Source organism: Talpa occidentalis, unplaced genomic scaffold, assembly GCF_014898055.3.
Source record: "Talpa occidentalis isolate TD23 unplaced genomic scaffold, MPIMG_talOcc4v2.1 talOcc4.13, whole genome shotgun sequence".
Classification (NCBI taxonomy): domain Eukaryota; kingdom Metazoa; phylum Chordata; class Mammalia; order Eulipotyphla; family Talpidae; genus Talpa; species Talpa occidentalis.
In genome coordinates, this window is record NW_023601322.1 from 11,597,148 (window position 1) to 11,669,236 (window position 72,089).

The 72,089-nt window shown below is 42.7% G+C and overlaps 1 protein-coding gene across 2 annotated transcripts; it reads right to left on the reverse strand.

Annotated features, from left to right (window-relative positions):
* Window positions 1–1,931: 1,931 nt before the first annotated feature.
* MALT1 (MALT1 paracaspase) lies at window positions 1,932–49,346 on the reverse strand. 2 transcript variants are annotated; one of them, XM_037508466.2, is made up of 17 exons: window positions 46,881–47,095; window positions 41,510–41,676; window positions 34,583–34,704; window positions 33,113–33,272; window positions 31,362–31,540; window positions 30,839–30,935; window positions 29,954–29,986; window positions 27,371–27,397; window positions 25,442–25,474; window positions 18,166–18,369; window positions 12,336–12,513; window positions 11,554–11,628; window positions 11,102–11,229; window positions 10,691–10,840; window positions 7,786–7,943; window positions 6,003–6,128; window positions 1,932–4,920 (listed from the first exon to the last, which is right to left on the reverse strand). In XM_037508466.2, exons 2-17 carry the CDS (start codon window positions 41,598–41,600, stop codon window positions 4,501–4,503), a joined length of 2,181 nt encoding a protein of 726 aa, XP_037364363.1. In that variant the 5' UTR covers window positions 41,601–41,676; window positions 46,881–47,095; the 3' UTR covers window positions 1,932–4,500. The 2 variants fall into 2 exon arrangements, with proteins under 2 accessions (XP_037364363.1, XP_037364362.1); XM_037508465.2 differs by lacking the exons at window positions 29,954–29,986; window positions 46,881–47,095 and adding an exon at window positions 49,048–49,346.
* Between the last annotated feature and the right edge of the window lie 22,743 nt (window positions 49,347–72,089).

A 72,089-nucleotide genomic window follows, 5' to 3' on the forward strand; every position in this document is an offset into this window, starting at 1 on the left:
TGCCTAAGGTGTAGGGATGGGTACTGTCTGAGGTCTCGGGCATCTCCTGGGGGTCTGGGGAAGCGTCCTGCTGGAGTGGCGGGAGAATACTGTATCAGGCACGCAGGTGGCCCCTTCTAAGTGTTGATCATCTCGATTCACTGAAGCTGGTGGCAAGTCTCCCCTTTGACTTGCTACCAATCTGATGGCCTGCGCTTTTTTTTCCTCAAAAATTTTATTTATTTATGTATACAAGAACCTGGGTACAGGCCAGTGGTCAGGGGGTGGGGTGAGAGGATTCACCAGAGACAGAGTGGGGAGCAGAACAGGCAGACTGACGGAACACACTGCTGAGGGGAGCAGCGGGTGAGACAGGAGAGGTCTGCTGCGTCATGTGAGTTGCTCCCTGGCTGTCCGGGGATCGAATTCGTGCTGCAGAGGCTGCGGATAGCTTCCCAGTGCTGTGCTCAACCCGGTGCACCACCAAGGAGGCCAGCTTGCGTTTTCACACGGGTGTAGTCTGGTCACCTCAACCTGGTTGATGTGTGGACTTCAGACACCAGAGGGGAAGCTGAAAGAGCAGGAGTTCGTGATGAAAGAGAGGGAGGTTTAAGTTCAGCAAGGCCCAGAGTAGCTCCAGGGACACCAGTGGTTAAGTTACAAGAAAGTCTCCTTTGAAAAGCAGTAGGGTGGGTCATCAACATGGAGCTGAATTTACCAGGAAAACTGAGGGGCTTGGGCTGAGCAGGAGGCTTCAGGGAAAGTGCTAAAATCCTCACTCTTTCTCCCAAGACCAGAGGAAAGACATTTTCAAATTCTGCTATTTGCAGTGATGTGGGGGGATCTTGAAGGGATCATGTGAAGAGAAATTAGCCTGAAAGATAAAGGCACTTTGTTCCATTTTTTAATTAATTTTAAATTTTCATACATTGTTGTTCATTTTTGTACAGCATTTGATTTTTCCCCTCAGGTGCAGTCCCCGAAAATCTCCCACCACATCATCTGTGAACCATCACCATGGTCCCTTTTCCACCACCTCCCCTGCTTTAAGCCTCAGATCTATAGTTGCCTACAAGTTTTGTCTTTTTTTTTTTTTTTTGAGCCTTTACTCATTTCCCCTGTATTCCTCCTATAAATGATATCACCCAGTATTTTTTTTTTCCTTCTGACTTAGATCACTGAACATAATCCTTTCTAGCTCCATCCATGTTGCTGACAATGACATGTTATCTTTTTTATTTTGATTTCTGAGTAGTGTCCCATTGTGTGTATATATCATATCTTCTTGATCTAGTCATCTGTTTTTGGGCATTTTGGTTGTTTCCATATCTTGGCTATTGCACATAGTGCTGCAATAAACACAGGAATGCAGGTATCCTTTCAAATTAATATTTTTGTGTCCTTCGGGTAGATTCCTAGCAGTGGAATTGCTGGGTCCCATGGTAGATCCATTTTTAATAATTTGAGGGTCTTCCACATAGCTTTCCATGGTTGTTGGACCAGTGTGCATTCCCACCAGATAAAGACACACATTGGATGGCTTTGCATATATGGGGAATATAAAGAAACGAAATCGATGAAATGACAAAGTAAAATAAAAACAAATTAGTGAACACTGACAACTGACCTGAGGTTACCAGAGGTGAAAATGGTGGGAGGAGGGAGCAAGGGTGAAGGGACCTCAAGTATGCTGGTGGGGATTATGGTTTTTGTTTTTTCTTACCGTTTGATCTTGGGTGAAATATTTTTTTTTCCTTCTAAATCACGGTCTTTTAAGTGTTGAGATTCCTTTGTTCTCCAATTTCATTTGTGCTAGCAAATAGTTCTGGTGGTGGAAGGGGCACACTTCCTTCCTCTTGCCAGGAGGGGGCGCAAGAGACTGCAACAGAAGTGTCAAACCCAAAGCCTTCTGAACAGAAAGCAGACTGAGCCCACCCCCCGCCCCACACCCCCCCATTTGTTCTGCCCTTTTTCAAGTCAATGTCCTTCCCAAGGCAGCTTGGGGTGGAGCCTGCCTGAGGATTGGTGCACCTGGCTGTCCTCATCAATTACCATTAGTGTGGTAGATTAACACAACACAACTGTATTGTCTCCCTGTTCTGGAAGTCAGACATCCAAAATCAAGTATCTTTCCATACATTAGGTTTTCTTTCATTTTTTAACAAAGTTTTATAGTTTTACTTTATCTCTTGATACTACTGTAAATGGAATTTGAACTCAATTTCAGAATGTTCGTTGCTATAGGCACTTTCCATCTTGCCACCTGTTGAACAACTTGAATTCATTATGTAGGTTTTAAAGGGATTTCTTAGGATTTTCTATGTGCGGTCATGTCAGCTATGAATACACAGAATCTTCTTTTCCAATATGCTTGCCTTTTCTTTCTTTCTCTTGCCTGCTGCCCTGGCTAACACCTCAAGTACAATTGAATAGTAAGTGGTGAAAGTAACATCCTGGCTTTATTCCTGATGGCAGGGGTAAGCATTCTGCAATCTGCTGCCATTAAGTGTGAGGTTACCTGTGGGCTTTTTGTGACTATCCATTATCATATTAATTCCCTTCTATTTCTAGTTTGGTATTTTATCTTAAATGGATGAACAGAACAAAATATTTTTTCGTACATTTACACAATCATCGTAATTTTGTCCTTTTTAAATGGTTCAATTGTTCATTACACGTAGTTACATATGAATTTGCCAATTTACTTGTAAAATTTATCCCCAAATTAATAGCTGTAGCATTTTTATGCTCATCTATGGACATTTGCAGATTGAAGACAATTCCGAGTCCCCCGACGTGCAGGTTAAGGTCACACAAGGCAGCGCTTGCTTTCATCTTTCTGCTCACCCAGAGATGACCAGAGGAGGACAAGGCAGTGGGACGAGCAAGGCAAGCAGCTTGGCCTCGGCCCAGCTGGATAGGCTTGAATACCACTTCTAGTGCCTACTTGTGGGGTGGCCTCAGGCAAATCATTTAGTAGCTCCGAGCCTCATTTTCTCTTTAAAATAAACAGAACCTAGCAGGGTAAGCTGCTTTCGGGACTGAAGGTCATGATATGTTTGAGTTATGCACACAGGCTGGCCTTGATTCGTCGAGCTTTGCTTTCTTGTGCTTTTACAAACTGAAGGCTGTGGCGGCCCTGCTTTGAGCACATCTATCGGCACCATTTTTTGACCAGCATGTGCTCGCTTTGCGATTCTGAGACCTACCGTTACCGCTCATTTATGAGGGTAGAGTGTAAATGTGACTTTTACATGCACAGGAAAACAAGCGTGCACACGTGTGTACATACACACACAGGTACTCCCAGAAGCAATGGCCTGGTGTCTGGCGCTCAGCACTCAATACTGTGAAAAGCAGGAATCCTTGCTTTTGGTTGCTAGCTTCCGCTTGCTAGTCTCCTGTTAATGATTTTTGTGTCTGTAGCCATAATAGGTATTGGTCTCCGGTTTTCCTGCGATCTTTGTTTGGTTTTATATCAGGTTAATACTGGCTTATAAAGTGAGCTGGGAAATGTTCTCACCTCTTCTGTTTTTGGAGAGACTTTCTGAAAGATTGGTGTGAACTATTAATGTTTGGTAGAATAAGCTATGAACCATGTGGAACTAGGATTTTCTTTGTGGGATGTTTTAAAATGAATCCAATCTTATTCGTGGTGCTTGCCAGGTACCCTTTGAACTTACTTTTAGGTGAAACAAAAGGTGGTGATAAGGTGTCTCCTCAGGCCAGTAAGACTCAGTAAGAAAATACACATCATCAAAGGAGACACGTTCAGTGTTTGAAAGAAAAGGTTAAAAGCTAACGGCCAGTGGCAGATGCTGCTGCTGTCCAGCTTTAACAGACCAACGTCCGTCACCCCAATGTGCTTTTGTGACCTCAAGAACAATAAGGTTCTATATAAGCCTGTTCTATATAAGCTCTATATACAAATTTCTTAACTGACATTTGCAGCCATGTCCTATAATCACAAACTAAAGCCTGTATACTTTTAGGTTACATGCTGGCGTGCGTATTTACATATCAAGTCTATCTACAAAAATAATACCTGCAGGGAAGGCAGCGAGGAGAGGAAAAGGCGCTGGTGTTGAAACCCGAAGGTCCCAGTTCTGGTGCCAGCACTAACTTAAATAAGATGCCTCAGCCTGTTTCTCCCACAAGCTGGATGATGACCAAGGTCCCTTCTCTGCTTTACAAACACAGCGACTTCTCCAAGAATGCCTTTCCCATTGTTCTTGCCCCGGCTGGTCAAAATGGAAACACAGCCACATTTGGTTATGCCCACAAAGACAGGCACCCACCCAGCCTTCCTTCTTGTAGAAGAAAGTGGTTCACAAAATCCTAAGAGGAAACCTGAGGTTAAGTAATGCACCTCCAGCATCTCAGAGTCCTGAGCTTGCTCTCAAACAGCGGCTGCTAATTTTCTCTCTACATATACATATTTGCTTTTTACAATCCCCACTCTCCAGGAGCACTGCTGCACACGGGGCACCTACCCAGCTACAACTCTCCAAGCCAAGAAGGTCACTTCTCAGAAATTCTAAGCCCGTCCGAGAAAGCGAAAGGCATCTCGTCGGTGGTTTCCTCGGGCACGTTGCTCCCCCCGGCCTCACTCGAGTAGCGAGCGTGCTGGGCGGAGAAGGCCTGGGCCGTGCGGCTGCAGCGACAGCTGTCCGGCAGCGCGCTGCCCAGGGCGCCCAGATGCGAGTGGTAAACGCCCCTGAAGGAGTCGGGGGACGAGCGGTAGTGCCCGGCGGGGTTGCTGCTGGGGTAGGGGTCGCTGCCGGCCATGCACGTCTGGAAGCAGGTTTTCCTCCCCAGGCTGCGGTGAATGTCCAGCTTAGCGATGAGGGGTTTCCCGACGTTCACCTCCTGCTTCTCCTCCACGGTGTCTTCCAGCCCGGAGTACTGATACGACAGACACACCGTGAAGACCAGATGCTCCTGAGGGGGAGAGCACAGGCTTGGTGTTAGCGACCTGCAAAGACGCGGTCTACAGCGTCTCCTGCAGCGTCGCTCATGCCACAAACCCGCGCTCAGCCAGGCTCCTCTCCCCTGTCCTCCCTCCAGAGCTGGAATTCCAGCTCTGAGCATGCAGAACGGTCCTGTGCTGTATTCCTGGAGAGCTGTGACAGGTAGTGTTCTCCAGGTGTGAGGCTTGGGGCACTAGCTTTACCCCTAGGTCAAAACTGATTTTTTTTTTCTCATACCAATTTTTATTTATTTATTTATTTATTTTTGTGGGACCCTCCCCGGTGGCCGGGGATCGAACTGGCACTGCACAGGCTGCGGACAGCCTCACAACCCAGAGCTCAACCACTGGGCCACCAGGGGAGGCCCCAAAACTGATTGTTTTTTAAAATACTGTGGAGTGATAATGCCCCCTCACAGGTGGAGAAATACCACGGAAGCAGGTAACGGGTTGAATTTCAAAGATGAAGGAGACTGTAAGTGGATTAGTGTCAACAGGGTGACAAGAGCTTTAGACCTGCTGTCTCTGTGTGACTGTCAGTGGCGCCCACTTCATTCCCCAAGTTTTGGCTAATATGTCTGTGGTCATGCAGCTCTAAATGGAAAAACTCAAGCTTGGCAAAGATAGATACTTCTAGTAGAAAGTTCGACCATAAAGAGATAGTTTCTGACTTGTAAATCAACAAGAAACCAAAAAAAAAAAAGATAAATAAATTCCAAATCTAATTTGGAATTAGAAAGTCATGGAGCGAGGAAATGATCATTTGAAAATGCCAAGATATTTTAAAGTAGAATATGCTCTGTCTCTAGACTTTTCAGCTACATGGAGCACAATCACATACTCTCACACAAGAACCCTCAGGCCATTGTCAGGACAGACTGCTCAAGGACAAGCTCACTGATAAGACTCTCTATAGACTGTTTATCTCTAATGAACTGTTTATCTCTTAATGAAGCAGTACATCTACAAATTAATAAAAGGCTTGCATGCCAAAACGAATTTTCTACTTTCATCAAGTTTTCCATTAGTAGTTATAAAAAGGAAAAATAACCACCTTTAATTTTTGCAGTGAACTGAGCCTAGTGTAGAGGCAATGCTTGGGAAGCTCCTTTGATACCAAATAGCTGCCAGTTTCTTCAGGTGTCCCTTTATTTGCATCTTTTGGATCAATATCTAGGTCCTGGGGAAATCAATACATGTCATTAATGAAATCAATGAAAGTCACATCTATGACACTAAGCCACGTTAACCGTGGTTTAACAATGCTCTCTCATGAAGGTTGACCTGAGTAGGTTATCCCGTATGGAGGTCTGGAGAGACCACGAAAACAATGATAGCTAGTGACAACAGGAATTCTAAATTTAACTAACACAGTTAAAAAGTTAGCTCTGAAATGGATAGCTACTTTCAAACTATTCCTAAAAACACTTTTAATTTAAAAATTTATTTATGCATACAGGAACTGGGATGTAGACCAGAGGTGTGGGGAGGTGAGAGGTTTCACCAGAGACAGAGTAGGGAGCAGAACAGGTGGATCTACTGAAATACACTGCTGAGGGGCCTCCCCGGTGGCGCAGTGGTTGAGCGCTGGGTTGCAAGGCTGCCCGCAGCCTCTGCAGCGCCGGTTCAATCCCCGGCCACAGGGTGAGGGTCCCACATGGCGCGCAGACCTCTCCTGCCGCCCGCTGCTCCCCTCAGCAGTGTGCTTCGGTCCTTCTGCCTGCTCTGCTCCCTGCTCTGGCTCAGTGAGTTCTCTCACCCTCCCGCGCTTCTGACTGTACCCAGTGCTTGTATAAATAAATAAATAAATCTTTAAAAAAAAAAAAAAAAAAAAAGAAATACACTGCTGAGGGAAGCTAGTGGGCGAGACAGGAGAGGTCTGCTGTGCCATGTGGGTCAGCTCCCTGGCTGGGGGCAGTAGCTGGCCATAGTTTAATAGCACTGTAACGTAACTCCTGTGCCACCAGGGAGGCACCCTATTTCAAGAAACACTTTTTATCCTATTTAAATTTCCTTTCAAGTTCTGTCCCCCTTTCTTCATCATTTCTGGGAAGGAGGGGGGATTTATGTGATTTGTATTATTTATGAAGAATAAATGGATGTTCCAAAATCAACCCTTCCCTTTTTTCTGCTTTTAGAGCTAACCCCTGGCCAAGAGCAAGAGATCTATTCTGCTCCCCCAGAGAGAAGCCCAGAGCCTCCCTTCAGCCCAATACCCAGGGAGGCCTATGCTCATCCTGGGGACACACCTGTCTAATTTTGGTGGACAAATCTGTCTAATTCTGGGGCATAGGGCAAGCAAGCCCTCCCACTAAGCCTGTCCTCCATGAGTTTCTCTCAGTAGCAAAAGTGATGTTTTGGATTTGTCTTATTCCTTGTCTGCTTCTCAGTTTATGATACCATTCTAGAGTACAGTGTTTACTGGATTCTGTAGACCATTATTAAGTAAATATCATAAATAAATGTTTGGAAAGAACAGAACTAGTTTTCTAGTATATTCCTATGACTTGACAAATAAAACGACTACTGTTTTGATAACATGTTGGAAACAATTGCTTTCAAAAGGGAATTCTTCTTGACGTGTATTTACATACGTACATACATATGTAAATTCCCTCACATTTGCTAATCCAGTTAGTGTAAGAATAGAATTTATGTATAAACACTCATTGGTATTTCAGACTGCTAGATGAAAATACCAATGAGTGTTTATATATAAATTCTATTTGTACATGTATTTCCTTTATATTTACCATCAAGTTTAAGCTTTCATAATTTTAGTCTTTAGCAAGTGAGAACACATTGTTATAGTTTAAATAAAAGAAAAAGAGACTTACAAGTGGAAAATCGGTGACATAGGCATCACACATCACTATATCGGGGGGCTTCTGGACTATACTTGTGTAGATTATCATGACGTTGGAAAACTCAGCTGCAAATCCTAATTGAATCTGAACACCACACTGAAATTTAAGACACATGCTTTCTGGAAGTTCTGGAAAAGAACAATAAGAACAACCTATAAATAATTAAAGAGTGCTTGCTGGGAAGTTTTCTGATAAGCAACAAACAAATATTCTTTATGGGGCAGAATAGAATCAGAGCATTTTTTTTTTTTTTTGTCTGTTTCAAAGTGCTTTGTAATTAGCAGAGTCTATAAAGACATACACAGTTGAAAAAGAGGGGAAGAAGAACCCAAGATTCTGCTGGTCAAGCAAATAAAAATATCTCATTTACTGTCCTAGAGTTTTATACTGCCTTGTAGGTTTTTTTGTCTTGCAGTTTTATAGTGGGAATCAATAAAATTTTTATAGTGATAAAGTAGTTTCCATATAATTGTAGATATTTTTTCACTAATGCCTCAATCTTCATGAAATTAGTTTTTAATGAAGCATTTATGTCACTGAAAAGTTACCTTTAACAATTCTGCTACTCTTGAATTTAATATTTCTGGTTTCATTTTGTTCTGTCATATTTACACACTTATTTATTTTTTTTATGCTTTGAGTTTGCCAGATATAGTAGTTTGAGAATTCCTTGCATATGTGAGTTTTCCATTTATATAGAATATAAATATATTAATTTTACCATAACATTTCTAAAATAAGGCAATGCTATTCTTTAAAATGCTTATCTAGAGCCTCCTTTAAAATGCTTGCAGCAGGCGGTTGAGTGCCGCACTGTGAAGCTGTCCTGCAGCCTCTGCAGTGCGGGTTTGATCCCGGCTGGCCGGCGAGAATCCCACATGGTGAGCAGACCTCTCCTGTCTCGCCCGCTGCTCCCCTCATCAGTGTATTTCTTCAGTCTGTCTGTTCTGTTCCCCACTCTGTCTCTGGTGAATCCTCTCACCCTCCCGCACATCTGGCCTGTACCCTGGTTCTTGTATAAAAATAAATAAATCTTTTAAAAAAATAAAATAAAATGCTTGTCTATTTGATGGGATTAAAAAAGGAAAGAGGGGGCCTCCCTGGTGGCGCAGCGGTTGAGTGCTGGGTTGCAAAGCTGTCCGCGGCCTCTGCAGCGCCAGTTCTATCCCCGGCTGCTCCCCGGCCACCAGAGGAGGGTCCCACATGGCGCACAGACCTCTCCTGCCGCCCGCTGCTCCCCTCAGCAGTGTACTTCGGTCCTTCTGCCTGCTCTGCTCCCCGCTCTGGCTCTGGTGGGTTCTCTCACCCTCCCGCGCTTCTGACTGTACCCAGTGCATGTATAAATAAGCAAACAAACAAATAAATAAATACATGCCTCTTTAAAAAAAATAAAAATAAAAAAGGAAAGAAATACACCATCTTAGTTTTGACTTTCTTTTTTCTAATTACTATTTGAAAATTTAATAACTAAGGAACAAATATAGAAATAGAACCAATTTCTATATTTGTTCCTTAGTTATTAATATATTCTAAATATGCTGAGAGTATATTGTAGATTGTTGAATTTGTATCATTTGCTTATTAATTAAGGGATCTTCTGTTTTTATTTTATCATTTTGCATGAGCACTTCATTATAAAAAATTACTTTGTTGCCAAGAGTTTAGTTTTGGTTTTACTTTATTTTATTTTTTTTTAAAGATTTATTTATTTATAAATACAAGAGCTGGGGTATAGGCTAGAGGTATGGGAGGATGAGAGGATTCACCAGAGACAGTGGGCAACAGAACAGGCAGATTGACTGAAATACACTGCTGAGGGGAGCAGCGGGTGAGTCAACAGAGGTCTGCTGCGCCATGTGAGTAGCTTCCTGGCAGGCTGGGGGATCGAACTCAAAGCTGTAGAGGCTGCAAACAGCTTCATAGGTTGCATCTTAATCCCTTGTGCCACCATGGAGGCCCTTGGTTTCACTTTAGAAAAGGTTTTGCTTACTGATGATCTTTGCCTCTGTGGTTTTGTAGTTGTTTAGAGCTTTTTAAATTGAAAGTAATTTCAATTAATTGTCCAAACATCTGGAATGTCAAGATAATATATTTATGGTATTTTACATTTAATGCACCTTAATATGTTAACTTACCAACAATACACCTTAAAGGGCAGACTATTTTGGAAAGAAAGGTATCACATAGAAATTCAACAAATAATTTTCAATATCCAAATTAGGATTCATAACAGATATTGGGGACCCTTGAGAATCCAAAATCTTTATTTTAGTCAATATTTAAACTTACTTTCCCACTAATCACACGGAATTACTAAAGGTAATTAATTACAAGTATGATTTCCACCTCATCTTTTGTCTCTTGATCACTAACCCAGCAACTCAACGTCAGGGAGAGAGAAGGTGCAGACTGTATAAGCACACAGATCTACGGACCTCCATGCGCGTCTCTCTGCTGCGTGAGCTCACTCAGTATCTACAACCTATGGAGTAAATACAATTTCTCGTTCCCATTTTCTAGATCACATGTTTATCAAGTGGTAGAGACAGGATCGGAATCCAGTCCCATCTAATTTTTGAAATAAACACAATTCAAGAGCTCACAATACAGGAGAATAAAAGGGATTGTACATTATTAAACAGAAAATTATTTTAAAAATTATACTTTGATTTTATCAATGGTGAAAATACTGGGTTGAATAACTCGATTATTTCCAACATCAAATAAATCAGTGTAATATCTATAACTGAAACACTTGCTTTGGGTTTGCCCACTATGGTAAACAATTTCACTACACAATTGGGAGGAAAGCTTTATTGGGGGGAGGGGAGAACGTCATGATTTAAGTATATGACAAAAATAGACTTTACTGTACCGTGTGCCTTGGCCCACTGTAGATTCCGTACCAGAGATTCTGCGGAATATGCTGTTCCCTGTATTGGATCAGTAAGTGCTCTCTTCTCAGATAAACTACTTCGAATTTCTAGAGCTTGTTTCCCTTTGGTAAGGTGACATTTACCCATATCTAAAAGATAAGGAGTATTACTTTTAAGACCTCAGTTCTTTCATTACATTTGAAATATTAAGGTCACAAACTCTCTTATAAACCAGGTAATATTCTCATTATCACATATTCACTCAACACATATTTACTTAGCACCTGTTATGAGTCAGGCATGGTTCAAGGTGCTAGGAATACAGCATAAGCAAACATAAAAATACTGGAACAGCTCACTTCTAAAGGCCCCTGTCTGGCTTTTATATCATTATTATTTTTTTTTTTTACCTTCTGCAACTTCATCCAGTAATACAGTAATTTTCTTGTCTTCTAATAATCTATCTTTTAAAAATTTCATGAAGATTCCATTTGCCAATCCAGAATGCTGGATTTCAAAAGCTTCTGCCCCTTGACATCTAAAAAACAGCAAAAAGAAAAATATTTTAAAAAGCAAACACTTGCTACATGAGACTCCCACATATGCTGATGAGCCTCAGTCCCCACCTCTCCCCGCTGACACCCTAATTAAAGAGTTAATCTCGAAGCAGGAACTAAATACTTCGGGACTTGATGATGGGAAGATATGAAGGATAAACTACTTAAGGTTTTATATCAAGAATATCAAGGAGGCAAATATAGAGGCTAGATGTCTATGGGTATTTCCAGGTCTCTAATCTACAATCAAAAGGAAGTCATCAAAGAATGAAGGACTCGTCCACTTAGACATGAGATCTTCTTACGTGGCATATCCAAACACAATATTGGCAGTGACTTTTAGTGCATCCAAGATTGGAATGGTATCATCATAGTCATTTCTATTTAAAAGGCAGGAAGGGAAAACAACAAATACAAACATGAAAAGTTAACTGGCATTCATTAAAAAAAGCATCATAAAGGTATACTAAAATATGATAAAAGGTTATAACACATAATTTAAAATTATAGACTCAAAATTCCTTTATCTGTTTAGCTATATATTTAGCAACACTGTTGAGACAGCAGAGTCACGTCTTTAAAGCTGGAGCTGGGTTTGAACTCAGGCATTGGACTCTGATCAGTAAAGGCTGAGCAAGTGAAAACTGCAAGTCTGAGGGGAGTGATCACTGGTTCTATTTCTTAGTAACACAAGGTAAACAAACGGGATCCAAAGTTTTAAACAAGTGGTTCAGCTGAACTTTCTGCAACTGCAAGGCCAGGGCTGACTGGAGTGGCCAGAGGCCCTGACTCGGGGTGCTGACTTGGGGTGCCGTTGTTTCTGCTAATTCCAGAACTAGAGACACTTAAAGGCACTTGCAAGAGTAAATGCCCACACCGTTAGGCCTTCACTATTGTTCTATAGCAAACAGAAAAAAAAGATAAATTGAAATATATATGGAGAAATATATTTTCTCTTAGTTTTTTCTTAATCAGTTTCAATCTATAATCTCAAATGAATCTCACAGTTCAGTTTGCCTCAGATTTAATTTCTTATGGCTGCTAACTAACTCCAACAAGCTTTGTTGATGAATATTAGACGTTTTACCTTTTCCTACACATATCCAACAAGAACACATTAAGGCCAGTTTCTTTTTCTTGCATCGATTTCAGTATATTTTGCACACAGAGACAATTCTCAGACCTATATGGATTTGGAGCATCAACAGGGACCATGAAACTGTTCCCAAAGTTTTCATAACCATGTCCTGCATAATATAATAATCCTGAAAAGAAAGATAAAAAGGTAAATACTAATTCTAAATTGTACTCTAAACATGTATGTAGCACTCTTAAAAAAAAAAAAAAGGAAGTATTTTCTTTAAGTCAATGTAAGCTTCCGTAAGAGAAACCCAATTATAAATACAATATTAACAAAATTTTTGTTGAAAATTATTTTGGCTTCATATGAGTACGGTATTTTAAATAAACATCAAGAAACTGTCCTGAAGTGTATTTTAATGCAAAGAAGTAATACAATTGTAATGGATGGTATGTATAATATCTATGTATATTGTTTCTTTGACACAAAGTGGTAACAAAGACAGTAATCATTTACATTTGCATAGTATTTCCATGGTTTTCAAAGTACCTTTATATACTCGAACAGATTGTAATCCATACAACAATCTTTAAATAATTTCTTATTTTTTTTTTAAAGATTTATTTATTTACTTATACAAGCACTGGGTATAGTCAGAAGCGCGGGAGGGTGAGAGAATTCACCAGAGCCAGAGCGGGGAGCAGAACAGGCAGAAGGACTGAAGTACACTGCTCAGGGGAGCAGAGGGCGAGACAGGAGAGGTCTGCCGGGCCATGTGGGGTGCCGGCGGCCGGGGACTGAACCAGCGCTGCAGAGGATGCGGGCAGCTTTGCAGCCCAGCGCTCAACCACTGCGCCACTGGGGAGACCCCAATAATTTCTTTTTTTTAAAGATTGATTTTATTTATTTATGCATACAAGAGCTGGGGTGTCGGCCAGAGGTGCTGGGGGTGAGAGGATTTACCAGAGACAGAGTGGGGAACAGAACAGGCAGATTGACTGAGATATACTGTTGAGGGGATCAGTGGGAGAGACAGGAAAGGTCTGCTGTGCCATGTGGGTCAGTTCCCTGGCCAGGAATCGAACTCATGCTGCAGTGGCTGGCAATAGCTTGATAGTGCTGAGACTTGAACCCCTTGAGCCACCAGGGAGGCCCTCTTTAAATAATGTCTACCTATTTTGTAAATAAGAAAATTAAAATCTAAAAGATGAAATGATTTGCTGAAAATTATGTAGCTGGTAGGTGTCAGGCTCCATATATAGCTTTCCCCCCATTAAACTAAGGGATTTATAATTTTTCTATTAATACAAATCATGTCTTTTATTTCTGTGTCTTACTCGACACCTAGCATATGCCTTTGTTTGGGTTGTGGCTATTACAGAAATGCAGTAAACACCGAATGCACGAAATTATCAATGCAAACACCAACCATGAATGAGTCGGTCTGGAGCTTGTTTTATAAAGAATCTGGCTTTTAGTAGACATGCTTCCATTTCTACAGCTGATCGCACTTTTAGAGAGCCCTGACCAGTGTGCCCAGGCACTGCCCATCCCACCATGTATCACGTCTGGCTCTGTTGACATGACTCGGGAGAAACAACTTTGAGGGAAGGTTTAGCTGCCATCATCCAGGGGCCAGTTAAGTGAGGTCTGTAATTTCAATGTCATATGCCCACTTCTGTAACCACTGAAATTAAGGTACTTAGAACACAATGGCTTTTTCTCACCCTAGAATTTCTTTCTGAAAAGCAGAAGCATTTTGTATCAAAGTTTGCACCTAAATTACTTGGTGGGAGATTTGTAAGCATTTTTATGTAAAATAAACTAGACCAAATCATTGTATTTAAAAAATTCTATCTCTAGTACTGCTTGTTCACTTAATTAAATATCCCCCCATGGACACAGCCCCTCTGGGTGCAGGTGCTGGTTGAAGAAAGTGCTTTGCTTAGATGAACTCCTATACGCCTCGAGACACATCCCGCACAGCGAGGCCGGTAATGAGTAATGATATCACCCATCCCCCTTTTACAGATGTAAAAACTGAGACACCCAAATTCACACGACTAATCAGGGCGAGAGCTGGAACCTGAAGAAGCTGGCCTGGCTAACCACAGTGCTGCGTGCTGTCGCACCTTCGACCTATGCTGGCTTTCCAGTTACCTTTATTCTTAGAAAACACACAGAATGTCAGTGTACTGGCTCTTCTGGCTTCACTTCACTATTACTTTCAAAACCTCCTTGTTGTTTTCAAATAAAATTCTAGGCTGAAACAACAGATGCAAACTGGGATCTCTAGTGGAGGCCTGAGGTAGAAGTCGAAATCCCCCATCTAAGAATGAGAAAAACATTGAATTCAGGAAAGGACCCCAATAACCACAATTATTTTGGGCACTTTCGGTGTACCAAGCAGAGGGATAATGAATTCATCTTGTTTATTCTGGAACAACCTTATTAAATAAGTTAGCCTATCCCTCGTATAAGTACTTTCTGGCTTTGGAAAGTCAAATAACTTGGTCATGATCACTCAGCTGTAAACAGGAAAGCCGAGGCGCTGAGCCCCAGCTGGCTTTCTCTAAGCTTAGCTGAATGACACTAGCCTGAAGGGCTCCTGGGAGTGAGTGAGCCTTCGCCATATTCTGACCAAACACCTTCAACATTTCACCACAAGAGCACAGCTAAGCTGCAGCAAGTGGTGTGTGCAGCAAGGCACTGGGTGGGGCAGATGTCAGACCCTGTAGTTACTCTCTCTCCAATATAAGGTAACTGGACATTGTCATCCTTATTTATTTTCAAACAAATATAGTGTAAGTCAGTCATTTCTGTTCCTGGATTGTGTTTATGATTATGTAGGTTTAAAAGTGAATTATTTTCTGATCTTTCGCATTTTTTCCTTTCTTTTGCAAGCCTATGGGCAATATCATATAAAAGGGCGTACACTCGAGGGTGTTTTCCCTCTCTGAAGTGATTCCTGCTGAATCCTATGACCCTGCCTCCCTACTGCCTCCAGGTACTGTTAGTCCCCTGGGGACATCACCTGGAAGTGAAGGCATAGTCCAGGAGGCAGGCCCTCTGACCTCAGGCCTCTAGCACACTTACATGTAGATGTGTCTCATGTTTGGGAAATTGACAATACTTCAAAATATAATGTAGCCACCCTGTTAAGAAATGAATCAGTAGGATTTTAAAAACTTTCTAGCCTTCTTAAGTCTTCGTATTCTAAACTCCAAGATGATGTTTTTATACTGGGGCAAAGCTTCTACATAAGCTGGACAACTGTTTAGTATTTCTGATTCTGACAATGTCAACAAGAAATGAGAATAAATAGGGCCTCCCCGGTGGCGCAGCGGTTGAGCACTGGGTTGCGAAGCTGCCCGCGGCCTCTGCGGCGCCGGTTCGATCCCCGGCTGCTCCCCGGCCACCGGAGGAGGGTCCCACATGGCGCGCAGACCTCTCCTGCCGCCCGCTGCTCCCCTCAGCAGTGTACTTCGGTCCTTCTGCCTGCTCTGCTCCCCGCTCTGGCTCTGGTGAATTCTCTCACCGTCCCTCGCTTCTGACTGTACCCAGTGCATGTATAAACAAAACAAACAAATAAAATAAATAAATAAATAAATAAAACATGCCTCTATTAAAAAAAAAAAGAGAATAAATAATTCAGAACATAACTCTTCATATCATCCCCTCACTCTGAAAATACTTCACCAATCCAAAACCCTAAACTGATAAACATGTTTATTTTTTTTTTTATTTTTTTTTTTTTTAAAGATTTATTTATTTATTTATACAAGCACTGGGTACAGTCAGAAGCACCGGAGGGTGAGAGAATTCACCAGAGCCAGAGCGGAGAGCAGAGCAGGCAGACTGACGAAGTACACTGCTGAGGGGAGCAGCGGGTGGCAGGAGAGGTCTGCGCGCCATGTGGGACCCTCCTCCGGTGGCCGGGAAGCAGCCGGGGATCGAACCGGCGCCGCAGAGGCCGCGGGCAGCTTCGCAACCCAGCGCTCAACTGCTGCGCCACCGGGGAAGCCCTGATAAACATGTTTAGCTTTTACCTCATTATCATTTTAAAGACTTAAAGTAATATTGATAAATAACATTATTTAGGTTTCAGGTGTACAGACTTTTATCAATACCTGTCTATGTCACCTCATGTTCATCACTGGAACTCTAGTTTCCATCCATTACTAAACTACCTCATTATGTTTGGTGATAATTTGGGGCTTCTCCTATTTAAACTGTCCAGGCACTTTAAAAACTGAGGTAAATTATATGATACAAACTAAAATTACCACGAGTGTACATTTCTATAGTATATTTTATCATATTTTCTAAGAAAAATGAATGGAGGGCCTCCCTGGTGGCACAGGGGTTAAAGTCTCAGCACTATGAAGCTATCACCGGTCACTGCAGTATGAATGCGATTCCTGGCCACAGAGCTAACCCACATGGCACAGCAGACCTCTCCTGTCTCGCCCGCTGCTCCCCTCAGCAGTGTATTTCAGTCAATCTGCCTGTTCTGCTCCCCACTCTGTCTCTGGTGACTCCTCTCACCCCTTGCACCTCTGGCCCAGTTTTCATATGCATGAATAAATAAATGAAAATAAATCTTCAAAAAGAAAAGAGAAAAATGAATGATTCATGTAGTCATCAGGACATACGCTCATAAACAAGATCTTGTTATTACTATATCAGCATTTAGCTGAAATCCCAAATTTGAGGTATTTACTTTGTTGGTTCCTTTGTGTTATGACTAACCTTTACTATTTAGAGGAAACTCACTCAAAATTCATTTAATCAGATTTTAAGTCTTCTCCTATCTCATATACAATAACATACTAAGTCTTGAAAAAAATTATTCTTCTCCTTTAAAATTCTACTTTGAGAATCATTAGCAATTCTATCAAGCTTGCCTCATCATATCCATCTGTTTATAAATAAAAAGGCTAAATTTAGAAATTATTGAAGCAAAATAATGTGAAAGATATAGAAGCCAAATTGATGCTTTTTGTTTGTCAGTCATCTTAACAACAGGCCTAGAAATGTCACTTTCCTGGCAGTCAAGTGTGATTGCATAACTCACAGCAAGCCTCTGACACGGGATCAAGCGAGCTCAGCAGCCGCCTCCTGTGTCTGTGGTTATCCTCATTAAAAGAAATAAATTACTGAAGGAATCCCTTACTATTGACAGCATTTTTCCTCTTTCAAAGTCTTTACCGCATATGTAGTGCTCTTAACATAGTTAAATAAAAGGATGAGGAAAACTATTACAATTTACTGCCACTATAATTATTTCTACATAGAGCTGTCATTTAGAAGTTGTTTTCTTATGCTTCACCCATGGACATTTTCTTATTAAACTCAAGGTTCCACTAACAGATCAGAAAATCCTATGCAATAAGTAGAAAAAGGAAAGAAACACACAGAATGTAGAGTTGGCTACAACCTTTTATATCTCACACACACACACACACACACACACACACACACACAGAGAGAGAGAGAGAGAGAGAAACACACAGAGTATTATTTCACACGGGAGTATATCATTTGCTTTTTGATCAAGTTTTTGCTATACTGTAGCTTCTATAGTCAATAAAAAACAAAATCATGTGACATAGACAGGACTCTAATAATAACAATACTGTTTTGACAAGTTAAAACAATGACTATTCATGTTTTTTTTTGTGGAACTATGGAATGAAGATGAAATCCACCCCTTTTACAAAGAAAAAATATTCAATTCAGTGTGTTTACTGTACTTTTCTTTGATTTTTAACTCTTAATTTAAATTATGCAGAAAAAGGATAGTTCTAGAAACAAAGATTGTAAATATTCGTACCATATACTCCTTTGTCTAGAAGTAGTAAAAATTCATTCACTGCATTCCGCATCTCACGCTCGGTGAGATCCAACAGCGAGACGACTTTGAAATCGAGCTGCCTTAACAAGTTGGTCAGTTCGTACACATCCACCAGAGGGGCTTTTAGCTTGGGGTGATCCCAGTAATTCATATTTCCTATCAGAAGAGCAACCTTGTCCTTTGCTGTTAAGAAAAAAAGGTGGAGAATTAAAAAAAAAAAGATACAAAGATTAAAATAGAACACACGGAAATACTATTATAATAGGCTTTACAGATAAGGTTGCGCTGTTACTTCATTTCACTTCAGCACTATCCCCGTATGCGGCAGACCCATCTGCTCTGCTGAGGAATGCCGAGGCTAATAAATTACACAACTGAAATTAAACTATTGAAGCTTTTGAGACTCTGGCAAAAGCCTTATTGGCTGTGTGTGAAGCATAACGGTACCTAGTATCAAAGCGATACTTTTATTGAGTTACAACGAAACTAAAAAAAAAAAAAAACGTAACTAGACTTTTGCAGCAGCTTTATATAAGGGATGCTTGGAATTGGGTTCCCATCAAGTTAGGTTCTGTCTTGCTGAGAATGGAAGAGGCTGAAACAAGAAGGATTGAAGAGAGGGACAGCAATGGCACCAGAGCAAGGAAGAGAAGAGGGCAAAGGGCAGAGAAAAGCGGGAACTTGACAAGTACTGTGCCTTCATATTTTCAGTTGATGTAGTTTCTTCTTAGCTTCTTTAGAAAAACTTCCCATTAGGGTGAGATGCAGCTACCTTAATGATGTGTGAAGACTTTCTACATGACTCTCTCTCTCTCTTTTGTTTTAAAGATTTATTGTTATACAAGAACCGGGGTACAGGCCAGAGGCACGGGAGGACGAGAGGACCCACCAGAGACAGAGCAGGGAGCAGAACAGGCAGATGGACCGAAGACACTGCTGAGGGGAGCAGCGGGCGAGACAGGAGAGGTCTGTTGCGCCATGTGGATCACCACCCTGGCCAGGGATCGAACTCATGTTGCGGTGGCTGCTGATAGCTTCATAGTGCTGAGACTTAACCTCTTGCACCACCAGGGAGGTCACCAGGGAGGCTGATGTTTTAAAGGGCAGATGATGCCAACAGAAACTTGTTGCTAGGTTTTTCTTGAGGATGGGCAGTGGGGTGTGTGCAATGCATGTGATGATATAATCTACCATGGAGACACCAGGGATCAGTAAAGAAGGTGGACTGAGCATCTGCAAGACCAGCCAGTTGGCTGAAGAGCCACACTGGGTAGGGTTGCAGGCCACCTTCTCTGACACTTGGCCAGGACCTGGTGATCAACCTCTGTCATTAAGTGCTGCTAAGTCATTTATTTATAAATTACTCTAAAGAACACTCTTGTGAAACTGAACTGGGCACAGGGAATCACACAGTCAACTTGGTGTTTGCAATATGTAATGTAATTGCATGTTTCAAATCATGACAATGATTGCATTTCACCAAAAATCTCTTTGGCAAAATTTCTTCTCTTTCCACAGAACACTTAAGTCCAGTGTTAAATAGTGTTTCAAAGAATAGCTCAAAGACTGTGACTTTCTCAAAGTGTCAGCAAAATCCCATTGTGAAAAGCCGTCCTGCTTTTATGTCACAGGGTCTCTCTATATATTTACATTTTCAGAGATTTCTTACAAACTGCCTATTCTTTAAAAAATATATTTTCTTGGGCCTCCCCTAGTGGCGCAGGGGGTTGAGCGCCACGCTGTGAAGCTGTCCGTAGCCTCTGCAGCACCAGTTCCACATGGGTCCCACATGGGACCCATGGTGCGGCAAGGGTCGTCCCACATGGTGCGGCAGACCTCTCCTGTCACATCCGCTGCTCCCCTCAGCAGTGTATTTCGTCAGTCTGCCTGTTCTGTTCCCCGCTCTGTCTCTGGTGAATCCTCTCACCCTCCCATGCATCTGGCCTATACCCCAGTTCTTGTATAAATAAAAATAAAATAAATCTTAAAAAAAAAAGTAAAGAGCTGAGTAGTGACAAAAAAAATTTTTTTCTTCAATTTTTGGACAATATATGATTTCTCCCCTCAGGTGTGGTCACTGTAGTTCTCCCACCACCAAAGCACCCATGGTTCACACCATATTCCCTGTGCTCTTCTGCCCCCACCCCTCCAAGGATGCTTCATCTCTACGGTCAGCTTTCAAGGTTTGTCTTCATCTGAACTTTGTTTGGTTTTCCTATATTCCACCTGTAAATAAAACCATGTGATATTTATCTTTCTCCTTCTACCTTATTTCACTTAGCATAATCCCTTCCAGCTCCACCCATGTTGCTACCAATGGCATGAGTTTATTGTTTTTGATCCCTGAGTACTATTCCATTGTATACACACATCACATCTTCTTGATCCATTTATCTGTTTGGTGGCATTTAGGTTGTTTCCAAATCTTGGCTATTGTACACAGTGCTGCAGTAAGGAGTGCAGGTTTCCTTTCTAATAAGTGTTTTTGTGTTCTTCGGGTAGTTCCTAGGATTGGAATAGCGAGATTGTATGGCAGATCCATTTCTAATATTTTGAGGAACATTTAGCTTTCCATAGAGGTTGGACTTGTTTCCATGCCCACCAGCATTGTAAGAGGGTTCCTTTTTCTCCCATCATTAGCATCAATATGGTCCCTTCTTACATATGTGAGCTGGTATCTCATTATGGTTCTGATTTGCATTTTCCTGGTAACAAGTGATGATGAACATTTTTTCGTATGTCTATTGGCCATTTGCATTTCTTCTTTGGAGAAGTGTCTATTTAGCTCTTCTGCCCAATTTTTTTTTTTTTTTTTGTGGGACTCTCGCTGGCGGCTGGGGAACGAACCAGCACCGCAGAGGCTGTGGGCAGCCTCACAGCCCAGCGCTCAACCACTGCGCCACCAGGGGAGGCCCTCTTCTGCCCATTTTTAATTGGGTTGTTTAATTTGTTTTTGTTCAGTTGTGTGAGCTCTTTGTAGATCTTCAATGTAAGCCCCTTATGAGATGTATGGTATGCTATTTTCCTCCACTCAGTGGGGTGTCTCTTCATTTTGGGCTATCTCTTTTGCTGTACTTATCTTTTTTGTTTGCTTTAATCCCAGCTATTTATATTCTTTGTTTTCCTTGCTTCTGGGAACAAGTTCTCAAAGGTATTCTAAAGTCTATGTCATGGAGTGTCTTGCCTTTGTTTTCTTCTATATAAGTTATGGTTTCAGGTCTTATATCCAAGTCTTTTATCCACTTTGAGTTGATTTTTGTGCATGCTGTGAGAGAGTAGTCTAGTTTCATTGTTTTGCATGTGGCAGTCCAATTTTTCTGGCACCATTTGTTGAAGACACTTTCCTCATTCCAGTGTACATTTTTTGTTCCTTTATCATAGATTAGTTGACCATGTGGGTTTTCTAAATTACTTATTCTTATGAATATGTGTGTGTCTATATATATATTTTAGGAAAAAATGAAATGAGACTGAGAGCATATTTCTAATCCATTAACAGTTACTTTAGTTCTGTACAAATAATAATCTCTTCTTTCACCTGAGCAATAAGGTCAATTACTAAGACTACTCAATATGTAAAGAAATTCAGACCTGAAGCTTCTATTTAACTATGTTTAGTCATAAAACCCAATGAAAACGTTGAGAATACTCAGAATGAATTTCAGTGGGAAGTGGTAGTAAAACTTAACATCATTTTTATCTTTTTTTAAAAATTTTTTCTAAAATAAGCTGAATATGCTCTCTTATACCAAGTACTCATTACACAGCAAGACTGTTGGCTGGCTAATTCAGAGAATTCTCCTGAGAGCCCCTCAGCCCTCTCAGAATTCAGACTCAACCTCAGCACACAGGTGTACCTGCTCAATGAGCTTCACGGGGGCATGAGAGATGGGTCGTCCCTGGCTCGTATCACCACCCCCCAATCCATGGGGCTCCCACTGTCAGTCAGGGGGTCAAGTGCTCGTGCATCACAGTGGATTTTTTGGTGGATTATTATATTTAATTCTAGCACATATCCTCACCTAAGTTTTCCTGGCAGAAAACAATTATAAAGTATGTAATAGAAAAAAAATCACTGGGGGTCTTTGGGGAAAAGAGACACATATGTCAAATTAAACATCATGGGATGTTTCTAATATAAATTCTTCACTCGTCAGTCTTTTTTTTTTTTTTAAAATCTATTTAGAAAGAACACTGGAGTTTACAGAATGCAAGGGTTCAACTTGAGAACTATGTGCCTTTCAATGTATGTATCAGTGATTGCAACTTCTCAAAAATTTTTCCCCAAAGGTAATTTTTAATAACTAGTTTCTAAAATGTCTTAAGAACATTTTCTACAATTCAATGTTAATAATTATAAAATTAAATAAATCTTACCTTGCTCAATTTACTTGTAAAATGGTTCCTGAATGATGAGTAAACTGGGGAGGATTTAGAACAGAGAAGCAGACTGCAGAGGTTGAAAAAGAAATGACAAAGACTCATTCCAGGAAATAAGTTGTAGGAAGAGAGAGAGAAAAAAGTCAGACTTTAGAGCTATGATAGAGAAAGAAACAGTAAAACTTGAAGTTGAGGAGATAAAAGTGAAGAATCAAAGAAAATTTCAAAATAGCAACTCTATAAGCAATTTATGATGGTGTTCAAGGGACCAAAAAATGGAAGGAAAACAATTACTGTAAAAGCCACCCACAATTTCTTGAACACACACTGTTTATTGGAAAAAGGAAACAAAAATGCTAGTTGATGAAGCAGTAGAATAATAAAACCACTTCAGGAAAATATTGTAACATGATCCTAGACATCTTTCAATGCAATGTATTTTATAATATCAATTCCGTATCTAATTTTCTTTTCTTTTTTTTAAAAACATTTCAATGTAAAAAAAATTTTTTATTTTTATATTCCCCATTGCACCCCCCTTATTTTGACCCCAATCTCTCCTTTCCCTGCTCCCTTCCCCCCTCATAGAGTGTCTCTGGTTCATAGTTGTTTGTTGATTTTGATTTTTTCTTTCTTATAGTTATTCTTTTTCATGGTCCCTTATTTAGGTTTTCTAGACTCCTGCTATGAGTGAGACCATGCAGTATTATCTAATTCTCTACCAGTGCATCACTCATCTTATCATCCAAAATGAGCTAAACACTCATAAACACGTGGAAAGGGACCTGGCACATATCAAGTGTTATGTAAGTTTTAATTAAATAAATCTTTGGTCATCTCTCAAAAATTGTGTATTAGCACCTAATCTGACTTGTTGAATGTACAGTCCATGCTGGTCTCATATATAAAATCTTCAACTCTCCATCCTACAAAATATAGTCCAAGTTCCTCAGTCTCCATATGTCACCATTCATATTCCAGTCCCTGCCTATCCTTGCAGCTGGGGTGAAAGACAACCCCCCATGAACTAGGGATCCCTGCCCTCACTTAGTGCAGTCACCCTCACCCCAGCCCCAGGTGCCCACCCCACATCTGGGCTACCTTGTGATTAATTAATTATCAGCACTGTGGCATGACACTGTCAGTTCTAGGTCTAACCCTTGAGTAATCCTGACAATTTCACTCTTTTTTTTTTTTGAAATGGCAATTTCTTTTTCTCTTTTTTTTTTGAAGATTTATTTTTATTTATTTATGCATACAAGAACTGGTTGGTAGGCAGAGGTGTAGGGGGGGCGGTGAGAGGATTCACCAGAGACAGAGTGGGGAGCAGAACAGGCAGATCTACTGAGATACACTGCTGAGAGGAGCATCGGGTGAGACAGGAGAGGTCTGCTGCGCCATGTGGCTATCTGGCAAGGGACAGAACTCCTGCTGTAGTGGCTGCTGATAGCTTCACAGTGCTGAGACTTTAACCCCTTGTGCCACCAGGGAGGCACAATTCTGAGAGTTTCACTTTTGTACTCTAGCCACCATGTAAAGAAATTTCCAGCTACATGGAGGGAGGACAGGAGCGGGGAGAGAGTGAGGCTGACAGAAAGCTACATCACAGGAAAACCGGGGAGCACAATGCTCCTGAGAAGGGCAGCCACTATTCAGCCACAAACAGCAACCACTTTTCAAGAGAATGTTGAAATCTGAATTTTTGTATGCTATCTGCTCAATGATAAGTGATTCTAATTATTAAAAAGCAGTACATGGGCCCACACTGCCAACCCCCCTTATTCCCAGGGCAGTCTGTGCTCTTTTCTGTATGACCTGTAAAGCCTCATGACTCTACCCCTCCGTTCTAACTTCCACCTCTATGCTGATGACACCACAACCATTTCCACCGCGGCCTCTCCTTACAGTTCCGGCTCCACACGCACAAGCGCCTGCTGCACATCTTCACTGAGATGTGCCTCCAACTGCCTAGGTCCCCAAATGAGTCATCTGTCCTCTGAATTTTCTTTGCACTCCATGCTCTCTAACTCAGCACTCACCTAGTGGTCCAAGCAAGAATGGGAGCAAACACAGGGTCCCTCTGTGTCTACGCCCCACAGCAAGGCCATGAAAACATCACTGACCCCATCACATAAAGATCTGTGTTTGTTCTTTGTCTTCGGCATTCTCACTGGTTCTGTCCTACCTTAAAATCTCATTTTGTCCTTGTCTAGGCTATTCCAACAGTCTCCTGATTTTTCTCCCAAACAAAACATCATCTCCACGCAGTTTATTTTTCCCACTGAAATAAGACAAGCATTTCAGAGAGACGTACTCCATTCGCTCCCTCTATCAGTGTCCTTCCAGTGGCTGGCATGAGAAAGGGGATCCACCAGATCTGGCCCCGCCCTATGCCCCCCACCTCTGCATGTGCTAGGGCACTGTGTGTGACCTGCAAGACCGCAAATAAAACCCCAGCTCACTTCTCTACACTCTGTACTTAGGATTTCAAGGTCTCCCTGTCTGGAAAGCCCTTCTATTCATCCTTCAAAGTGCAGACTTGCATTTTCCTTATCTCTAACTCCACCAAAAGACAGTACTAGCCACTTTTGTGTAACATACATATTTCTTTTTTGTTTACATTTTCATTTGTTTTCATGTTGTCAAAACACAGAAATCACTCCACAGAGGCTGGCTTGATCCCAGAAATGAAACTTACCCTCTTTTTAAGCCCCCCATTGTATAAGTTCTTTTACAAATATCCAAAATGAAACATTTGGCCTCAATATTATTCAAATATTTACAAAAAGTGTCAAATTAAAATGTCTTATATCCTTTCATGATCACTGTAAGTCATATACTCTGTCTTTGATCAAGCACTTTAAGATATACTCACCTAAAGGTTGATCATCTGTTTGCTCTTTATTGTCTAGAAAAAAGAAAAACATGCAAAAAAAAAAAAGAGTGTTATTATCTATAATGAAAATATCAGGTTTAGATATATGGAAAGAATGAATAATAACAACAGTAGCATTAAAAGACAAAATGTGGTTTCTATCAGCAAATGACAATTTTAAGAGTTTCAAATTCCTGTTAAAAACACACAGCTGGGTGGACAGAGATGGAATCAGGGCAGGGAATTCCTCTGCTAATTGACCGTCACCGCTGGGGCTAAAATCTTTACCATGCCAGGTAGAAGCAGAGTGTGGCCACCGCGGGCGGCGCTGAGTAAGCAGGTGTCGGTGTCACAGGAGTGATTAACATTCACTGAGAACCTGCCTGGCCCTGTTCTACAAGCTTTAAATATAACTGACTTAAATAATACCTCACTCTGAGGTATATACACCACTATATTATACAGAAAACACCCAGACTACGTTATACAGACAAGGAATCTGAGGCAGATACAGATTAATTCAGTTGCCCAAAGCGGTCAATGTCATTTCCAGTGCATGTGCTTTGCCGCTTACTACACAGAAAATGAACAACTCCCTCAGCCATCAGGAGAGATACAAGGAAAGAAGAAATTTTGTCAGTTATGTGTCTACTACTATAGACAGGGTGATTTTATTTGCATTTTCAATGATCTCCATCCACCTAGATTTTATTGAAAGCTTATTAAGGTTTTTCTTTTTTTAAAACTCAAGATTTTGGGGGGCATCTCTGGTTCTTGAGGAGCAAGGATACGATGAAAGAGCGGCCATGCAAATGTTAGACTCTTGGTGGTGGTTGTTTGCAAAAGTTTTCCTGAAATGACTTTTCATAATGTTCACTGAAAGGCAAGAAATAACGAATTTAGGAAAAGGGGATTCTAATCAGACCAGGAGCAACAATAGCCTGTTACCAGCAAGACGCTGCAGGGCCGCACTGGCCTGGATGTCTGGCTGAGTCTCCTCTGGACTTGAGGACGCCAGCGAGGACAGTGACGCCGGTTTTGTCTAACTTGTGTATACGCAATCAGCACAGCCAGTCACACTCCATTCACAGACATGTGTTAACAAGAGATGAGCATGAAACACAGCAAAATAGTCACAGCGGCGAAATGAGAAGTAATATGGTGAAAAGTAAGCAGGACCCTGCAGGTATCCCGTGATCTACCTGCCTTCTTAGTCTACTCCTGGGAGGTTTTGCTCTCAGGTACATTTGCAGGTTCCATCACTGTCTTTCAGGAAGCTCTTGATCTGTACTGATGCTGCGTCTTTACGCAGGCCTCACGGTTACAATGCCTTTGATCTCAATAAGGTTTTATCTTAAACTTGTTCAAAATTCCGTTCTGATTATAACACGGAGTAAGAAATATTCCTGCCGACCCTATCTCTTCATGGTGACTGACCAACTACTTAATCTAGATAGCACCAACCAACACTCCGGCACACTATCACTTCCCATAAAGACAACCCACCCAGCAAGGTGAGGTTTGTTCTATGACCAAGCCACCTTGAAAGTGGTCCCAGGGTACTGGGGAGGTCAATAATGTCACCTGTCACTCTTTCAAAGGCAGTTTTTTGTCTTTCAAATGAAAAGATCATATACTTGCCCCCCTAACTACCTTTTTATGACTCAGACTCGTACACAATAAAAAATACACTGATATTTCATGTTCCCTCACTGCACTTACTTTTCTACCCTCATAGTCTTTAAAGTAGAATATTTTAAATATTTTCACACATTCATGAAATTGTACTTCCTGTACGTACTAATTTCAACTCCGAATTACATTCTTTAAATAAAGAAGAAAATTACTACATCATAGTAAGACTTATAGTATCCTTATGCTATTATAGCAACGACTTAAAAATCTGCAGCTAAAGTTTCAGTTACTCACCAGGATGTCCAAGGTTATGTAATTCATCTAAAATGAAGAGGAAAGAAATTAACTTTAAATGGTATCGTTCTGATTTAGAACAAGTAGTAAGAGTTAGCCAAATTAGGTTTTAAGCTATTAGTCATAAGACAAGGTTTTATCAATTCAGAACTTTTCAAATGCCTTAAAAGAGAAGCCACGCAAATGCTGGACAGGAAAGAACTTGTCTGTGAATATCACTTAGGTCTTCTGAACTATTTTCACTTTCAGTAAGTGATAAAGAGCTCAACAGACTCATTCATGATTTGTTCAGTTTTAGATATCCTGACCAATTATGAGACAAAAATAGTCAAGATAGATTTTTCTGTGGCCTCAACTATTAACTTCTTGAAGCTAATTAAGTTTCACAATAGTTTAAGATGGACAGAATTACTGTGCAGTGTGGAGAGCTCCCATTTCTACCCATGCTAGTTTCCCTATTTTGAACACCCCTCTTTAGCAGAGAACGTTTGTCAAGATCCTGAATGCTGCCTTTGTGGCCTGGGGTCCTCTCTGGGGGTCCACATTGTTTCTATTTGTAATTCCTTGGCTGCTTCTTTGTTGTATCAGCTTTCTTAGGCATTCCTCATTCTCATGATCTTGAAAGTTTTGAGGATTAAGGTGAGGTACTTTATAGACTGTCTTTCAATAGGAATTTGAACACATTTTCTCATGGCTAGACTAGTGTAATGTGTTCTTGCAGGCATGGTGTCTACAGTATTGTTAACCTGTACTTCCTGGCTAGAGCACAGATAAAACCATCTAAGCAGACTTCCACGGCATTACAGATATCTATTTTTCCATTTATAAATTTTGAGGACAGAAATTAACATAACAATAAATTACAAGCAGCATACTATTCAGAGTATCCAGGAACTTGTGCTTATATGTGATATAAAATCAACTAAAGGGTGGTATCAGTTACAGTCCCGGGCCACGCACAACTTCCTTTGCCTTTAGTATTGAAGCCTTCACTCATTCCCAGCACTGTTCTCCTCTCCCCTCTGCAGGGAGGGTGCTTCACACAGCCTGAACATGTTTAGACTCTTTTGTCACAGTCTGCATTCTCTCCTGGGATCCCCCATACTCAATCCTCTTACTAAGTGGTATTTTAAAAACTTGCACATAGTATTAATAATATCTTATAGAATGGTTTCATGGCCCTAAAAAGTCTCCTAAGCTTCACCTTCTCAATCCTCACCCTACCCCTTGTCCCAATCAATATCTTTAATAAAATACATAAAGTGAAACAGACAACATCATGTCCGACAGGTACAAATGGATGTAGAGAGCTGCTTATGATATGTGTCGATTCATCAAGCTACAAAGCATCTCAACTTTGGAGACTTTTGTAGAGTGAAAAGTTGGATCGACATTTTCTATCAGATATTTTTTGGAGTACTTTCCTGTTGAATTTCTCAAGTGTTCTCAACTTATCTAATGGAAAATTATTGTTTCATAGTGTATGCTACTGCAAAAATTATAGGGATCATCCTGCATGGAAGTAAGTACAGAAAGGTGGTAAGTCACATGTATCACCCTGAGCCAGTTTATTCCTAGAGGTCTCTAACCTCAGGAAGGTTAAGAAAATCATGCAATTAGGGGGAAAAAAGAGAGAAGGAAGAGGGGTTTGGTTAGCATTTCTTCATATAGCTTCCCTCACAGACCATGGGACTGGAATCCCCTGATGCTAGAGAATTTCTGTCCACAACTGTCTGCGGGGATAAAACCAGTGGAATTACAGCATTTCCAGGGGACGCCATGCAGAGATGTAGAACAGGAAGACCAAGAAACATGAGATTTAACATTATTTTCTTTGCCCAAGGGAAGTTTATATGATAAAGAGGCAGAAATTGAAAAAATACTTTGCTATCCATAAACCTAATTTTGTGAAATCAATGATATACCAAGGGAAGATTTAAAATTTATACATTACAACTGATATAAAAAGCTTGGTTAACTGAAACAAATTAGAGGCTCACACTGACATAGATTTTCAGTTCTCCTTCTGTATTATAATAAAGGTGGCATGGTAGATTTACCTATAGCTCGTAGCTTCAAAAAACTGATCTTATCAATTTTATATCAAAGCAGGATATTTACTATTTTATAATATATGTATTAAACAAAAAAACTGTCCTTTACAGAGATTACATCTGCATTTGAGAGGCATCTGATCAAGACTAAAGGGTTGATAAAAATCTGAATGACTATCCAGGACAACAGCCATCTGGCTTCTTTACAAAATTTATGAAGACAAAAATTAAAATGGTAATTTGTAACTGAAAATTAGAATTGTTCGCTATTCATAAAATGTGTAGGAACTTTACTCTTATATGCGATAGAAAATCAACTAAAAGTTATTTTAATAGTTTGTCAGTTTAATAGTGTCTCTACGGAAATTTACAATCCCTCTAAGACTAAGATACAATAACCTTGCATCAAAGTGCTTTCTTATAGCGAGTATTTTTTCCATCACTGCACTCAGTAGACTAGAACATTCCACCAATGCCAAGAGGAGTCAGCATGCAGGGTCTCTGGTTTCAAACCAAAGGATTACACTACCTTCAGTACACTCCACTGCCTCATCTGTTCTTCCTTGTTCCAGAGAAAACAAATGTGAATACACTGTAATTCATAATCTTAGGAATGGCAGCCATCAAGCAAACAAGAAATAAACATCATAGAAATATGCTGACAAATCAATATATGCAGTTTTGTTTCTTAACATAACAAAAAACACACAGCTTAAATAGAATACCCAAATTACAAACTTCATAATGGAAGGACGGTTGATTAATAATCATTCTTTCCTTGATGTCTGCTTTTGAAAAATGTTTCATTAAAAATATTTTCTCAGGCCTCCCTTGGTGGCGCAGCCGTTGAGCGTGCTGGACTGCAAAGCTGCCTGCAGCCTCTGCAGTGCCGGTTTGATCCCTGGCTGCCGGGGAGGGTCCCACATGGCGCACACACCTCTCCTGCCGTGCCCGCTGCTCCCCTCAGCAGTGTACTTTGTTAGTCTGCCTGTTCTGCTCCCCGTTCTGGCTCTGGTGAATTCTCTTACCCTCCCTCACTTCTGACTATACCAGTGCTTGTATAAATAAATAAATAAATCTTTAAAAAAAAAATCTTTTCCCACTGAAATAAGATTTTTTACAGGGAAAATTTCAAAATATAATTCCCCCCATAAATGTTGCAAAATAAACCATCAAATTCAAAACAAAAAACACCTTTTTTTCTGATTCTTTCTGCTTTGTATGTGAACCTACGTGACACATTTACTATGCATTTTCTCAAATTTCTATATAAATATTATAACTCCTGACAACATAATATATTAAATGAAACGGGGTAAAAGAAAAAAGGTAGTAGAATTTGTGTTGCTCAAAAGTTTCATTTCCTTTACAGCTAATACCACACTCTACCTGCCAGAAGGCTGACGCTGCTTACCTATGATGACCTCTACCTTCCTGCTATCTTGGCTGTCTCGGTCATTATATACACGGCACCAGTAGGTCCCCTGATGTTCCAGATCCACATAAGGCACCTACATCAATGTCAGAACACATAGATATTTCCTCTTCAATTTTAATTGACTTGGTGAAGGAGGTTATTTTTTTGGGGGAAAAAAAACCCTTACAAAACAACATCTCAGATGGCTTTAGACACTCTAAGATTATTTCCACTCATTAGGTTAAATATTAGCAAGCAACTAAGAGAAAGATTCCAATAGTGGTGGGTTTGCTGCAATACTACTTGACATCTTATTGTAAATCCTTAGATGTGGCCTGGTATTGTTTTCTAACACTTTTACAATGTAAGAATTAATATTAAATAACAGGGACTTGGAACAAAAATACTGATAACATTAAAGTACCCCAAAGAATAGGAAGTGTAATGGCCACCTTCATTTTCAATAGTACAATTTTGTACAGTAACACAAAAATTACCCACTCCCAGATCAACTTCCTACCATGTACAATTTTTTGGTCTCATGTGTTAATGGTGATTCATTTTTGAACCACTGGTAGTGAGGGATGGGGCTTCCAACAGCGACACACTGCAGGGCCAATGTGCTGCCAGGCGTCAGCTTTTGGGACCTCGGTTCAACACAGATCTGCAACTTGCATTCAGAGACGCCATCCAGACTTTCTTAAATTAAAAAAAAAAAATGATCAAACATAAATAAAATTTCTAGTTTAAGAATGAAAGCAAATTTTTTCACCTTTAATTTGTAAAAAGCTGTGTTTTCAAGTTAACCTTTCATTTTTCACCCCAACAATCTTTAATAGCATCTCCCAAACTGTTTCATGAAACAGGAGCAGTCCTAGGAATATTCAGAAATGATGTGTGGATAAAGCATGCTGTGGAATACTGTGAATTAATCAAGATTTCTTCATTGCAGGATTTCACTCCTTGTTAAAACAAGGAGTTTTGTGATTAGCACACTTACCCTCTGAGTGTCAGTATGTTATCACTAGCACTTCTTCCCAAGACAGTTAGCAGAAGTATTATTTATGAAACACTCATTACCACTCCATGTCTGTGGGGGCAGGCGGTTTGCCAAGGTTATGCCAACCAAGTCTCCATCGTGACAGTCAGTGCCTAACCCACCACTCTTGATGAATAACACTTGTTGAACAACTAAGATTCCATTAAAAATACATTAAAGTTCATTACATGCACAGAAATATGATAGAAATATATCAATCACTCTGTCAATTAATCACAAATACTTTTGGAGACTCCTGAAATGTAGGAAAAGCTAACAAGAGAGAAGAATGAAGACAGATAATAAAAGTCTCTTTCCTTCCCATTGTTGTTGTCTGGCAGAAGTGACAAAGAACATGGTTCTTGACTGTGTGTGAATAAATAATGTCTGGAGGTTATTCTTTGGAGTGGACTTTTCCCTTTGATCGATATTAGTTATTGGTCTAAGAGGATGGATAACAAAGAGGAGAAAGACAGTTTGATGAAAAGCTTTATGGAAGAAAGATGCTGCCATCAACTCCAGAAGTTTTTTTTTCACAATACAAGTTTTTAGAAGTAATGCAATGGTTTGGGAAAAAATACACTGCTTCGGAAAGGACTGAAAAGTGAGGAAGACTATGCTGGAATTTTCTCTCTCTCAAATCAGAGACCACAACCTTCAAATCCAGGAGAAAAGGCAAGTCTGGGAAGGTCAGCAGCAGGGACAGGCTGAGCAGGGTTCTGTGTCATCCTGAGGCGGCTGTGCATATAAATAAATGCACATATTCATGGGCCTTCCTGGTGGCCTAGTGGTTAAGTCTCAGCCTATCACTGCAAAGGCCTGAGTCCCCCCTCCACAGAGCTGACCCACATGGCACAGCAGACCTCTCCTGTCTCCCCCGCTGCTCCCCTCAGCAGTGTATTCAGTAGACCTGCCTGTTCTGCTCTCCACTCGGTCTCTTGTGAATCCCTGCCCTCCCCCCCTCCATCGTAGCACCTCTGGCCTACACCCCAGTTCTTGTATGAATGAATAAATAAAAATAAGTCTTTAAATAAATAAATAAATAAATGCACATATTCAGCCAGAAAGAGAGGACCAAAGCACTGTAGGGTAAAACCTTCACAACTGGTGACATTATTTTGGGGGAAATACATATGTGGGCACTAGGTGCTACTTTTGAAACTTTGAAATTATTTAAAAGTAAATATTTAAAATAATTCCCACCCCAACATTCAGCTTAATTTATCACTTACCCTGGAAGTTTCCCGTTAGTTCTGTGACATCACAAACATCCAGCTGTGACCACTGGCTGAATTCAAAGGTGAAATTATTATTAACTCGACAGACGTAAAAGCCTGCATCTTTCACATGCACTGTGTTGAAAACAAGTTCTGATGCATTTCCGTTTGGAATCTGTAAAAGAATCAGTTAGAGGTTATAAGTGAATGACTCATCAAAGCACACCTATAAGAAAATGTGCTGTGATTTTTTTGGGCTTTAAAAAAGTGTGTGTGTGTATACATATATTTCCAAGTTCTAAAATATTTGTTACTTTAAAACACACATTTTCAGTAACTCAGGATTGCGGTCTTAGAAATCTACAGTCTTTCATAAGCCCGTTAAACAGAGACTTAAGCTTTCTCACACATACCTTTCAAAATTCGCTAACAGAACTTAAAAGCGTTGAGTCATTCACATCTGAAGGGTCTGTCATGGCAGTTCTCACGCGTTAAGAGCCATATGGGATGACACATGCCATGGGGAGCAGCCAGCTTAGTCAGGCCTGGTAATTACTTCAGTTCTGACATGAGCTGTGAGCAGGTAAGCAAGTTATATCACCTCAAGACTCCATTTTCTCCTCTGCAAAATTCTGAGGCTGACAGATTTCTTTTAGGGTCTGGGTGATGGAGTGGCCAACACACAAGTGTCCCAGGCTTCTCCTGGGCTCCGATCACCACCCTCGCTGCCACTGTCCATGTGCCAGGGCGCCGGACTCTGGCACATGACAAGGGGCTCATCAAGCCCCGTGTTATCCTGGCTCCCTTTCAAAGCACTTCAACAGGCTCATTGCTTTTCCTCGCCATACCCCATGCAACTGAGTGAACTCATGGCTTCCCCTGCGCCAGAGCAGAACCTGCACCAGAGCAAGAGCATCTTGCTGGCCCTCTGGCAACTGGGCCAGCAGCCTGCACTGCCGACAGTCCTGCGTGTCGACCCTAAGCCACTCTCCTACAGACCGGTGAGCGCATCCTTCCTTGCTCCTTGGCCTTCCTCAATATGCTTCTCTCAGCCAGACTTCAGAAAGAGACACTCGTCCTCCTGCCACCAAATCGCAAGCCTACCTATGGGTGTACCTGTTTATAACTGTTCTCGCCCCTGATTAAAATGGAAAAGTGTCTTCCTCACAAAGCTTCCTCGGGCTTAGGGTCTGTGCGGTCCCCCTCAGAACCCTTGTACTGGTAAGGTTAATTCAAGCGGAAGCCATCAGGGATTCAAGAGAAGCAGAAAGAAGTATCTACTTACGAAAAGCAGATACTTTTGGAAAATGAGGCTGCCATGAAAAACCCTTTACTCCTAGGCAGGAGACCAAGACCCTCCCCACCCCCACGGCCTATCAGATTCCTCAATAAAATTCCTAAAAACACTGAGGATGATAATGCTACTAATTTTCTGTCATTCTCTCTCCTTATGACAGATGAATGGAAATGTTTTAAAAAAATTACCTCTTTATTCATTTTGAACCACTGATATTGTACAAAAGGGTGTCCAGTTGCCCGGCAACATAACTTCACCAGCTGCCCAGCCAAGACCGCCTTTGATTCTGGGTTTACAGTGATCTTTATTCCTAAAAAAAAAAAAAAAAGTGAAATAAATAAAATCACAGAAGAGGGGTTTTTCTTGTTTATATTTCTGAAACCAGAAATAGGAGTATTCTGGAAATAACCTACATATTCATCCTTGTCATAAATCTCCCATTACATCTCCTTCCCCATCAGATTACGAGTTGGTGAGTTCCAGACATTATAAAACCAGGAGGAAAGAAACTCACCTACAGAAGACTTTGATCTACTGGACTTCCCCGTGGTTGGGGGAGGACATTGTTTGCCATATTTCTTCAATTCTTAGAAATGTTTTTTCCACATTCTAACACCTCTGAAATCAGGCGCCTGAAGCCTGCCAGGCAGCAGCCACAACAGGGTGAACTCTGGGAATACAAGGTCCTAAGTGCACGCGTGGCCAACTGACCGGTGGGTGACACACGTGTTGAAATGCCACCAACAGTGTCTTCCAAAGGCATTGGAATTTCAGTGTGGATGTCTTGCAGCCTTCTCAGACTTCACATGCCCCACGTCCCTCCTGATACAAAATCTCCCCCACCAGACGCCACATCTTCATCCCAGAGACGATAACCCAGTTTCCAGCCTAACCCCGGCAGTCATCCCGCAGCCGTCCTCACGCGTGCACTATCCACAGGTAATTTCTCTGCTGTCCTGCCCTCTTTCCCGGGTCTCACCATCTTCAGGGCCATGATCTTATTCCGAGCCACCATCAGCGCTTGACTGAAGTACCTTAGTCTGTGAACTTGCTTCCTTTCTTCCAGCCAGAGTCAGTGTCTTTTTAAAACAGACTTGAGGGCCTCCCTGGGTGGCGCAGCGGTTGAGCGCTGGGGGGGTTTGATCCCCAGCCCCCGGCCAGGGGCCTACATGGTGCGACAGACCTCGTGCCCGCTGCTCCCCTCAGCAGTGTATTTCATCAGCCTGCCTGTTCTGCTCCCCGCTCTGACTCTAGTGAATTCTCTCACCCTCCCGCACTTCTGACTGTACCCAGTGCTTGTATAAATAAATAAATAAATCTTTAAAAAAAAAAACAAAAAACAGACTTGAATCCATATCACTGCTCTGATGAAAACCCTCCACTGACCTTCCATGGCATTTTTTTTTAAAAGATTTATTTATTTATTTATTTATTTATTTATTTATTTATTTATACAAGCACTGGGTACAGTCAGAAGCGCAGGAGGGTGAGAGAATTCACCAGAGCCAGAGCAGGGAGCAGAGCAGGCAGAAGGACCGAAGTACACTGCTGAGGGGAGCAGCAGGCGGCAGGAGAGGTCTGCGCGCCATGTGGGACCCTCGCCCGGTGGCCGGGGAGCAGCCGGGGATTGAACCGGCGCTGCAGAGGCTGCGGGCAGCTTCGCCACCCAGCGCTCAACCGCTGCACCACCGGGGAGGCCCTTCCATGGTATTTTGAATGAAACCCAAATTCGGCACTGTGGCCGGCAAAGCACTGACCTCTGTGACCCCAGCCCCACCATCCTTGCTCCAGCTCGCCGATCCCCCCTCCACTGGATGCCAGCCTCCCTACTGCCTTTTCACTTACCACTCCTCTACTGGGTTTTCCCTCCAACCCTGCATCATTTCTTGGCACCTTCCTTCTCATCATTAGGTCTCTAAATGAGCTACTGCCCCATGCCCAGTTCTCCACTACATCCCCCGCGCTTTTTGGTCTTCACTAATCATCTGAAATTCCTTCTTCTTGCCTGTCTCACCTACTCAATCAGAGGCTCCTGAGAGTGAGGATTTTTTTTTTTGTCATAGTCACCAGTTCCTTTGGCACCTAAAACCATGCCTGGCATGTGGTGGCACAGTGGGTTCAACTCGTATCCGAGGAATGGGTGTGTACAATTACAGTAAGGAAAGGACTAGCAGCGATTTACTGGCTGCGTTGAAGCTACATGTGCTAGGCACGTAAGAAGGCACATGCAGCTTTCAAAATAACCACAGCAGGGGTGTCCCTGGTGGCGCAAGGGGTTAAGCACCGCACTATGAAGCAATCCACAGCCTCTGCAGCATGAGTTCGATCCCCGGCCAGGAAGTTACCCACATGGTGCAGCAGACCTCTCCTGCCTCGCCTGCTGCTCCCCTCAGCAGTGTATTTCAGTCAGTCTGCCTGTTCTGCTCCCCACTCTCTCTGATGAATCCTTTCACTTCCCACACCTCTGGCCTGTACCCAGCTCTTGTATGCACAGATAACTAAATCTTTTTTTTTTTTTTTTAATTTTTTTTTTTTTTTTTAAATAGAGGCATGCTTTATTTATTTATTTATTTGTTTGTTTGTTTTTTTTTGTTTATACAAGCACTGGGTACAGTCAGAAGCGCGGGAGGGTGAGAGAATTCACCAGAGCCAGAGCAGGGAGCAGAGCAGGCAGAAGGACCGAAGTACACTGCTGAGGGGAGCAGCGGGCGGCAGGAGAGGTCCGCGCGCCATGTGGGACCCTCCTCCAGTGGCCGGGGAGCAGCCGGGGATCGAACCGGCGCCACAGAGGCTGCGGGCAGCTTCGCAACCCAGTGCTCAACCGCTGCGCCACCGGGGAGGCCCCACAGATAACTAAATCTTAAAAAAAAAAACACCAAAATAACCACACCAGCTAATTAATAGAACTATGTTACAAAGAAGCAACTGAAGTTCAGTATATGCAAAAGGTCACCCAAACCATCTTGGCAAATTATTTAACTTTCAGACTAACTCTTTTTTCATTGTGAAATGCAGAACCAGGCTGCAAACCCAGCTTTTCTCAGGTTTCTAAAACCCACATGCTCTTGTTATCCCAATGATTCCTTTTATCCCCCCCTGACCTTGACTAAGGTATAACTGATAAATACAAATTGAGTATATGACTGTATATACTAAGGGTGTACACTGTGATTGTACACTGTGATGATTTAATATGGGTATACACTGTGAAGTAATTACAATGATCCAGTCAGTTAACACATCCACCAACTCAACAGTTATCATTTTCCAGTGACTCCTGACGTGGCTTCCCTGCTAACTCCATCTTCTGCGTGGTGAGCCTCTCCCCAGTGGGTGTGGCCAGCCTGCGCAGAGGTGCCAACAACTTCAGCAGCCTAGTCCTGGTATTTGTACTATTGCTTCACAGACGGAGACCCGAAAGGCAAAATGTGATTTGGAAACTGCCCTTAGTGAGTAGTAGAGAAAAGAAATCGCAAAGCCTCCCGTGTTTTAACCACACATTTCCTTCCTCCCACATAGCCTGTGCGAAGGGAACCGTGGCCACCCTTTAACCACCTTCACACAGCGCCCACTAGTCAGAAGGTGCTAAACAAACGTAGGGAGAGAACATGGCACCGGGGAGCGTGTGCCAAGGCTCTCAAATGAAAGTTGTATTTTAAAGGGTGAATGCACAGCTTCCTGGCAAACAACTCTATTTTCAGATAACATCTGTAAAGAAGCCAAAGAGGTTACTTGATTTCCTGTAAGCCGAGGAGGATCTGACTAGGTAAGATGGAACATGAGGATTGTGCTTTCTACACACACCTATGCAGATCAACAGATACGTGGCATTAAACAAGAAAAACTAAAAACCCCGCTGGAATTCAAAATAGAAATAGGGTGAATCTTGACTTGACAGAGGATTCATCCTTGGCTCCCTTTAAGCTGTCTTCTTTCATAATGCACTTAAATATTGATGTAAGGTAACAAATGACTTTTCCAGGAACAGATCTATTGTATACCTTATAGTGCATTCATTTTTACAAGCCCTGTACCAAAATTTTTTCCCCCAATAGTTGCCATAAAGGTAACCCTCAAGATTATTCTGAGAAGTTCCAAGCTATCATTGAAACAGTCTTCCAGTGTCCTAGAATAAGAACTATTCCTCTTTCTCCAACAATCTACCCCCATTACACAACCAAAATATGTCCAGTTCATGTATATCCCTCTTAGAACATTCTACAACCAACAGATGACCATGTGTTTTCCTCTCACGTCATTTTCATTTACATGGACTCTGACTAAACGTAGACTCATCACATCGTGCCTGGCTCTTCTACATTGTCCATCACCATGAACCCGCTAGCAGGGAAACACATCTCCTAGACCTCACCCACCCCTCCCGTCCTATCTCTACTTCTTCTTTATCCTTAACTCCCATCCATACCATCTTTATCTCTTCATTTTTGATATTTTAATTTGAGAGATTTCTATTGTTTAAGAAACAAGAAAAGCCCCTGTAAGTAAAATACAGTATTTGAGTACTTTCTAATTTGGCAAGAAGAAAAATATTAAAGACTATAGGTCACAGAGGCAATTGAGATAATACCCCATAACTAGATTTCCCAGACAACACAGAAATTTCCAAGCATTATAGAAATGACACTGAGTTCAGGTCGGGGTCAACAGACCTGGGTTCTAACTCTAACTTTGTCAATAACCACCTGTGACTTTGCCAAATAAAAATTTCTGGAAATTTCATTTTTTTCATAAGTGCTTGCTGGTAAAATCTAAATGTTCACAGTAGAGCTGTTCTGTTGCTCCACTGAATTGTGCAGGTAAAATGTGGTTCCCAGGTGTTTTGGAAATGAAAGAACACTATTCAACAATCTTTGCTCTTATTTGAGAGACAGCAAAGTAATAAAAAATAAACTTGGTATCAGAAACCTAACAATGAGTATGCTACAGGGGTTAAAGGAAAAAAGTGAAGTGGTAGGAACTGAAAAAGGAATGAGGTGACTGGAAGAGATTCCAGACTGCCTGTCTCTGTCTTAGCCTCTGACCGGGATGAGCAAAGCAGCTTTCACATGAAGGATGAATCAAACAGCAACATTACAAAGCCAGACTTGGGAAGAACCTTAGGATTCATCTACTGAAACCCAAATGTAAAACCTTATATTTCTCTCTCAGTATCCCCTAGTGTCTAACTCTGGGCAGCCAGTCTAGGTCAGGACACTCCCTGGCAAACATTTTGGAATCTATATAACTCAACTGATGAATCTATACAACTCAACTCAATCTATATAACAACTAATAAATCTTCACGCAGAGTGTTTTTTTTTTTTTTCTTAAAAGAAAACAAAAATGAAGCCACACATCTAAACTCATCTATACTTTTCAAGGACACAGATGCCAAAATTGGTTGTTTTGAGAACAGGGTCCTTGATCCTTCAATGAAATAATAGAGATCCACAAATTCATTACAGACACAGAGGTTCGAAAGAACTGTAGCACATTCATTAACTCTACATGCCTCACACACCCAAATCTAATTGATGTGACCAAAGGAATAAAACAGGGAAGCAATCTATGCCAGAGAAAGGGGCTGGCCACCATCCACATGTGGAAACTCTAAGCAATTCCTCTAATGTGCACTGCTGGCAAGGCCAGATCGGGGCAAGCTGGCAGAGCATGTGTGGTGGAAAAGCCCACCTGGAAAGAGCAGGGAGGGTCTCTCAATTCTATGGGCTCCTGTAGAAAATGTATGACATGGCACAGCCATGAGAGATACTAGGGAATTATCACATGATAATGATGCAGTTCTATAGAAGAACGTTTTCTTCAAAGGAGATGCACGTTGAAGACTTAGGGATAGAGTTTCTGTGACAAACACTGAAGTAGTCTGGCCAAAATATAAACACACACATTTGTATGTATGTATATAGAGAAATGAGATAAAGCAAGTATGAGAAATGTTTATTTTTTCCTAACAGCATGCTTTTGAAATATCGACTGACTAAAAACAACCCTTATGAGTCAGGAAGTCTACACTTCCCAGCTTTCCAAGACCTACTGTAGTGGATTAGATAACGCCTGCTCTGTTGATGCCCATATTGTTCAATTGTTTCTCAGTGGCTCTTCATTCAAAGGAGTAGGAACAGGTAAGTAGGGGGTAGGAACAGTTAACATAGCTAGTTAGATACAATTGTTGTTTGTCATCAATCAGTAAACTTCTTAAGGCAATGTGTATTAGTTTTTATCTCCCAGTGCCTTGAGTAGTATTCAGAGTTTGGAGCCACTGAAATCTGCTAGTGCAGGGCAGTAGTGAGGTGCTGTGCTCTCACACTTTACAGAAATCCAGGGCCTCTGCGAACTTAAGAAATCGCTCTGAGAAATAGGTATGACTTCAATGTCTCACCATGTCCTTCAGTAATTACACTTAATTTCTCTGACCGCTGGCTGCCAAGTCTATAAAAAGAGAGTGCTCCCTACCTTGCAGAGTAGCAGGCGTTACAGGGAACAATGCTGCACCAGTTGCATGTAGACACGACAGAAGCCTGACATCTCATAATCTGTTGTTGATTATAGCCTGAGCTCTGGGATTTCTGATTTTTGAAAGTCTCCCAAATATTCATTTTTGGTCCAGCAAAAATCATATAAGGTGCACTCTAGTTAACCAGTTTTGGTCACGTCTGTCCTTAAAACTGTCACTGTGGCCAAAGAGATGGAATGTGCTAATGTGTCTGGCTTAGTGCCAGGAGTGAAGTTGGGTTGACTCAGTTTTCCAGAAACCACATGGCTCACCACACAAAACTGGGCCTAATGGAAGGAGGAAGGAAACAGCAGGGCCAGGGGTGGAGCGGGAGAGACCTAACATGCAGGATATATTCAAATTGTCCAACTGTCCCCAAAATATCTTCTATAGTTGGTTCTTTGAACTACAATCAATGTTTACACATAATATTTGCTTTTTGTGTATTCTTTAGTCTCACCTGCGGATGGTGGGGGGAGAATGAGGCTCCATATATTTACACTTTCCAAAAATATGTAACAGAAATGGGCTGGTCAAATGAGATATTCTCCTCTAAGTATGTCTCCATGAACTTCTAGAGAACATACCTAAGGGAAAGACCTACCTGGGCGGCTGAGAAGCTGAAGAGCTTCAGTGTACTCCATGGAGAGCAGGAATTCACTGAGTTCCGTGACTGTACACCCTTTTTCACCCATTAGCTTCAGCAAACATAGGCTGGGGCTCCCTTCAGGCTCCAAGACCTTAAGAGAACACTGCTCCAGGTCCAGGCAACTGAAAACAACACATTTAACTCAAGTCAACAATTTCCTTCCATATACTATGCCATGTTTGGTAGCGTTTGCTAGAAGGAATAAACCACAAGCTGTTATATGGTGAAAAATTATTTACATTATGAGATGCTGCTTCCTTTTGCCTTTACGGAGGATTCCTCTTTATTCTCCTCAACTCAGCTCCGCTGACTACTGAATCAGGAAAATGCTCTAAAGAATCTTTACATTTGAAGCAGGATGTAAGAGAAATCTGGCTTCAATATTAACAAAAATTTACCTTTAATTTGGGAATAGGAATTTCTCTACTCTTTCTTGTACTTTAGAGTATAAGATGACCCAGAGAAGTGTGCATCTTGAGGCATATTGAAAAGTGAAGAAAAATCAACATACAAACCAGTGTTTACTATAGACAAAGTAGTTTGCCTGTGTCAATTCATAAGAGAAACAAGAAGATATAAAAAAGCTTGTGTTCTGTATGATACTCTTTTTACTAACAAGAATACATGTGTGTTTTTATATATGCAGAGTACCTTTGAAGATAGCCAAGAAACTGGGCGCCTTTGAGAGGAACCAAAATTATGCTTCCTCTCTACCATAAACTCCTTTGTGCTGCTGAATTTTTCACTATGTGCGCTCATTAAAAAGTGTATTCAATAAGACAATCCATGCTATTGACATTCAAAATACTTTTAAGCATCTAGAAATACCCTAAGAAAGGGAGCAGGTAACCTATGGTGTGTGGGTCAAACCTGTTTAGTCACCGAATTTTCCAATAAAGTTTTATTGGAATTTTCCAATAAAGTTTTATTGGAACATGGTGAGTCTCATTCATTTACACACCTACAGATGTGGATGGCTGCTCTTCCCTTACAACAGCAGAGTTGAGTAATTGGTCTGCAAGTATGAAAGCATTTACTATCTGACCCTTTATGGAAAAAATTGCTGACCCTTGCTCTAAAGACTCTTTACATTCTATCTTTTTAAAGTATTTGACACACATATACAATTTCCTTTTGAATGTTTTTGTGTTCAGTAGTGATATGCAAGGTTAGAAAGATGTTAAGATCTGACTGTAAAAGGCCATAAATAATGGGCCAAGTATGAACAGCAATCATTTTATGGGAAGGGAAAGTGTTAATATGAATTCAACAGAAGGGAAAATAACCTTCCCCAAAAGATATAACCAACAACACAGGCCAAAGCCCTCAGGCAATCTCCCATTATTTACTGTAGAACTTGCACCTAATACACCTCTATGGATTCCTCTTTTGGGCCAACTTGAATTGCAGTCCAATATGAACTCCAGCCTCTCTGTGAGGTCCTCTCAGACCATACCAGTCCACCAAACATACTTTAGACAGCCTTGGAACTGTGGTTATTGCATATGCCAGAGGTGAGGAAAGGTTTTTGTAAAGGTCCAGAGCTTTATGGCCATATTGCATCTGTCACATACTCCTCATTATCTGTCATATTTTTTAAAAAAAGATTTTATTTATTTTGCATACAAGAACTGTTCCCTACTCTGTCTCTGATGAATCCTCTCACCCCTCATACCTCTGGCCTATACCCCAGCTCCTGGATGCATAAATAAATCTTTTAAAAAAATAAAAAGAGGGCCTCCCCGGTGGCGCAGCGGTAGAGCGCTGGGTTGCGAAGCTGCCCGCGGCCTCTGCAGCGCCGGTTCGATCCCCGGCTGCTCCCCGGCCACCGGAGGAGGGTCCCACATGGCGCGCAGACCTCTCCTGCCGCCCGCTGCTCCCCTCAGCAGTGTACTTCGGTCCTTCTGCCTGCTCTGCTCCCCGCTCTGGCTCTGGTGAATTCTCTCACCCTCCCGCACTTCTGACTGTACCCAGTGCATGTATAAACAAAACAAACAAACAAGCAAACAAACAAATAAAGAAAAACATGCCTCTATAAAAAAAAAAAATAAATAAAAAAAATAAAAAGAAAAGCTAGCAAAAGAAAACAAAAAATGGGGACGGTAAAAGATTATTAAGGTTAATTTCTTGATAATGCTTATTCCTAAAACTGTTTTAGCTTTTCCTTAAATGATTTTTTGAATAGCTTCTATTTTGGTAACATGATAATGTCTCCTGTCAATATATTAACTAGGTATTTTTTTTTTCCTGTGTCCTAGTTAAACCAGCCTATTTAAATTCTGTTCCTGTTAAATGTGAATCCTCATATTTTGGGTTAATCATTTCCAAATTCTGGTCTATAGATCAGTTGTAGCACATTCTAAAGTCTAAGAGAAACTGCTAAAAAGAAGGATAATAAAATCTGTTAAAGGAAAGTGTCCTTCCCTGTGTGAAATCATGGTGACCACGTGCAGTAGCAAAATCAGAAAGCCGAGGAGGCGTGTTGGTCCTCTGTTTTGAAGGATTTTCTTGTACGATTCCCTGTATAGTGCCCAAGTCAAGGAAATAGTATTGCAACAATGTCAGGATGGCCAATTTTTCAAATAATTAGAAAGTGGAATTTATAAAAACAAGGATGCTATATGTGAAATGTAATTTCTTATAATTCAGAAAAGTTATCAGGATCTGAAACATGAATTTAAGAAGCAGTCTAGTGAATGCAAACAAGTGGTGCACTAATTAATGTTTATATTGATGTGAAGAAAAGGAAAAACAACTCAGCCCCCAATAAAGATCAAATTGAAGCAGACAGTGCTTTCTCTTCCCACCCATATGCCACAGGAGAAAAACAGAAGTAAACACCTTTTATTGATTTTCTGCCTGGGTACCGGCTTTCAGTTAAGATGATGCATAGATATACTCAATTTTATTTTGTTCCTTTTTTAGTTACTTTCTGTAAGACTGTGCTTTGAAGTGGTTTCTACTAGTCTTAATTTGGAATTTCTGATTTAATCGAGATTACATTATTACTGAAACAAAAGGACTGTGTTTTTTAAAAATATATATATATATATCTATAGTTATCTTTACTTTCCAAAACACACAATCACATAGAACATGTATGCCCTTGAGTGAACAAACCATGGCCCTGCTTTTAAGTTCTTTTGCTCCTCATTTTGGTACATTTACTTTTTGGAGTCTTTATTCATTAATTCAAAAACTACTTATTAGTCACCTATAATGGACCCACACTTGAAGAGGTCGAGGAACAAGTAATGTGGTTCACCTGTGGAGACCATCCCAGGTCACAGTAGATACAAAGACCCTCCTGTGTTTGAGGGAAAAAGCTAACTGCAGCAGCAAGAGGGGGAGATAAGATAATATAAAGGGTGTTTTTACTCTGAGATGGAAAAGACAACTTTATTGGAGGCTGAGTTGTTTTCCCTTTTCTTCACATCAATATAAACATTAATCAGTTAATTAATAAATATTAATTAATTTGAGCAGAAGGGGAGGGATTTAATGATTTGAAAGACTTCTTACTGCTACATTGTGAACAGACTGGGAGTTTGAAAAAAAAAAGCAGAAGTTAGGTGGCTGCTGGAATAGTTCAGGTGAGAGAAAATGGTGTCCTGGCCCAGCATGGCTCAGTGCATGCTGGAATCTAGATGCAGCTGCAGGTACAGCAGACAGGATTTCCTGATAAAATGGGTATAGTGTGCAAAAGCAGAGTCAGGAACAACTCTGAAACTTAGGCCTGATCACTGGAAGGATCCAAGCGCCACACACTGAGGGACAGAAAACTGCCAGACAAATTATGAAGACAGGTTAAGCTCTGGATATGCTGCATTTGCCACGTCTACGAATCACTCAAGAGGAGATGACAATCAGGCATCGGCACATGCGAATCTGGGAATTCAAAGCAAAGATGTGGGCGGAAGATATGAATTGAGAATAATCAACTTTAGTATTTGTAAAGCTATGGCCTAAGGGACATCACCAGGGAAAAGGATGAGGTGAACACGTGTAGAGGAAGCGAGGCAAAGCCTGAGCCCTAAGCATTCCAACATGCGGAGACCGAAGAGATAAAGATGAAGAGGAAAACTTCTGCTCCGCCTTTTACACATGTTCTCATTCCTATCACAAACTGCCTGCAAGCACAGTCTCTGCAGATAAAAGAACACCTTGAATCAGCAGGAAGGCAGGGACTGCATTCCCTGCCCACATTCCACAGCCCCATTCTAAGCTTCGTCCTTCACAGAATTGAGGCAGCCAACAGCACCTCCAGTGAGATCTGCTGTCTTGGGGGCCACCGCAGAATTTATGAGGCCCTGACAAGATACGCAGATCCTTTCCCTACCAATACCAATAGTGAAGGGTGCTCAATGTTTCATCTGTCTGCAATGGGATCAGGGCTGACTTTATAGTTGGGGCATTCCCACATGTGCATGGTTGCCGGGAACTCCGCTATGTGCAAGGACTCACACTGAATCATCAAGGACCATGCGAAAACATACATTATTCCTAATCTCTGATGGACAATTCAGAATGGATTCAGGGTTCATTTATTAAATTCTCATCTAGTTTGAGGAAAGATGTATAGAGTGAGAAATGGTAAAAACAAACAGACTAGGCAATCTTTTGGGATTTTAGAGTTGTGAATTCAGAGATTGAGGGAAAGCATTTCACATCCTCCTGGGAATTGATCTCCACTTAGACTAGACCCTCAAGCTACAATTCCTGTTTGACACTAGAGAAAAGTATTTTTAGGACCTTCTACTCTTCCAGATGCTCATCTGTCGTCAGTATGAAACTAAGCTTTTTTTTTTATATCTTATCAATAGTTTTCAGTAATAAACTTTTGTCACGTCAGTTTAATTCCTCTGATTCAATAGGTATATAAGCGTATTGCTCCCCAATTCTCTTATCTTCAAACTTCTCTTCTCACCTCAACTAACCTAATGTGGACTCACTTTCATCTTCCTGGAAAATTGGTGAAATTCCACTTGTCTCTCAGTGAACTTCCCACCCTGAAACTGTCAGATCTGATCCCACAAAGCCTTTTGTTGCTTGCCACCTCCTAGCATGTGAACTTCTCTCAAGCGTCTACCTGACATGGCCTCAAAAATCTCCCAAACAACACTAACACCTTCCACAGGCTTTAACAAAACCTGACCGAAGGCTGGGGGAGGACAGCTGAATACCTGATGTTAGACCTCAGCTACAGTAAGTACTCAATGGTCCTAGATGATAGATTCTTGGAAATATCAGGGTTAGGCGAAAGGAGATATATAGGAAGGCAGGGTTTCTAATGACACTTCATTCAATGTCATCTGGATTTTCTTACCCTCAAATATGTTGAAAGAAAACAAGTTACTGGAGGACTTGCTCATTTAGTTTCCGCCAGCCATGCTTCCTCGGGATGAAGATGAAGAGGAAAACTTCATCAAAGGATCTTCCTTTGCTTCCTTCATCAACAAACAAACAGGAGTCTTTGCTAGGAAGCCCTCCTCGGGAGAGTCCAGGGCCTTCCCTAACTAGAGTACTAGTTAGTATTACAATGCTCTTACAATGGGGGTGGTCTTACCCCCAAGAGGACACCTTTTACATTATTCTAAGTCTAGAAAATCAGAAATCAGCATCATATTTTGGCTTTTCTTTGCATAGCCACAGGTACAGAGTGTTTTTCCCAGCACAGAAAGAAATCGTGCCACTTGTTAGCTTGACTTTGCCAATTTACCACTTCTTGATGCCATGCTCACATCATTACTTCTCTGTTGGGGGAGATAATCTCAAATCATCATTATTCTTGGGTAACTCCAAACTCTCTGAAACCCAGGGCTGTTACAGGGGTTAGAGTAGATAATGCATGCAAAAAGTAGGTTGCATGGTATACACTAGGTGCTCAATTAATGATAAACCTCATTATTATTAAGCATCCAACATAGCATTTCTTATGTTATTTGCCAATGTCCTACAATAATAGTCAGTTACTAGGTAAGTCCTTACAAATAGGAGCTAAAGTTTTGTGTCATCTTTTTATCTTCTGGAACTTCTAGCAGATAATAGGTACTTAATAAATACTAATTTTGAAAGAATAACTCCCCTGTCAATTCAATAGTATACTAAGATAGGTTTCAGGCAGAAGACACAGAATGTTAAGAGATGGCCCCTGGGCTCATGGAGTTTATAAAGATGTATACAAACAATCATCACACAATACAAAGTCTAGTCATAGGAGAAGTTGAAAAAACTAAAGGGTGGAAGGCAGACCAAAATCAATGACACAGAGCTGGGGTTTTAAGTGTGGACAGAAAACCCCTTGTGCAGGTCCTGAGACCCCTTCAAAGAATCTACAAGCCCAAAATGATTTTTCATAATAACACTAAGGTATTTTATCTTCTTTATTCATTCTCTCAGGAGGGTATTGGAATTTTCAGGATTACATTACACGAATAAAGCCCACTCTGCGATGAAACGAAGAGATTTTCAAAATGTAAAACTTTGCTACCCACTTTTCTTTTGTTTTGGAAAGTTAGTTTTTCCGCAAAAACGTGTTATTTCTTTGAACATGTCATGGGCAATACATTCTTTTTAAGTAAGTTGACATCAAAAGCTCTGTTTTGGTTTTAATTTCCAATACGGTAACTATCAGTCTCTATGCCACAGGTGTATAAAATCTAGAATTCGTGTAAAAACTCTCCTGGGTCTTCAAAAATTCTGAAGCGTGTCAAGGAGGCCTGAGACCAGAAAGCTGCAGACCCTCTGCCAGGCTGCTTAGCCTGGTCTGGGGGGGACGGAGCTTCACTTGTGTAACTAGGCAAGTCAGGGGCGCTGGGCGGGCTGGTCTGCCCGAGCAAGAGAGCGGGCTGAACTCCAGCTCTCCCCGACATGCTCTCCCGACAGACACCTTCGCGTCCCGACCCTCCTGGCTGCCATCACTTCTTTCCCTGCACTTTCCCCGAATTTCCTTGGGTCCCCCAGGTCTGCCTCCGGAGCCCCGTTCTTCTGCACTTTAACGATTCAAGGTCAACCTCTGTGAGTCCAGTTTTTCCGAAGCCCTGCCCGGGGGTCCCCAGCGGCCGGCCCGGCTCCTCCCCCCGCCCGATCTCGAATCTCGGGGTTCAGGCTCGCAAGCTCACTTGGGTTCTCTCCGCGCCCCTCGCCGCCGAGACCCGGGCCCGCCCCGCGCGGACAGCACCCCATCCCCGCGCCCCGGCCCGGACAGCACCCCATCCCCGCGCCCCGGCCCGGACAGCACCCCATTCCCGCGCCAGGAGAGCACCCCATGCCCGCGCCCCGGCCCGGACATCACCCCAACCCCGCGCCCCGGCCCGGACAGCACCCCAACCCCGCGCCCCGGCCCGGACAGCACCCCAACTCCGCGCCCCGGCCCGGCCGCGCACCCCATCCCCGCGCCCCGGCCGCGCACCCCATCCCCGCGCCCCGGCCGCGCACCCCAACCCCGCGCCCCGGCCCGGACAGCACCCCATCCCCGCGCCCCGGCCGCTCACCTGAGCCGCAGGCGCCCCCGACTCCCCGCCACCTCCGCCAGCCTCCGCCAGCCGCGGCCGTCGCACGCCCGGTCCAGGCTCTCGCCGAGCCTCCGCAGCAGCGGCTCGGGCAGGCGGTGCAGGGGCGCGCCGGCCGGGGCGGGGGGCGGCGGCCCCGAGGGCGCGGCCGCGGGCGGCTGCGAGGCCGGGGGCGGCGGGGCCTGCAGCGGCTCCCCCCAGCGCGGCGGGTCCTGCGCCAGCGACCCCGCGACGGGCGCCGCTCCCGCCGGCCGCATCGCGCGCCCGGGCTCGGCGCACCTTCCGCTGCGCGGGGAGGCGGAAGCGCGGCTCGGCGCGCGGCCCGCACCGGAGGAGGAAGCGCCGCTCCCCGCCCGCCGACTCGGTTTGCCGGCCGCGGCCCCGCGGCCTCGCCAGGCGCGGGAGGGGGCGGGGCCGAGGTCGCCCCGCCCCTCAGAGCCGAGGGGGCGGGGCCGCCGGCAGGAAGGGCCGGTGGCCGCCGCGGGGAGGGGCGGGCACTCCAGGGGGCGGGGGTCGAGGTCGCCCCGCCCTCCTCGGAGCCGAGGGGCGGGGCCGCCGGGCAGGAAGGGCCGGCGGTCGCCGGGGGGGAGGGAGCGGCGGAGGAACTACGCCCGGGCGGCTGCGCGGCGGCGCGGAGCCTGCGGCGTCGGGGCTTCCCGGGCCCGTGGGAGGAGGTTGCCTCACGCCAAAGAGGGGCGCGGGCGGCCCGCGTCGCCGACCCCCGGCCGCGCGCCGCTGACGCAGGGGCGCACGTGTGCCCGACGCCGCCACCTGCGCCCGCGTCGGGCGCCGCCCGGGACTTCCTCGTTTTGGGGTAGCCCGTGGGCTTTGTAAGGGAAGTGGTGCCAGAGATGCAGATATTTAATGGAAATTGTCCGGAATCTATATTGTACCTAGACTTAAAAAAGTAAAACAACAGGGCGTCCCCGGTGGCGCAGCGGGTTGAGCGCGGGTTCGATTCCCGGCCGCCCACGGGGATACCCACACAGTACGGCAGACCTCTCCTGGTTCAGCGCGGGTTGATTCCCGGCCGCCAGGGAGCGACGCACAGGCGGGGCAGACCTCTGCTGTCTCGCCTGCTGCTCCCCTCAGCAGTGTATTTCAGTCAGTCTGCCTGTTCTGCTCCCCACTCTGTCCCCCATTCTGTCCCTGATGAATCCTCTCACCCCACCCCCTGACCGCTGGCCTGTACCCCAATTCTTGTATAAATAAATAACTCTTAAAAGCAGAAAGCTCCTGCTTTCCTCTGAATCAGGTTGCCACCCACAGTCTTCATGAAGTGGGGAGCAGATGTCCTTCTGGGAAGCAGGAGGGGAATAAACTTACCTGAGCTTGCTCTCCAGTTGCACCAATATTCAAAACTATGGATAGTTTGGGACAAATGCAAGTGAGTGACTTAGAAGTGTGATCACTTGGCCCAATTTCTGCTGCTGTCAGCTTCGTCATCATGCGGGACAAGAGGATTTTCTGAGGCAATATTTTGGGCCCCCAAATTCTCCCTGCTGTTGGAGAGGTGTTTGCTCCAAGCAATCTCCACCATTTCCCAGGCAAGCTGTCACTGGGCTTTCTCATCCAGTGTGAGTTTAGAATTCAGAATGAGGGATAATGGCTAAGAGTGTGACCTCTGGATCCAGAAGATCTGCTGGGTTCTGGTTTTTTGACCTTGTATAAGTTAGTTACTTCTTTGTCGCATCTGTTTAGATGACTGAAAGTATGGTATCTAGAGAGCTGTAACCACAATAAAAGGAGTTGCTGCGTGTGGAGCACTTATCTCTCCTTGACCTGCAGCGGACAGTGTGGGCTACTACCCTTAGAAATGCGCGAACCTGTCTTATTCTCAGTTTGATTTGGCAGATCTCTTTCAGTCAATTCCTGTGCCCTCCTGCTTTGTCTTCAATCACCGAACAACTATTTCACGAAGTATTAAAAGCGTGTGCCAATAATGTCTGTCTTACTGGTCTAGTCTGTGTTCGTTGCATCTTCCAGTCCTTCACAATTGAGATTGAACAGATTTCCTATTAATAAGTCTACCTTGTGCAAGATAGTGTTTATGCAATTTCCTATACGTGCGTGTGGGTTAAAATGGGCACCTGTTTAACTTGGGAGTATCTTTCTCAATTTGATCACGTGTGCCTTTATTCAAGACAGCCTCATCTGCCACTGTGCTAATCCTTCCCAGTTCCTCTCCTGCTTCTTTCAGGTGCGTGCTCCCCTCCTCTCTCAGTTCATGCTGGTAATTGCTCTGTTTGCCACCTAGCAATTTTATCTCCTATGCAGTTACTCAATCTGCCACCCTCCAGCCTCTACCTTGGACTGACAGCACCTTTTATGACTGGTCTTTCTCTCCTCGCAGTCAAATATTATTATTTTTATTAGGTAATTCACTCCTGTGGGTCCTTTGTGGGGCATAATGTAACATTTAGTGCTTGCCCAGTATTTGAATCTTGATGCTGCCACTTATTCCTGGTGTGACCCTAGGTGAGTTACTTAACCTCTCAACTTCAATTTCCACATCTTTCAAACGATTGTTGTGAGGACTATAGGAGATAACATATATGCAAATATAAAGTGTCTGGAAGAAGTAGCTATGTCTATGAATGTGCTCAAAATTGCCATAGTAATTTCAAGAACAGTGTGAATGACAGTAATTCACCTTCCCTTTCTGTATCATTCATTGTGTTTATGTAAAGATAGATGGCAAATTGAGTGTGAAGATCTGGCCTTTAAATGCCCCTTAGAAGTTCAGGCATGTTTTCAGATACCATACTGGGGAGTTTTCCCTCATTAGTTGAAAGTGACATAGATTTGTCAATCCGGACAATTTTGCAGGAAGCTCCTGGTTTCGTTCTATGGGAATTCATTGATGTAATCTTCAAAACACAGACGTATTTGGAAACTGACTCACAGATTTTGTTTCCTTTACATAATTTGACGATAGAGAGTACTCTAACTGAAAATACCAGAACAACATATCATTTCATATCTGGACAGATTATAATAGGCCAAGTGCAGGAGAAAACCTCCAGGTCCTTGGAGGGGTAAACAGGCACACCTCATTACATCTGCAGATGCACGCTTTTTATGAATTGAAGGTTTGTGGTAATATGTGCCCAAGTCTGTGGGTGCCGTATTTTCAACAGCTCAGATGATGGGCAGCTTTTTTAAAACCAATAAAGTATTTTTAATTAAAGTATGTACATTTTGGGGGGACATAATTCTACTGCTTAATATACTACAACATACTGTAAATTTTTTTTTAAAATAAAACATTTTTTAAAAAGATTTATTTATTTATACAAGCACTGGGTACAGTCAGAAGCGCGGGAGGGTGAGAGAATTCATCAGAGCCAGAGCGGGGAGCAGAACAGGCAGAAGGACCAAAGTACACTGCTGAGGGGAGCAGCGGGCGGCAGGAGAGGTCTGTGCGCCATGTGGGACCCTCCTGCGGTGGCCGGGGAGCAGCCAGGGATGGAACCAGCGCTGCAGAGGCTGAGGGCAGCTTTGCAACCCAGTGCTCAACCACTGCGCCACCGGGGAGGCCCAATAAAACATTTTTTTATTGAGGTAACATTGGTTCACAACCTCGTATGTGACTTAAAAGAATAGGATCACCCCCTCCAGTTATTGTTAGCACACCACACCCATCACTACGATACCCATAGTCCTCCACCATAGTCCACTGTACTCCCTTCCACTTTACTGTCTCCCTCTGGTAGCCTCAGATTTCTAGGGTTTGTTATTGGTTTGGCTTTATCTGACCCTTTGTTTTTTTATATTCCACATACAAGTGACACCATCTAGTATTTTTCTTTCTTTTTCTGATTTATTTTTCTTAGCATAATCCCCTGCAGTTCCATTTATGTTTTCTCAAATGATAAGACTTCATCTTTTTTATAGCTGCATAGTATCCCATTGTATATGTATACATCTTCCTAATCCACTGATCTGTCTTTGGGCAATTAGGTTGTTTCTATAATTTGGTTATTGCAAATAGTGCTGTAATAAACACAGGAGTGCATATATTTCTTTAAAACAGTTACTGTAAATGTAACTTTTATATGCTCTGAGAAACCAAAAAAAATCCATGTGACTTGTTTTATTTCAATATTGGCTTTATGGCAGTAGTCTGGAAATGATTCTGCAGTATCTCTAGGGTTTGCCTGTGCCACAGAAGGAATGGGAACAGGAGTTTTGTGATTTAAGATATTTTTGTCTCCTGCCCTCATTCCATGCCCAGCACCCCTCCCGACCTCTGGCTCAGCCTCTGTGTTGAAGCCACTCAGGATCCCTGTAGATTCAAGACTCTCTACATCCCTCTCTGCTGCCATCTCCCAAAGAATAAGGTGGTTTTTCCCATTTTAATTTTAACCGGAATAGTAACTAAACAGCGCACAAATACTCACACCTTCCCTTCCTGATGAATCACCCAGGCTGAAATAGTTGATGTTGACCATGACAGACTTCATTTACTTGTCTACATTCATTCATTCATTTACTCATTAAAGAATATTTATGGGCTACCTACCTTGTGCTTAGCTCTGTGCCAAATACTCTGTGTGAAAGATAGTTTTTGTTTTATTTTCTTTATAGATTTTTTGATTCACAGTAACACTGAGGGAAAGATACAGAAATTTCACATACACCTTCAGAGACTGCCAACCAACCTCTCCCATTGTCAACATTCCTACCAGGGTGGTGCATTTGTTACAAACGATGAGCCTACATTGACACATCAGAATCACCCTAAGTCCAAAGTTTACATTAGGGTTTGCTCTTGGTGTTGTACAATATGAGGACAATTGCCAAACTTTTTAGTAAAATTTATCTCTTTAGTATTTAGCCATGATCCTAATAAGCATGGAGAAAAGAGGGACAAATTCAAGAGCGACCTGAATAACTTTGCACAATCTATGACAGCGTCAGATTGCATGAATCACTATGCCTCAAAGAGTGTGGTTCAAACGTTTAAATGTATTCTTCAGAGATTGTTTTAATGAGGAAGGAATGAAACAAGCATTTCTAGTGTGAGCAGTATTGTACAAAGTGCAACAGACAGGGCCAAGGGATTAGGAGATTGTTGTTCAATGAGTAAACTTGAAAGGTGGAGAGGACAAACTACTCCCCAAGGAAGAATTGTGGAAATATTTGTCATCAGCAGTTTCTCCATGAGATGATAGAACTAAATAAAAGAGGATTTGAATGACTGGCGAACACTCAGCAGTGCAAGGGACCTCTTCAGAAACAACTCACCTGATTGGCCTGAGTTCAGAGATGGAGCTTGAAAGGAAGGGAGGAGATGTCTCCCGTGTGGAAGTGAGGTGGCCAATAATAAACTATAATACACACTATGATAAACTCTCCCTGTTCTGCTCCCCGCCTTGTCTCTGGTGAGTCCTCTCACCCTTCTGCGACTCTGGCCTCTTATACAAGAGCTGGGGTTTGGTTTCTCTGAGTGGACAGGAACGGGCGGCACTAAGGGTTGGGATGCGCGTTGACTGGGAAAGAAGAGACACGAGTGGGAAAAGGAAATGAGAGTTTGACAGCTGTGACCGGGCATAAGGCTCTCTGGCTCCAGGCAAAATTTCCCACATTATGTTCGGGGACTACCAATTCCTTGAAATAACAATATACTACTTAAGAATAGGGCTTGGGGCCTCCCCGGTGGCGCAGCGGTTGAGCGCTGGGTTGCGAAGCTACCCGTAGCCTCTGCAGCGCTGGTTCAATTCCCGGCTGCTCCCGGGCCACCAGGAGGAGGGTCCCACATGGCGCGCAGACCTCTCCTGCCGCCCGCTGCTCCCCTCAGCAGTGTACCTCGGTCCTTCTGCCTGCTCTGCTCCCCGCTCTGGTGAATTCTCTCACCCTCCCGCGATTCTGACTGTACCCAGTGCTTGTATGAATAAATAAATAAAATTTAAAAAAAAAAAAAAGAATAGGGCTCCATGAAGAGGAAATGCAAATGGCCAACAGGCATATGAAAAAATGTTCAACATCACTTGTCATCAGGGAAATGCAAATCAAAACTACCATGAGATACCATCTCACACCAGTGAGAATGGCACATATTAAAAAAACTAGCAACAACAAATGTTGGCGAGGGTGTGGAGAAAAAGGAACTCTCCTGCACTGTTGGTGGGAGTGCAAACTGGTCCAACCACTGTGGAGAGCTGTGTGGAGATTTCTGGGCCTACTAGACATAGAGCTTCCATATGATCCAGCAATTCCACTCCTAGGTATTTACCCAAAGGACACAGAAACATCAATTCCAAAGAGCACCTGCACCCCTATGTTTATAGCAGCACTGTTTACAGTAGCTAAGCTTTGGAAACAACCCAAATGCCCCAAAATAGATGACTGGATCAAGAAGATGTGGTCCATATACACCATGGAATATTACTCAGCATTCAAAAAAGATAAACACATGCAATTTGCAGCAACATGGATGGCGCTGGAAGGGATCATGCTCAGCGAAATAAGCCAAAAAGAAAAAGAAAAATACCGGATGGTCTCACTCATAGCAGGAATCTAGAAAACTTAAATAAGGGACCAGGAAAACGAATAACTATAAGAAAGTGAAAATCAAAATCAACAAAAAACTATGAACCAGAGACACTTTTTGGGGGGTGGGGGGCGGGAGGGGAGGGATTGGGGTCAGAATGGGGGGTTGCAATTGTATGGGGAATATAAAAATAAAATTTATTATTTAAAAAAAAAAAGAATAGGGCTCCATGGCAAAATGCATTTGGTGAACACTGTTAAAATTATTCCAGTTTCTTGACTCTCGCTCGCAAAGCCTTTGATATGCTGGTCTGTTGTGACACGGCCCGGGTAGAGCGTGTTACCACAAATGTTTGCTCCCTGGCTCTGCTTGTGACAAGTGTGTCCCAGGTTACCTTTTGGAAAATATGCTCTTCGAGGTACTGCGATCTGGAGCAGCGCTGCCGCCCTGCCAGCTCTCCCACTACTCAACCGTCATCCCAAGACTCTTACTTAATTGACTGCTCAGTTAAAATCTGCTCACAATTTTTTCCTAAATCCTCCTTCTGATTCTAACATGAGGTCCAACATGCTGTAGGAGGAGTCAGATCTGAGCCTGTCTTTCCACTTTTGGGGCACAAGCGCTGCTGTGTGTCACTGGTGAAACCAAGGGCAGATGAGTGGGGGCATTTTTGGTGAGACTCAGTCAGATCCTCTAAGGCCACTCTATTGTATCTCTTTCAGAAGCAAAGAAGACCAGTAGAAGATCCAGGACAAAGGGGTGAAAATCAATCTTTTAAGGTCACTCTAAAGAGAAAAAGTCTCCTTTGTTTATGTATTTATGTTCCAGGCATCCAGCTCTGATCGGCTTCTAACACAGGTACTGCCCCCAGCCATAATTCAATCCCTATTTCAAATCTTCTCTGTCCCTAGGATGGGCTCAGAGCTGACCTGCCCATCCAGGCTTCCAAAGTGCCAGGGCTGTGGAGAAGTCCCCAAGCAAACTATAGAGCTGGTGCATGGCAAATGAGCCCCTTTACGTTTGAAGGACCATGGAGATGCTGCAGAGACACCATCCTCTGATTGATCCCGAGTGACTTTCTGCCAATCTTTTATCACTTTTATCATTGGTATTTGTATTTCTGCTCTTCCATATCGATCAGCCTGCTTATTAGGTCTTGTTGCATCATGCAGTCTTACTTGGGAACACCCTAATCCAGCCTGGGCTCTTGGAACCGAGACCAATGAGACCAGGGGTGGGGCAGCCACAAGGCCATGTGAGACTGGGGTGGCACCCAGAAGACAGAAAGTGTGGAGAGAGCAGATGAGGCCAGTCCTGCTCTTGGCCCTGCTGAAGTAGTGATTCCTCCTTATCTATCAAGGGGGATCCCACCATGTATCAATGGTAGCTAAGGATTTTGGCTGCTGGTAAGGAGAGTGCATTTGCCTGCAGTGTCCCCTGCAAGTCCCCATCCATGTGTGTCCTTTGGGAGCCCAGCAGGCGTTGGTTTTTGAATATTTTCTACCCATTCAGACACAGGTTATAGGGGACACATCATGTAAACCAGAACCCACAGTTTCTAGGAGCCTGTGATCCACTCGAGGAGATCCATTACACAAACATAAAAATGTGACAACACAAGTTGCTGGACCTTAAGCTTTCTGTATTGTTGGTGTATGTAGTTCAGCAGTTCCCAGAGACATTTATCAAAAGCCCTAGAGATGGTCCAGGAACACAGTGAGCTAACCTTCTAGGATGAGGAATGGTGGACTCAGAGTTTTAAAGGAATCTGAGCAATGAAGGCATCCTTATTTCCTGGGAGATAATAGGTGATTCTTGGATGACAATAACTCCCAGTTAAAGATATTAACCTGTGAAGGTGCAGGTATATTATCCTGTTAAAGACATTAACCTGCAAGTAAAAAGAAGGTTAAAAGTATTTGTGCTGGCTTTACTCCATACCTCTAGGGTGACCTGTTCTTTGTTTCCTGGGGTTACTGATGAGGTTACCTAGTAGACTCTTCCAAGGTATTATATGCCAAGAATTGATTCCAAGGGTCTGATTTCTTGGGCTGTCCATTCAGAGTCTGGGCATTGTTTGGCATGCTACCCTAGAGTCCCATTTGGTGGGGCAGCTTGGGAGGGTGGACTCGATGCTAAGTCTCCTTACTTTGGAAGCTCCGATGGAAGGGCGTTAGGTTCCAGAGGAGGAGAACATGTGATCCAAGACAAGCTCTGGGTGATGATGGAGCTGCTCCAGGACTGGAATGTGCCAGCTGAGCACATTCACCTGTGATTAAGAGCTACTGTAGGGGTCAGGAGAACTGTTTAAACATATTCTCAAATTAGATGTTGAGCCTAAGCAGAGCTATTTCAGAAAGATAGACCTAAGATTAAATTAAAATGCAAATAAAAAATGATGAACTCTTGCCATTTGCAATAACTTGAATAAAATTGGAGGGGGTAATGCTTAGTGAAATAAGTTAGAAGGGAAAGACAAATCTGGATGATGTCATTTATATGTAGACTACAGAGAAACAAAACAGCGGAACAGATAAGGTCAAACCAAACCCTAGAAGTCTAGAATTGAGGTGGGGAGTGGGGGAGGAAGGTAGAGAGCAGGGTGTGGAGGGCCCAATGACTATGGTGGAGGCCTATGGGTGTCTAGGTGGTGGGTCTAGGGTGATAGCATACATGTGAAGAGCTGTCATCCTATTCCTATATATCATATGCAGTGTTAACCTCCATTAAAAAAAATTAAAAGTGGGGGGGCCTCCCCAGTGGCGCAGCGGTTGAGCGCTGGGTTGCGAAGCTGCCCGCAGCCTCTGCAGCACCAGTTCGATCCCCGGCTGCTCCCCGGCCACCGGAGGAGGGTCCCACATGGCGCACAGACCTTTCCTGCCGCCCGCTGCTCCCCTCAGCAGTGTACCTTGGTCCTTCTGCCTGCTCTGCTCCCCGCTCTGGCTCTGGTGAATTTTCTCACCCTCCCGCGCTTCTGACTGTACCTAGTGCTTGTATAAATAAATAAATAAATAAAAATAAAAATAAAATAAAAAAAATTAAAAGTGGGGCCTCCCTGGTGGCGCAAGGGGTTAAGCAACGCAATATGAAGCTATCTACAGCCTCTCCAGCACAAGTTCAATCCCCGGCCTGCCAGGGAGCTACCCACATGGCACAGCAGACCTCTCCTGTCTCTCCCACTGCTCCCCTCAGCAGTGTATTTTAGTCAATCTGCCTGTTCTGTTCCCCGCTCTGTCTCTGGTGAATCCTCTCACCCCCCACACCTCTGGCCTATACCCCAGCTCTTGTATGCATAAATAAATCTTTTTAAAAAATTAAAAGTGCAAATAATAATATTTACTTGTTGGGGGAAAGAGGAGAAGAAGGTACATGTTTAGTTGTAATGTGGGTGGAACACTATAATCATACTTAAGGCCTTTCAACATAAGTGTATACTAATCCTCAGAAGCTAATTATTAATTTGTCCTGTAAATCCCCATCTGTGAAAATTTTTCTTGGAGACATTTTTGTTGGAGGCTACTTAAAATTATTGGAAGAGTATTTAAGGTAGTCTATAATGTAAGCTTTTTACTAAGTGCCTTTAATGAGTTTTATTTAATGTGGTTTTGCCATATATAGGTCAGAGTTCTGAAGTTCCTGGAAATTTTTATAGTATCTTAATAAGGTAAGTAATCTATAGTGGTTACTTTTTTTAAGATTTCTTTACGCATACAAGAACTGGGGTGTAGGCCAGAGGTTCAGGGGGTGAGAGGAGTCACCAGAGACAGAATCAATAATAGTTTAGTGATAAGGAGACCAGCTGGACACAAGCACATATGTTTAATACTATAAGTATGGAATCTGAGCACTGAAGAGCATCTCTGCTCAGCTAGCCCAGCACCTCCATGTTCAAACAACAGCTCTTCGGCCCAGAGAGTTTCTGTGTCTCTTCTCCACCTGCTAGGATAGGAGTTTTCAAAGTGTGATCTCTGGCCCAATAGCATCAGCTTTTTAAAAATGCAAACTCTCAGGCTTCATCCCAAACCTACTAAAGCAAACACTGGGGAATGGGCCCAAGAAGACATGGCTTAGCAAGCCCTCCTGGTGGTACAGATCCCCCCCTCACATTTGAGAATGGCCCCCCTTGGCTTCTGCTTTAAAATATCTCAGGGTACTAACTTCTCTGAGATCACTCTCAACCACATAGAGAATTACTTCCTGTTTTACATCTAAATTTATCTCCCCAAAGCTTTGAAGGCGGGCACACAGTCTTCACAGCGTAGACATACTTGTCTTAACTTTCCTTGACGGGCTAACGTGAAGGGTGAAGGGAGGGTCTCAGCAGCAGGAAACCAAGCCAGAGGGCAGAGCAGACAGCGCTGGCAGAGGGCGGAGAGTGGGGACACAGGATGATAATCGCCCCTGCCTCTGTACCTTTATTTGATAATTTGATATCCAAGCTCCCCAAAGAAGAGTGTGCCAAAGTTTAGTTGGGGGTAAGGGGCATGGTTTTTAAGATGATTAATGCTGAGTCACAGGTGTAGGGTGGAGGGGGGCTGGAACTTAGGAACTACGTAGTAGAGACGAGGGAGTCTCATATACTGGCTAACATTGTTTCAGAAATTGTCTGAATAAACCAAGATAGAACAGAGAACAGTCTAGCCCACTTTGGGGGTTGAGCTAAAAATGACTCCAGAAAAGATATCTGTACCCCATGTACCCCATATCTGTACACCCGTGACTCAGCATTAATCATCGTAAAAACCATGCCCCCTCCTCCCAACTAAACTTTGCCACACTCTTCTTTGGGGATCTTTGGGGATCATGTCCCCTGCAGTGTTACTCAGCATAGCCAGGCTGTGGAGACAAACTACATGTCCATTGCTGGGTGAGTGGCTAGAGAACACGGCTCGGCTATTTAAAAAAAAAAAAAGATGAAATCTTTTCATTTGCAACAATTTGGATGGAACTGGCTGAGCGAAATAAGTCAGAGAGAGAAAGACAAATACCAAATGCTCTCATTCAGCGGAAGATCAAGCCAAGGAATGAACAAAAAAAGTGAAAAGCCTTAGATTCAGGTAACAGAACTGTGGTTACCGGAGGCAAAGGCAGATGGGAGAGGTCAAATGGGGAGTCAGTTGTTTGGTGGTGGATGGAAATGAGAGTTTTGGCGGGGAGCACAACATAGTATCTATAGATGCTGAACTAGGAAGCTGTACACCTGGAACTTCACACCAACCAACAAACCAAAGGGAACAAAACAAATGAACTAGCAAAACAGCACAAAAGCTGACTCTCAGATTGTGAGAGCAAAATGGTGGTCACCACAGAAGAAAGGGGAGAAGATGGAGCTGGGCAGGCGGGGTAAAGGCGGTGAATTACATGGCAGTGGATGGAAGGCAGCTACTTGTGGGGATCATGAGGTGGCACGAACGGGCGCTGAACTATAACTCCAGACACCTGGAACCCACATAAAGTTATAAACCAACGTCACTTCAATAACAAGACAGACAAACAAGTGACTCCAGGTGGCCAGCTGTGATTCAGGGCACGTTCGACTGCTCCACACCTATTGCTGCCAGCCAATACTAGGCGGGAAATCCAGGCTTGCCTGAGGCAGGAGGATCCAGGACGCAGACGAGCCTTGCGGCTGGCTGGGCTGCCTTCTGAGGGCATCCAGTGTGGGCTGCGCAGTGGATGGTTACTCCTTTGTCTGCCTCAAGCTGCCCTGTCTCCTCAGAAATACTGATTGTCAGTGTGTCCCCCAGTTTCTTCCCAATCTGTGTTCTTAACTCAGTGATTGGCCAGAGACAGTCATGTTCTCCCAAGCTTGGCCAGTCCTGGGGGTGGGGGGGTGGGTGGGAGGGGATCAAATGAAGAGGGTCTGAGGCTCTCAGGTGGTGCACCTGGCAGGTACGAGCCTCTGGGGGCCATGTTCTTGGCTGCGTGTGGAAGAAGCCGGTCTGTGGTGGGAGAAAGTGACTGGTCACCGAGAGCACAAAAATGAAAGTGGGAGAAAGGGTTGGTGGTGCACCAGGCCCTGGTCTAGGTTGTCCCTGAGCCCAGCCACATCCACCTTCCCTGCTATTCCGCTGACGGAGTCAGCATCTCAGGGGGCTCAGTCCTCCCACCAGTTGCTGTAGAGGAGAAAAAAAACACCCTTTTATTCCACCCTCTGTGTTCAGTACCTGGAGCTTGGGAATTACACCAGTAAAGACAGATTAACAGGAGAAACGCTGACTTTGTCTGCCTGTGGGCACCATCAACACAAGAGGTGGCTCCTTAAATGGTCAGAGTTAGAGGAGAATACAGCTAACTTAGTAGAAGACAGTGGGGTGGGGGTGCTCCTTATGGAAAGAACAAATAGGTTTCTTTCAGGAAAGGGAAATGGATCTTTAAGAGAGGAGATGGGAGATAAGAACATTTCTGATGACATTTGTGCAGATATAAGCGATCTTTCCAGATTCTACAACGTCATTACACTCTCTGAGACAAGGGATCTAGGGGTAGGGAGTTCCCCCTTCTGGAAGCAGAACTGCCCCGAAGTGGAATTTATGACAACCTGTTTCCCAGTAGTTACTCCTTTTACTCAGAAAACTCTCAGAGCCCCTGACTTTTTTGGGCATCTGTTAAATTTCAAATGTTTTCAGCTTGAAATAATTATTAAGCCAAAGTGACACAGTATATTCTGATCCCTTTCATTACCCAAGCCAATTTGTCCCTCTACATATTGTGTCTGACTTCACATCTTCTTGGAGGTGCTTTAACTTATAAAGCACCCAGTAGGATATTTAAAATTAAACAATTACTTCTTTATTTTTCCAAGTGGATAAATAATCATCACAAACTATTTTTTTAGACCTCAACTTATTAGAGCATTTTCAGTTTCTGGCAAATTGAGGGAACGGTACAGAGATTTCCCATATACCTTCAGCTCCCACACCTGCATAGCCTCCCCCAACATCAGCATCACCCACCAGAATGATACATTTGTTATAATGATTGAATTTCACTAACACTTGATAATCGCTCAGTCCATAGTTTTTTAAAAAATTCATTCTTCTTGTATATTGTATGGGTTTAGACCGATGTATGATGACATATACAAATCAGAAGGAAATCGAGAGTATTTTTACTGCCCTAAAACTCCTCAGAGCTTCACCTACTGATCCCCTCACCCTTATTTCTGGCAGCCATATTTTTTCTCCATAGTTTTGTCTTTTTGCGAATGCCACATGGTTGAAATCAGATAGCACGTGGCCTTTTTAGATTCACTTCTCTGACTTAGTAATGTACATTGAAGTTTCCTCCACATCTTTTCAAGGCTTGATAGTTCATTTCTCTTTAGCACTGAATAATATTCCGTTGTCTGGATGTAGCACAGTTTATTTATCCATTCACCCATCAAGGGGTATCTTGACTGTATGAGTTTCAGCAGGTATGAAGAGAGCTGGTGTAAACACGCAAGTGCAGGGTTTTGTGTGGACATGTGTTTAACTCCTTTGGGTAAATGCCAAGGAGCATGATGGCTCATATGGGAAGAGATGGTTAGTTTTGTAGGAAATCCCCACCCTGTCTTCCAAATTGACCAGACGCTTTCACATCCCCCCCAGCTATGAATGGGAGGTCCTGTTGCTCCTCAGCCTTGACAACTTTTGGTGGTGTTAGTGTGGGGTTTAGGAAATCCCAATAGGTATGTAGGTGTTATCTTTTTTATAATATCATCTGCTTTGTAAATCCAGCATTGAAATGTTCCTGACCCTCTTTAGAATGTGGTGTCTGTTTCAGTGGCTTCAGGTAAAATTTATTTTAACATTCTGTTACATTTATCTTATTGGACTTGGCATTTTCCTCATTTATATACAAACTTAGAGATTTTTAGGCTCACACACCTTCCTCATATACAGCCACAATTCTTGAAAGTACCATTTGCTTCTTCCTTTGAGAAGCATTTCCCTTCCCTTGTACCTCGTGTTATGACTGAGCCAGCCCCTGAACCTTTGCACATTCTTTAATCTCATGATGATGACTGTTTAGGAAAATTTGCTTTTGTGTGGAATTTGACTACTATAAATTATTTATATCCACTTATTTGCACAATATTAATCAATCATGCTTTCATTTTTATGGATACCATATTACTTGTAACTCTATGCCTGGTTGTTACTGCATTTAAATGTCCCTAGATTTTATGACAGATCCCACTAAGGTTATCTTCTGGAACCAAAAAGAATTTGTTTTTTGTGTGTGCATGAAAGTGATATCAGCAGCTTGGCAGCCTCTAGCTCAGCGATCATTTGTAACATCACCTTGACTGAGTGACCCAGTTTTGTCCCGAGCTCTCACAGAGCTCTTCAGTGGATTCTGCCTGACTCAGGGGGTAATATTCAGATGATTTATCAAGTAAGTTTTAAATAGTTTCTATTTAATAAAATGCTTTAGACCTATTTACTTCAAAAGACGTTTGGGAACCAGACTATCCCAGACATGGTGTTAAGAAAGACGAAGGCAAAGAAGACGCAAGTGCTCCCAGCACATCACTGGGGGTGCGCGCTGCACTGCGAGAATCGTGCAAACGAAATAACTTGGACTCTGAGTTTTGACTGTAAACTTTTGGTTTCACCTTATTATGTTTCCTCCCTTTGTGGTTAGCCACTTGGGAGGGGATTTCCGGAGATGCAGGCTATATAGTTTGTTTCCCAAAATATTTTGCATTGTTTTGGGTGAAAGAGCTTGTATCACCGACTCTGCTACCTGGTCCCGGAGAGCTAACGCGGCCTACGACCACGGTCACTTCATCATAGCTTGTCTCGGAGGTGGGGGTGTTAAGAAAGGAAACCCTTATTAAAAATATATTCTTTTTTGATTTGGTAAAATAGACACACCAGCAAAAATACCTTTTTTCTCCACCTCTTGATCTTTTAAAAAAATTTTACTTACTTATGTCACTGTTCATTTATAAAAACTACCATTTTAACCATTTTAAATGTACAATTTAGCAGCATTGAGTTCTCAGTGTTGTGCAACCTTCGCCAGTATTGCCAGAGCGTTCGAATCACGCCAGACACCGCGTATCCACTAAATACCAACACCACATCCCTCCCTCCCCCAGCCTCCCCTGACCTCGATTCTGCTTTCTGTTTCTACGAATTGCCTATTTTAGGTGCCTCGTCTTAAGTGGGATCAGACAATATTTGTCCTTTTGTTGCTGACATATTTCACTGAGTGTGATGCTTTCTAGGTTCATCTATGCTGCGTGGATCAGAGGCCATTTCTTTTTTTTTTTAAAGAATTTTTTTTTCCATGCATGCAAGAACTGGGGTGTAGGTCAGAGGTGGGGGGGGTGGGGGGAGGTGAGAGGATTCACCAGCCACAGAGTGGGGAGCAGAACAGGTGGATTGACTGAAATACACTGCTGAGGGGAGCAGCAGGCGAGGCAGGAGAGGTTTGCTGCACCATGTGTGTCAGCTCCCTGGTCAGGGATTGAATTCATGCTGCAGTGGCTGAGATAGCTTGATAGCTCTGTCTTTAATCCCTGAGCCACCAGAGAGTCCCCAGAGGCCATTTCTTTTTAAGGATGAATAACATCCCATTGTGTGTATTCAGCACATTTTGTTTTTCTTTCATTTATTTACTTTTAGTGAGGTAACATTGGTTTACAACACTGTATGTGATGAGAGGCACAGGGTCACATCTCTTTAGAGGCAGGTCCCCCACATTCCCCCTACCAAGGCCCCCATGGTCCCCCACCACAGTCTATTGACAGAATGTCTCAGAATATCCATCTGCTGTTTAGAACTTGTTTGTCATCATGGGTATGCGACACCTGTGACATGTGCTAGAAGCTAGTTTGTTTGTTTTTTTTAATATTTATTTTTATTTATTTATACATATAAGAACTGGGTGAAGGCCAGAGGTGTGAGAGGTGAGAGGGGTAAGAGACAGTAGGGAGCAGAACAGGCAGATCTACTTTGTTTTCCCTCCTTCCCATCCCTTCTTGTAGTTTTAGTTCCACAGTCAGATTTTAGGGGTTGTTTTTGGTTTGGTTTTGTCTGGCTCTTTGCTTTGTTTCTCTAGATTCCACATATAAGTGAAGCTGCCTGGTATTTGTCTTTCTCCTTCTGACTTATGCCCGTGTTGTTGCAGATGGCGAACATTCATCTTTTTTATAGCTGAGTAGTATTCCACTGTGTACCAATACTGCATTTCCTAACCCACACCTCTGGCCTTGGGCCCTTAGCTGGGCTATTGTAACTAGGGAGGACAGCACGTTTTGTTTATCCGTCCATCTGATGGTAGCACGCTGGTGGTTTCCGCCTTTTGACTATTGTGAATGTTGCTGCTAAGAACGCTGGTGTACAGGAGCTCTTTGAATTTAGTTCTTTTGGGTATAAACCTCAAAATGGAATCTGATGGTAATACTGTTTAACTTTTTGAGGAACTGAAGAAAGGAAAACTTTTGAAGTATCATATTTTTCCTTTACTAGCCACAGGTTGATTCTACAGGCCCCCAGATGTGTTGTGACAGAATGTCTCAGACTATCCATCTGCTGTTTGAAACTTGTTGGTGGTCATGGGTATGCGACACCTGTGACATGTGCTAGAAGCTAGTTTGTTATTCTTTTTTTTTAAAAAAAGATATATTTTTATTTATTTATACATACAGGAACTGGGTGAAGGCCAGAGGTGTGAGAGGTGAGAGAGGTAAGAGACAGAGCAGGGAGCAGAACAGGCGGATCTAATGATATCCACTGCTGTTGGGAGCAGCGGATGAGACAGGAGAGGTCTGCTGTGCCTTGTGGGTCAGCTCCCTGGCCAGGGATTGAACTCATGCCGTGGTGGCTGGCTATAGCTTGATAGCACTGAGACTTTAATCCCTGTGCCACCAGGGAGGCCCTAGTTTGTTATTCTTGATACAGGGCACGGTGCGGGCAGGCAATGCCCTTTGAGGTATCCTGTCTGAATCCATAAGGCGACTTTACAGAAGAGCTCCTGGTCTTTCCCCAAGAGGACTCTGCTGTCCAGAGCAACTCTAATCCTGCCTCCTTCGATTGATCCAGAGTTATAGCACTGGACTAAACCCCAGGTTTGCTCCAGGCAAGAGTAGAAAACTTCTGCTTCTCTTTAAGCGGCCCTATCACATTCCTCACCAAATCCTGCCAATCTTTCCTCTCCCACGTGACTAGGTCCTGTTTTCCATCCAGCTCCCCCGCTGCCATCCTGGTCCAGGTTGCCCTCACCTCTTTTTTGGGCTCCTGCAACAGCCTTTCTTGCTGGGCTTCCCTCTTCACTGTAGTTCTTCACACTGTGGTCAGAATGATCTTCTGAAATTCAGATCTGATCATGACACTGCCAGGGCGCAGGGGAAAGTCCCCCATCCCTCTAGGTTCTTCTCGGGCTGGATGAGTAATCAAAACAGCATCAGCTGGGTAAGCAGAGGAAAAAATCAATTTAATAATGTGCATAGGAGCGCGATGGTGATTATGCAGGTCCCACCATCCCTCAGAGGGAAGGGGTGTAAGTCCTGAGTTGAGGGGCCTGAGACACCAAGAAAGACAAAGAGGGGTGACGTCATCCTTACCCTGAGATTGGAGGTGAGATTGTCAGATTGTCAGATGGGGGAGATACTCCCCAAATACACCGTTCTAGGTCATGGAAAGGGGAGCAGCGATAGCTTCTTCGATTAGGAAAATCTTCTCAGCTTCTAAGGCATTCATCGCTCTTAGCTCAAAATGTTCATCTTGCAGAGTGGGGTGATATCAATTCTGAGAAGCTTGGGGTGATTGGGCTCGGGCACTTTTATCACCAAGGGGATGTATGTGTGTGTGTGTGTGTGTTGGAGCCACACATGATGACCATAATGTTGGAAAAGTAAACAGGTAACAACCAGGAAGTTTTTGAAAAGGGGGGGTGATGAGAAAGGACTAATTCTATCAAATATCAAAATAGATTATAAAAGCCTTAAGGAGTAAAATGGTTTCACAATAGCACACAGATAGGCAGATGAGTAGAACAGAATACAGAATCATAAAAGAGACCCAAGATAGAAGAGATTAAAATTACAACAATGATGATGACATTTTGAATCAATGGAGAAATTTTGATTTTTGAATGACTGAATGTTGAGACAAATGGGGGAAATGTGTCCTTAGCTCAAACATGACATCAAAACAAGTTCCAACTATATCAAAGATTTAGATAATATTAAAAAAAAACCAATGCCTTTTTGTTATTGTTTTTCTGAATAAGCCCATTTTGTTGGTGGAATAACTGATTATTTTTTGTTTGACGTCAACACTAAAGAAGAGCAGAGTAATCCAGAAACGTGCTCCCCAGCATTTACTTCTGGGTCAGCTTTCACCAGAGGAAAAAGAGGACTTAGGAATGTCAGGCTGAGATGTTTTGCTTTATTCCCTTAATGCTGGGGAATCACAGAAGTTGCATGAGCCAGGGAAAGATGGGAAAACAACTTCTGGAAGCGCTTCTGGAAGATTGGTCTGATGGCTCTCTGCTGGTGGTGGCCATGGTGCTGGCAAGTGGGGAAGCCCTGAGGAGGGGGTGTCGGAGAGGAAAACAGGGACCCACAAATTAGCACTCAAAGGAAATGAAGATGGATAAGCGCTTGCACAACATACACAAATGTTAATGGTTGGGATATTTTTTTAAAAAAAGATTTATTCATTTATTTATTTATCCAAGAACTGGGGTGTAGGCTAGAGGTGCAGGGGGGAGGTGAGAGGATTCACCAGAGAAAGAGTGGGGAGTAGAACAGGCAGATCTACTGAGATACACTGTTGAGGGGACCAGCAGGTGAGACAGGTGAGGTCTGCTGTGCCATGTGGGTCAGCTCCCTGGCCGGGGATTGAACTTGTGCTGCAGAGGCTGCAGATAGCTTCATCATGCTAATACTTAACCGCTTGCGCCACCAGGGAGGCCCAATGATTGGGATATTATTACTATTGTGCATGACCCCATTTGCAGGTTGGGATGACAGTTTCTCACTCTCCAGGAAGGCAAATTTGGACAACTTATGAGAAGGAGGGTGTGGCAAGTAGGAGAAAGACAACTGTGTTCGCAGGGGTGAAGTCACAAGCTCTCTCATAGCAAAGCAAAGACCAGCTTGCTGGGCTGGCAAGACAGAGCCCAGAATTCAACCATGAATCCTTGATCCCCAGATAGGGATGTAACTGCAGGAAGCTTGGATAGGACTTTGAAGTTCAAGAAAGGGAGGGAGGCAACTGGGGGTAGATGTGCCTCAGAAAGCTTAGTTGGAGGAAACCTCCTTTAGGAAATTTCGTTGCAGGCAAGGAGCTTAGACTTTCCCTGCTGATTTATCAATTCAATAAAATTGGTCTCTGACTTGACTGTATAACTATCAAAGTAAATGTTAGGACTAGGAAACAGTATTTTGTCCAAAATCTTGATTTAAGACCAGGTAAGCTGTAATATGCTTTAAAAATTACTGTTATAGGACCTCCCTGGTGGTGCAGCAAGTTGAGCGCAGCACTCTGAAGCTGTCCGCAGCCTCTGCAGCGAGGGTTCAATTCCTGGCCGGTTAGGGAGCTACCCACATGGCCCAGCAGACCACTCCTGTCTTGCCCACTGCTCCCCTTTGGCCCATCTGCCTGTTCTATTCCCCGCTCTGTCTCTGGTGAGTCCTCTCACCCTCCCGCGCCTCTTGCCTGCACCCCAGTTCTTGTCTTATTTAAAGATTTAAATAAATCTTTAAAAAAATTACTGTTATTAATGAAGGGACTCAGGCATTAAGTCCTTCCAGGCTGCCCAACCAGCAGGTCACACACATCAGAGTTCAAAAGCCCCGTCTGCTGATCTTTGCAGAGGTCCTGAGAGCACAGCTTCCCTGTCACCTTTGCACCTGTTGGAGTACAGGCTTCTGTGCTGTCCTGTTACATAAGGGAGCAGCATATTAACACTGTCCATTGAGCTAGTGTCACTCGAGGTGGCTGGTGATAATTCTTGTCTTAGACTTTTGGCTCTCTGGGTAGCTATCACGAGGAAGATCATGTTCAGGAGGTTTATTTACTAGGTATCTGCTTCTTGGGCTCATGGGCATTAAAATCTGAAGTAATCATTTAAAGCCACAGGTTAATCAACTAGATCTTCTGCTTTTTAACATGACTCAACAATAAAGGTCAGATAAAAGACATCTAAATTGGAAAAGAAGTAATATTATGTCTGTTTGCTGGTAACACAACCTTATATACAGGAAATCCTGAAGGTTTCCCTCTCTCTCTCTCTCTCTCACACACACACACACTCAACCCCCACCCCCCCATTAGAACTTATAAAGGAATTCAATAAGTTACAGAAATCAACATATAAAACTTAGTTGAGTTTCTATACACCAACAATGAACTGTCCAAAATGGAAATTAAGAAAACATTTCCATTTAGTATCACTAAAGAGAATAAAATACTTAGGAATAAAGTTAACAGGTGAAAGTGATAGAGTTATACACTGAGAACTATAAAATGCTGATAAAAGCAAGTAAACACAAATAAATGGAAAGACATTCCTTGTTTGTGGATTAGAATAATTAATATTGTTAAAGTATCCATGATACCTGAATCTACACACTCAAAGGAATCACTATCAAAACCTGAAGACTTTTTTTTAACAGAAACAGTGGAGACAATATAAAAAAACAAAAAACTTCAAATACTCAAAACAATCTTGAGAAAGAAAAACAAAGCTAGAGGCATAACACCTATTTTTTTTAATTTTAAATTTATTTTTGTGTAGAAGAATTGGGGTATAGGCAATAGGTGTGGGTGTGTTGGGGGGGGTGAGAGGATTCAACAGAGACAGTGTGGGGAGCAGAACAGGTGGATTTAGTGAAATACACCATTGAGGGGAGCAGTGGGTGAGATCAGAGAAGTCTGCTGTGCCATATGTGGTCAACTCCCTGGCCGGGGATTGAACTGAGCCCATAGTGGTGATAGCGCTGAGACTTAACCTCTAGGACACCAGGGAGGCCCTATAACACCTATTGATCTCAAATTATTTATAATAATTAAAATACTATGGTGCTGCCATTAAAAAACACAGACCTATGGAGCAGAGAGAGACCCCATAAAGAAACCCACACATATGTGGTCAAATAATCTTTGACAGAGGAGCCAAGAACACACAATGGGGAAAGGATAATTTCCTGAATAAATGATGCTGAGAAAACTGAACAGCCACATGCAAAATAATGAAATTAAACCCTTATCTTTCACCATGCACAAAAAATAACTCAAATCGATTTGACTTGAGCATAAGATCTGGAACTGTAAAATCCCTAGAAGAAAACATAGGGAAAAGTTTCTTGGTATTGGTGTTGACAGTGATTTCTTAGGTGTGACACCAAAATCATAGCCAACAAAAGCAAAAATATACAAGTGAGTTTACATCAAACTAAAAAACTGTATAACAAAGCAAACAATCAACAGAGTAAAAAGCCAAACCACAGAGAGCAGGAGAAAATATTTGCCAACTATATATCTGGAAAGATGTTAATTCCCATTGGACAGACATTTCTCCAAAGAAGATATACAAGTGACCAACAGGTATGTGAAAAGAAAATCAATATCAATAATCACCTGGGAAATGCAAATCAAAACCATAAGGAACTATCACCTGACACTTATTAGAATTGCTATCTCATATATATATATATATATATGATATGTGATATATATATCATATATATATATATATATGATAGCAAGTGTAGGCAAGATTGTGAAGAAATTGTTGGTGGGAATGCAAAATGGTATAGTCACAATAGAAAACACTATGAAGATTCTTTAGTAAATTAAAAATAGAATCAGCATATCATCTAGCAGACCCGCTTTGGGGTATATATTCAAAAGAAATGTAATCAGGATTTGTAGAGATACATCTACATATCTTGTAGATATACAGGATCATGTATAATACATACATGAGTCATGCATGTATTATAGCATGACTCACAAAAATCAAGACATGGAAAGAACCCCAATGTCCATGGACAGATGAATGGATAAGAAAATGTGATACACATATGATGGAGTATCATTCAGCCCTAGAAAAAGGGAAGTCCTATGACTTGTGACATGTATGGATCTGTAAGACTTTATGCAAAGTGAAATAGAACAGTCACAAAAGGACAAATACTGCTTGGTTACTTCCACCAATGACACTTCTGGGGATAGATGTCATTTGCTCCAAATCCAGTGAAGCCCCTTCAACCATGGCAGTGAAAATATCAGTGCTCACAGTTTGTGGGAGAACCTCTGTGACTAAGGAGCTGGGCAGGGCTGACAAGACAGCTCCAGGCAAGAATGCCATAGAGACTTATTGTTAGTACCCAATGTTAAGAAGTTTTCCACCATAAATGCTTCCCAAATTGCTATATGCCTGTGGTTGATTTCCAGAGCACTAAAATAGCCACTTGTTTGTCTTTTCTCTTATCACAGTTGCTTTGGGGGGGAGAAGATTTACCAGCCTTCTCATTCAGTCACAGCCAAAATTCCTAATTCCCATCTCATTCTATTTTTAG

Bases quoted from the DNA above. Each gene is read 5' to 3' on its own strand.
- MALT1 (XM_037508465.2), bottom strand. From the start codon at position 49,322: ATGCGGCCGGCGGGAGCGGCGCCCGTCGCGGGGTCGCTGGCGCAGGAC. The intron at 30,936-31,361 runs GTAGGAAGTTGA...ACATTGATGTAG, and splicing joins AGACCAAAAAATTGTACATG to GTGCCTTATGTGGATCTGGA. The intron at 11,230-11,553 runs GTAAGAAGATCT...GCTGTTTTTTAG, and splicing joins ATTGTGTTTGGATATGCCAC to ATGTCAAGGGGCAGAAGCTT.